This window comes from Mobula hypostoma, chromosome 2 (genome assembly GCF_963921235.1).
Source record: "Mobula hypostoma chromosome 2, sMobHyp1.1, whole genome shotgun sequence".
NCBI lineage: Eukaryota > Metazoa > Chordata > Chondrichthyes > Myliobatiformes > Myliobatidae > Mobula > Mobula hypostoma.
Window position 1 is genome coordinate 100,377,351 of NC_086098.1, and position 72,089 is coordinate 100,449,439.

The window sequence follows — 72,089 nt, forward strand, 5'->3', positions numbered from 1 at the left end:
ATGTTAAAAGAAAGAAAAGAAAAAAATAGAAGGGCCCATTAGAATTAGACCAGTCTAAATGTTCACATAACTGTTGGAACTCGTCTCTTCCAAAGCTGGGTATCACTGTAACTCATGTCGCTAAACCCACGGTCTGTGTGAAAGCACTAGCCACGGTCCAAGTTTTGCTTTGAAGTCCATCTCAAACAAACTGGCTCTCTCGCTCAGGGGTATTGGCCCTCCGCCTTGGAGCCATTCTTGGGTTCTCCTTCCCACGGTATTCTTACAATGGGGCTCTCCTTCCCAAAGTATTCTTACAGTGGGGCTTTCCTTCCCACAGTATTCTATGGCACTTTCCCTTCTGACACCACCACACAGCTCCTGCCAAAAAGGTCACAAACCAGACCACTGCCTGTCATAACACTCTCTCCACCTCTCTCTCCAGCACTTTCTCCAGAGCCACCATCCCGACTGGCTGGCTCAACATTCCTAAGAAGAATAGCAGGGCTTCTTATTTTTGCCAAAACCAAAGCATTCTACCAGCAGGACACACTGCTTTTGTAGACACTGCTAAAATGAAATACCTACAGCATAACAGTAGAAATCTTAACCAGGGTGTTATTCTTCTCCATTCCTTCACCTCCTCAGAATAAAATCCTACAATGCTGAAGATCTTATTATTATTTAAAACTAACTTGCTTTCTCAGTTGATCGGTTCTTCAAGCTGAAATGCTACCTGTGTTTCTCTCTCCAATAGGACGTGTGATCTGCTGAGTGTTTCTAACATTTGTTTTAGTTTAGATTGCACTTTTGCTATTTTTGATCAGCTAATTAAACTGGCTCAGAATGTAAAGTATAACATGGGTTTCTTAAGATTGTGGTCAAAATTAGCTTTAAGAGTGTAGATATGTACCTTCCTCCACTGATGGTTGAAAAGGACAAATTATCACTGCTTAAAGTACTGAGCTAAAGCTACAGAACATTACATTTTCCCAATGTGCATTGCACCGCTTTGTACAAGCAAACAGAGAAGGTGGTTTAATGGTACAGTGATTTCAGTTTCCCCTCCTACTCCTGATGAAAGTAAGATAGCCTGACATTTTGTGATGAACATTTTATTATAAAACCGTTACTCTAGTTCAGGTGTTATTTCTTTCACAACCTCCTGTCTATTTATGCAGCTAACTGCTAATCTGCGGAGGATATAAATAAATTATTTATGCAGAACAGGTTCTGAAGCACAACCCTCCTTTTTCCTCTGACCCAAATGACTCCTATATATTATCCGTGACAGAACACCCCAAGAGCTCTCAAAATTCTTTTATCAGCTAAAAGCTGCCATTTGGTTGGCAAGTGGTTTTAACATATTAAAATTCCCTGCATGCAAAAAATAAATCCAAGAATCAGTTAGAAGTCCTTCTTTTTCAAGTGGACACCCTGAAAACATAAAAAAAAGTAAATTAATTCAATAGTATGCTGAAAAGAGTGTAGAACTTTCAGCATTAGCTTCAGACTCTGAACACAAGTTAATCACAACGTAATTCAAAGAATGGATGATATTCAATCTTATAACCTTGCCATCTTCATTACATGAATATGTCTTTGCAGAGCAGAAGGAGCAATACTACTGACTATGGAGTTTCCTACTTAAATCTTCTTGTCTGTTTAAATTGTCATCAGATCAACAGTGATGAACAACTGCACTAATATAAAGCCATGGTTTTTAAATTAAGTTATGGTCACCATCACTAGCGACACAGACAAGGTGCTGGAGTGCTGGCAGCATCTATAGAAATGAATAAACAGTCGATGTTTCAGACTGAGATCTTTCTTCAGGACTCAAAAAGAAGGCAGAAGATATTGGAAAATGTAAACGCATACATTGTATTTTCTATGTATTACAGTATTTACAATATTTACTCAACAGTATTTCAGTATTCACTCAAATGCACACATTATATTTTCTATATTTACTATGTAACCACTGCTAGCTGAATAGAGGGTATTCACTATGTAGCCATGACTTATGAGCTAATCACTATTAATTCAGGAAGAGAACTAGAATGAAACCAAGTAGGAAGATAACGGTGGCGAGTAAGGTAATGAAATATGTGGCAGTATGTCAAAACAAGACCAATTAAGAAATAATTGTGGTTAAGGATGAGGGGACACCTGGTCTAAAAAGTAAACTAGGACATAATTAAATTGGGGAGTAAAACAATAGTGGAAGGTCGAGAGCGGATGTATTGATGATATGTGATCACAGGCCGTCTGGATATGATAATGTAGCTAAGATAGGAGATTGCTATAAAAAATGCTGTGTACAAGCCTCGATGGGCAGTCAGCTACTAGCTTTCCGATTGTCTCAGCTTTGATTTGCAAATTAAAGTTTAAAACGTCTTGAAGGATTTTCTGCATCTCCTTGTTGTTTGTAAGAAACGAGAAACCACGACAAAATTGGCGTCACGAACAGGATCGGATAGAGATCCGCGAAGAAGGGAACGGCAGATTGGGACGCTTCCCGGTTCCTCGGGGACCCTCACGAGGCTAACAGAATTAAGGGTGCACCCAAAGAAAAAAGTGAGCGCTTTTTGCGATAATTCGGACTAAGAACTCTGTTGGTTTTGGGGGGTCTCGGGGACTCAGAAGTGTGAAGCAACTGCCGAAAGGTCTCTCCGATCCAAAGAATCTGGCAGAATTGGGGATAAAAGGAGGCTCAGAGGATTAATCAAGAGCACGGCAGTGGGGGTAAGTACAAGTTAAGTAAGAAAATTCCACGTGGTGTTGGTAAGTCCCTGTGGATACCGCTTCGCACGAAACTAAGGTCTGAACAGGCAGGGAAGGAGAATTAAAAATCTCTATCTCTCTCTGTATCTTGTTTTACAGCGGTTGGCATCCAGCTTAATGGTGCATTACCGCCACCCTCTGCTCCAGAATGTGCACTAGACATACATTCTAAATCCCATCACCCAATCACACACACACACACACACACACACACACACACAAACCTACACTTCACCCTCCCATCTTTGACCATCCTAGTATCCTATTCCTGTTTATTCGTCATATTCTATAAAAACCCCTGTACCCCTTAAAAACGCTAAAAATACCCGGACTTGTGCTCTCTCACCCATGCCCAGCAACCCTTTTAATGTGAATTCCTGCATCTCCAACTCCCTTAATTTATTTCTCATCATCTCTCTCTGTATCCCATACTTCCTTCAACACAAAACTACATGTTCTACTGACTCCTCTTCCTGACATTCCTCACACAATCCCGTCTGGTGTTTCTCTATCATTTTCAATGTTTTGTTTAATGCACAATGCCTCAGCCTTAACCTAGTCCACACAATTTCCTCTCTTCTGTTTCCATTACCTACCCTAGTAAATGCAACACTCTTTTGTATTTGATATAAATGCCTCCCTTTCCCGTCCTTGTCCCATCTTTCTTGCCACATTCGGTTGACTTTTTCCCAGATTACACACTTAACCTCTGCTTTACTGATACTAATGTGCATTTCCACATTTTCTTTCTTTAACGCCCTCTTTGCCAACTCATCCACCCTCTCATTCCCCTTCACCCCTACATGTGCTGGAACCCATAGAAATTTTACCTGACCTCCCTGATTTGCAATTCTTGTAACTAACTGAAGGACTTCATAAAGTACATCTTGCCGACTGTTTGTGTGAAAAGACCTTAAACTTGCTCGAACTGAGGATGAATCTGAACATATCAATGCTTTGGCTTGTCTGGCTTTCTGCACCCATTGCAATGCAACCAACACTGCCAGCATCTCTACTGTAAACACGCCTAACTTATTAGATGTTCTTCTGCTGATTCCAATTTCTTTTGCTGGTATTACCACCCCAAACCCTGTCACTCCTGTTTCAGGTTCCTTCGCAACATCCGTATAAATGTGAGTATAATCACTATACTTTTCCATCACATGACAGTTAAATGCATTTACCAAATCTGTTTTATATCTTTCTTTCCTTTTTACCTCTAACAAATGCCAGTCTATGTCAGGCCATACAAGCTTCCATGGATCTACAACCAGATAAACTACTGAAGGACTTATCCTCAGATCAAATACTCCACATTCTTTCGCGATATCATTCCCTACCCGACTAAGGGTATCCCTCTGAAACCTCCCATTTTCCCAGCACTCCTGCAACACTCCTTTAGTAGGGTGAGAATCATTGTGCCCCTGCAAGTTAGCCCAGTGGTTTGCCATCAGTTGCATCCTTCTTAGTTCCAAAGGCATTATTCCCATTTCTACTGACTCTGGGGATGTTTTAAAAGCCCCACTGCACACTCTCAAGGCCTGAGCCTGAATCACATCCAGTTTCTTTATAAGAGACCTAGCTGCTGATCCATATACTATATTTCCATAATCCAATACAGATCTTACTAAAGCCACATACATTCTCTTCAAAGCTGAACAACTTGCTCCCCATTCCCTACCAGTCAAACATCTCATCACATTTATTACTTTTTTACATTTCTCCTCAACTTTCCTGATATGGTCTGCCCATGTTAATCGTGAATCAAATATAACTCCCAGAAATTTAAATGATGCAACCCTTTCTAATTCAACCCCATACCTCCTTAACTTCTTCCCTACCTCAACCCTTTTCCTGGTAAAAAATACAGTTTGAGTTTTGTCTACTGAAAATCTACATCCCCAATCATAACCCCACTCCACCACTTCATCAATTGCTTCTTGTAGTTCCCTGATTATATGGTCCATGTTCCTGCCTCTTTTCCACAAGGCCCCATCATCCGCAAACAGCGACCTACCTATATCCACTGGTACCTTTGTGAAGACATCATTGATCGTAATGATGAGAAGTAACGGGCTAATCACACTACCTTGAGGTGTGCCATTTTCCACTATGTACTGTTTTGATAATTCTGATCCAATCCGAACTTGAATTTTTCTACCAAACAAAAAATCTTTAATCCAATTAAAAACTCTCCCACCAACTCCCATCTTGTGCAGTTTAATTAATAATCCTTCCTTCCACATCATATCATAGGCTTTTTCAATGTCAAAGAACACTGCCACTACTGACTCTCTATTTGCCTGGGCCTTCCTTATTTCAGTCTCTAACATAATCACTGAGTCCATGGAATTCCTTCCCTTTCTAAAACCACTCTGATAACTTGCCAGCATTCCCCTTTTCTCAAGCTCATATGATAACCTTTCTGTTATCATCCTTTCCATTATCTTACATATACTTGATGTTAATGCAATTGGTCTGTAGCTAGTGGGTTTTGACAGATCCTTGCCAGGCTTCCTTATTGGAATTACTATTGCTTCTTTCCATGCACTTGGTAATCTTCCCTCCTCCCACACTCTGTTATAAAAATGCAGCAACTTCAAGAGCGCTCCTTCTCCTAGATTTTTTAGCATCACAGAGCATATCAGATCTTTCCCTGGGGAAGTTGGTCTCGATCTCTTTATTGCTCTCACCATTTCTGCTAATGTAAATGGATCATCAATTATATCATCTGTTCCTTCCCTCCTGCTTAACACACCTGGGTGTTGGCTCATTATTTTTTCCCTTCTTCTTCTCCCTTCTTCAGACAAATTTTCTGAACTGTGTATCAGTACAAATGACTTGGCCATGACCTCAGCCTTATCCCTACTGGAGACTGCAGTTTCCTCCTCAGATATCATTACTGGATATTCCCATTCCCTTCTATCTCCTCCCATCCTCTTAATCATTCCCCATATCTCTCCCACAGGTGTTGTTCTTCCTATGTTGTCGCAAAAACTCCTCCAACTTGCCCTTTTAGCTTGACGTATGGTTCTTCTCACCACTGCCTGTGCTTTCTTATATTGAACCAAATGCTGCATATTATGGGTTCTTTTAACTAGCCTGAATGCTCTATTTCTGTTTTTTACAGCCTGACAACATTCCTCTGTCCACCATGGTACCAGTTTTCTATTCATCCTATTTTTACTCCTAGGTATAGATCCTTCTGCTGCCATGATAATTGCTGAAGTCACCTGACTGTTTAATTCATCTACATTTCCAGAAATATCAATCTTTGTCAACCCTTCTTCACTCAACTTCTGGAACTTACCCCAATCAGCTTTTTCAAACACCCACTTTGGGGTTCCGCCACCTGATCTTACTTCAACTCTTTCACCCACTGAACACAAAACTGGGTAGTGATCACTGCCTACTGTTGAAGCAGTCCAAACTCCCCAGTTACTAATGCCAGCCAAAGTATTAGACACTAACGTAATATCTAACACTGACTCAGTTCCTGTTGTTATATCTATCCTTGTGCCGCTACCATCATTCATACACAGCAAATCCCTTTCTTCCATCAAATCTTCAATTACCTTTCCATTTGGATCTGTAATCTGATCCCCCCATATTGTGCTATGAGTATTGAAATCTGCACACCACACTACTTTATGTCTGTTTTGTCCTTGTATCTTTAATAGGCTGTCCAAATCCAACCTTTTACATGGATTGTAGTAGTTAATTATAACCACTCCTTCCCCTCTCTCCCACACTTCCACCACTATGTATTCCTGATCATCTCCTTTTTCCAGTACCCTATATGGTATACCCTGCTTGATTAACATAGCACAACCCCCTCCTCCCCCTAGATTTCTATCTTTCCTTATCATTGTATACCCATATACCACAAAGTCTAAAGTTGGTTTTAACCAAGGTTCCTGAATACACACTACATCCGGTTTTACAACCATTTCTTTAATAAAGTGCTTGAATTCCTGGCTATTGGCCAGTAAGCTCCTTGCATTCCATTGTAAAAGAATCACCATAATTAGTATTAACCAACACATGACACTTCCTGGCTTGACTGATTACTGAGGTTCTCTCTCACTTCTTCCCATGTCAGTCCTACTAACCCTAAATGGTTTACTGCTGCTTTGACCACCAGCTGAATTTTGTCACTTTTTGACTTTACCTCAGCCGTACTATTAATCACTCCTGCAATGAATGTTACTAGAGCCTTTTTGTCTCCATAAATCCTGTCATTTGTTCTTTGTTGCATCTCTCGTATCCCTATTGCTCCCTGTTCATTAGGAGCATTATTCTGTTCTCTTGACATTCTTACAGCTTCTGCATAAGTGATCTTTCTTTTCACTCTTATTTCTTGAATTTTAGTCTCCCGTCTGACAACCTCACACCCACTATATGCAACATTATGAGCTCCTCCACAATTGCAGCATTTTGGTTGAACTCCTGTTCCGCACTTTCCATATTTATGATCACCCCCACATCTAGCACATCTCCTCTGCCTTTTACAGTTTTTAGCCACGTGTCCAAACCTTTGACAATTATAGCACCTCAGTGGCTTTGGCACATACACCCTTACTGGGTAACTCATGAAACCCAGGAACACCTTCCTTGGCACTCTTTCTTCTTCAAATTCAATCAATACTGATTCACTTTCCTTTTTCACTCCCTCCTTTGTTGTTTTCAGTCTTTGAACATTCATTACTTTCCCTCCTTTGATATTCCTCTTTATTTCCTCCATATTTATACTCATTGGTATCCCCGTGATCACTCCTTTACAACCACTGTTTTGTGCTCCCACCTTCCCAGTGTATTCCACCTTGCATTTTCCTATCTCTTTTAGCTTGAGTGCTTTCTCAAGTTGTTCTTCATTTGCACATCTTACCAATAAGTTGCCATCATTAAGGACTTTTGCAAATACTATTTCCCCTACCTTATTTGTCAGAGTTGTTGTTAGCACAAACGGGTTAATTTTGTTCATATGTCCCTGAGCCTTCTCATTAAACCTAATTATGACAACACCTCCTCTCTGAGCTTGTTCATCTTCCTCACTTTCAGAGCTTTCTCCACTATCATTTCTTATTCTTTTATTCCCTTTGTCTTGGTTTTTATTCATCCGACCCCTCACTACCTCCTCATTCCCTTTATTTCTCCCTTCACAATAATCCACCTCTCCCCAGCTGCCTACCTCTGGTCCCAAGTCTCTATCCCTCTCCTTCTCCACTTTCTTTCCCTCAACCCCTCCTCTTATCTTGTCCGCCATTACCGGACCCACACAACCCCCTCCCAGCAATTTTCGTTCCTTCCCCACTCTCTCTCCCTCAACAGGTTCCAAACCACATTCACGCATCAAGCAAAACACAGCCAGCTTCCAGTCGAGCCAACTCACCACTCAGTAGCTCGAATTAAAAATCCTCGTGAATACCGCCTTAAGAAGTGTAAGGGTCTGCATAGGCGAGGTGCAAATTAATAATCCTCGTGAATACCGCCTTAAGAAGTGTAAGGGTCTGCATAGGCGAGGTGTAAAAGGTTCTGTGGATACCGCCCTAAGTAGGGGTCTGCACGGGCAGAACGTAGTAAGAGACAAAGATAGTTTGATAGGTAATTCAGACGCGGGTGAAATAAACCATAAGGCTAGGCATAGAAATAGAGTTAGAAAAATAGTACTATTAAATAGGCAAGTAGTGAGATTCTAAAAATACCATAATAGAAAAAGGAATGGGAGAATGATGCCGTTGTTAGTAAAAGGATTGGGACAAGTACAGTATATTCCTTGGGGATCCCAGGACCTGGCAGGGCTGAAAAACACCCTGCCCAGCCTACATGAGGGTGCAGGGAAGTGGATTAGGGCCTTTGAGGACGAAACCACGGGACGAATGTTGGCTATGGGAGATTTAAAGGCGCTGCTGATAAGGCTGATGGGAACCTCCAAACTACAAGAGTTGATGGAAGCGGCTGGCATACAGAATGCGGACGGCATACAGAATGCGGACAGCACACTGATTGACGGGGCCAGATTTGACACAGTGAGGCAGAGGGTATGGGGGGCCCTCAGGGAGCTCTATCCACCCAAAATGGACCCCAAAGCCATGAAAGGGGATCCACTGGGAGACACTGAAAATCCAGCAGCCTATATAGAAAATCAGTTGAAAAGGTGGAGACTGGAAACTGAACAAGAGGTGGAGGGCAACCCACTTAAGACTTGGATGTTTCGAAATGCTGTTTTGGATGTGATGCCTTCCCAAGTTAAGCCTAAACTTGAGGAAATGGTTGGATGATGTCAATGACCCCACAGGAATTCAGGGACCACGTAGTCCATGCGGTCGAAAAATATTGAAAAGACAAACGAAAGTTGACTGAGCAGCAAGAAGAAGTGCAAAGAAAGCTGATACAAATGCAGCTTGAAGAACTTAAAAAGAAGGAAAAAGAAAAAGGCAAGAAGATGCTGCCAGCAATGACCGATCTAAGCACAGCTGTTGAAATGAATGAAATGCCATTATATGGAGGGACCGGTCGTGCCGTAAGACAGAGCCCAGAAAACCCCATGCCAATAATAAACGTCTTTGGGGGTGCTTTTCCACAAATGCCCTATCAGGGACAGGATAAATTTAAACAGCAGCCCAGACAGGACTGGAAATCCCAAGGAGGAGGGCAGAGAGGTTATGGGCAGGAAGGACCAGTAAGGAAACGGGGGGAAGAGAGATACAGAGACGGTGCTGGGGATGTAACCAGCCAGGACACATAAGAAGGGACTGCCCACTTAGGCCATGGGCCGTCACATACCAGCGGGAACCAATGAGAGGGGAACCACAGTCTAGCCAAGGACCAGACCCTGCAGGGCCGAATGGACCCGTGAACCCTTATGCAAGACATTAGGGGTGCCCAGAGAACCCAGGTGGGAAGGGACACTACCCAGTGATAACAAGGGAGGCAGAGGAGGAACCCATTGTTCAGGTTGTGTTAGAAGGGCAGCTGACACCAATGATGATAGATACTGGAGCCACGTATACTTGCGTACAGCCGCAGTATGCCCTTCACCTTCCCACGTCAGGAAAATTTATTAAGACTGTAGGGTTCTCAGGAAAAACACAGTTGACACAATGTACAGCTCCAGTGAGATTAAGGATGGGCAGCAAAGGAATAGTTTTGCCGATATTAGTGTCCAAAGGAACTCCGGTGAATTTGCTAGGCAGAGATGCCCTATTAAGACTAGAATTAAAATTAGAATGTACCAGAAGTGGGTTGAGTGTGGAAAGAGTAAATGCTCAATTACTAGTGCAGGAAGTCAAGAAAGCTAACGTCTTCTGGATAGGAGACGTAGAAGATCAGATCTGGGAAACTTGGGAAAAATGGAAAAAGGGCGTGCAGGCTATATTGCCCCAGGCTGTAGCGCCCAAATCCGAGTTACATTGCACAGTGATTTTTGACGAAACTCAGAACAGAGAGTTAGAGGAGAGATGGTACAGGGAGGCAGGTAACCGGCAGCACCTAAGAGGAGAAGCTATAATAATTGGGAGACAAGGGGCAGCCCTGCAAGTCAGGTGGAATACTTTCTTGGAGAAATGGTACAGGATACCGGAAGCTGAGCCCCACATAACGCTGCTGGTAAATGAGGGACATCAGTCTAAAGACCTAGGACCCTTAGTAAAGCACGCTGGAATCGTGGCAGTGTAGAGGAAAATTATGCCACAGGTGTGGGTATCGGGAGACAACGACTACTTTAAAATAGAGGTAGATATAGATATGGTAGGAACAGCAAAGGAGGTCGAAGTAACTCCCCAACCACACCTGACGTTATTGGGTAAGGAGGAAGGCCAGCAGAGAGATAACAAGTTGGATAGGTTACCATCTATCCTGTGGTCACAACATGACACGATGTAGGGAAAATAAGAACAGCTAGTCCGGTAGAAATAAAGCTGAAAAATGGAGCAGTTCCACCCAGGAGACCACAATATCCCTTGAAACCAGAGGCAGAAGAGGGAATAGCGCCAACGATACAGGGGCTACTGGAGGCAGGAGTACTTAAGGACAGACAGCCCATGTAATACCCCACTGTTACCTGTCCTTAAAGTGGATAAGTCTAAATGGAGACTGGTGCATGACTTGCGAGCGGTGAATGAGGTAATGGAGGACTGGCCAGCGGTAGTTCCCAACCCACACACGCTCTTGACTAATGTTCCACCAGAGGCAGACTATTTTTCGGTGATTGATTTGTGTTCGGCTTTTTTCAGCGTTCCCCTGGCAGATCAGTGTCAGTACCTATTTGCATTTACATACAGAACAACCAGTATACCTACACTAGAATGCCTTAAGGATTTAAACATTCACCACATGTATTTAATCAAGTGTTAAAGGCGGACCTAGAGGGCATATCGTTGGAAAGTACATTGATACAGTATGTGGATGATTTGTTGATTTGCTCCGAAAGTGAGGGACAGTGTGAATAGGATACCATAACCCTTTTAGAGAGACTGGCGCATGGAGGGCATAAGGTATCTAGAAAGAAGCTGCAATTTTGCAAGCCACAGGTAGAATACCTAGGTAGAGTGATATCCAAGGGAGTGAAGGTGATAGCGCCGGATCAAATTGAGGCTATGACTAAAGCTCCCAAGCCCCAGACAGTGAGACAGATGATGATGTTTCTGGGACTGACAGGATATAGTTCAGATTGGATTGGGGAATATGCTGAAATTGTAACGCCACTAAGGAAAATAATGAAGGAAGCAGGACATACAAGCTTGGGGAGTAATCTACAGTGTGGAAACAGAGAGGTTTTAAAAAGAGCAATGGAGATCCCATACAGCACTGTCAGCAGATTTTAGATCTAATAAAAGCACTGATGAAACCTAAAGCACTGGCTATAGTAAAATGCCAGGCACATAAAAAAGGAAACGATGCAATAACAAAGGGAAATCAAGCTGCAGATGAAGCAGCCAGGAAAGCGTCTGGGTGTACATCCGCTGTTATTGCACCCCAGGTAAGTCTAGAGCCAGAACCTATGGTAGAGGACCTAATTGAAATACAGGGAAAGGCAACTTTGGCAGAACAAACTCTGTGGAGACGAAGGGGGGCCAAGCAGAACCCAGAAGGCCTATGGACCACGGAAGATGGCCTACTGGTAGCTCCCACCCCTTTACTGACTATCCTGATCTCAGAAGCACATGGGATGGATCATTGTGCAAGGGGGGAAGTAATAAGAAAAATAAAAAAGGATGGATTTTGGTCACCTTATTTACAGGCTTCAGTAGACCACGTGTTGTCACAGTGCGAGGTATGTGTGCAGAATAATAATCGGAAAGGAATTACAACCCCAATAGGTCATATACCCGTACCTGAAGGGCCATTTAAACACCTAGTGATTGACTATGTAGACATGATAAAAACAGTAAGAGGGAAAAGATACATGTTGATGGTAATCGACAGATTCAGCAGATGGGTAAAGGCAGTACCCTCGAAAGATCAAGGGTCAGGAACAGTGGTGAAATTCCTGACAAACGAAGTGATCCCAAGGTTTGGGATACCGACAGAAATTAGCTCAGACAATGGTTCAGCTTTCATTCAAAAAGTGGTCAAGTTAGTTCTGCGAGCACTGAGAATAAAGCAGAGATTTGGATGTGTGTATCACCCTCAGTCGCAGGGTATGGTGGAAAGAATTAACGGGACCTTAAAAACCGAACTAAACAAAATCTGTGCAAATACTAAACTTAATTGGGTCGATGCACTACCATTAGCATTAATGAGTTACCGCATGTAGACTAATCGGATGACGTGTCTAACACCGCATGAAATGCTAACCGGAAGGCCCATGCCAGTGCCCCGGTGGAGAGGACCATATAAAGGGCCTAGTTTAGAACAACTGGAATTGGAATTAAAACAATGCATGCGACAATTAACTATGATACATAACTCTATTTATGTACAGGAAAAACAGAAAGAGCCAGAGATTGATCAAGGGGAAGGACCAATCAAGCCAGGCGATCAGGTCTACGTGCGAGCGTTTCGAAGAAAGTGGAACGAACCCAGAAGGGAAGGGCCCTTTATAGTAACCAAAGCATCACCCACCGCAGTTCAAGTGGAAGGATGCTCCACCTGGTATCATCTCAATCACTGCACTAGAGCAGTCCCGCAGGTACAGTCAGGTGTGCCAACCGAGGTAAGTGGTGAAGAGGAACAAACAGTAGGGGGCAGGCAAGAGCAACAAGAAGCTGATACTGAACCGCAGCAACTTGACCAAGTAATAAGGGAAATTTTTGGTCCTGAGGACAGGCCCGAAGACCCTAAGAATGGGGTTATGGATGGTAGTACTCTTTCAGATAATGGGGACGACTTGGCGGCGACCAGTCCCGCCCCCCGGGATGATACACTCAGATACTCTTGTGCAGATTTGGAGACCATTAATTTGGCAGATGTGGCATGGGACTGTTAGGATCCCACAAAACCTGAGAGAAAAGAGTAAGAGGAGCACAATGGTTACCTCCGTACCATGGTACCAGAACATGTGGTACCAATGGGCAAATTATACAGCAGGGATGATGAAGAGACAGAATTGTTATCTATGCTCAAGGGCAAGTCCAGTGCAGTATGTAGTCCCCATGCCATACAACTCTTCCACCTGCACGCAATGGCGAAAGGAGCGAAGGGGGCAGTGTGCGCAGCAGTGTCCAAGTATAGTCAAGACCTGCAGTATGGGAATTTGTAGCGGGATAGATCCTTGTTATCGGAAATGTATTGATAACACACCAATGTGCCCTTATTGGTGTATGTTATACCAGGCTTCCTCGCAGTATGATCAAAACAAGCTTGCCTCTAACTGTAATTACAGCAGACCGTGGGCTATGAATAAAAGAAGCCAGACACCCACTTTGGGAAAGCTCAAAGTGCAGGAGCATTTGAGTTATGAATGTTTCACACGGACGGGTGATCTCTTGGTTGGACATTTCAGTGGTAACTGTGCTGAGACTTGGGATGTAACCCCAGGCCAGAGATACAAGACAGGTACCCCTCCGCCCGATGGTGCACTGGATGCCCAGACCATCCCGTTAGCAGATACCTGGTGGCTCTGTGGGAAGGAGGGAGGTCTGAGATCCACGCTCCCCCTCGGTTGGACAGGTACATGTACACAAGTTATGCTGATTCAGGAAGTTGTAGTATCCCCTGAGGTACAATTTGAAGCCCCGAAGCAGCAGATACTGCGGCGGAAGAGGCGAAAATATGAACTTGATCCAACAGTCCAAATTGACAGTATAGGACAGCCGCGAGGTATACCTAACGAGTTTAAGGCAAGAAATGAGATTGCTGCGGGCTGGGAAGCACTTATACCTGTGATAGGGGTTAGTAAAAATGTTGAATGGATTAATTATATATTTTATAATCAACAGAGATTCATTAACTACACTGATGATGCACTAGAGGCCTTGGGGCAGCAGCTAGATGCAACCAGTAGAGTGACGTGGCAGAATAGACAGGTACTAGACTGGCTATTGGCAGAGAAAGGAGGAGTTTGTATAATGTTTGGGGAACAGTGCTGTACTTTTATACCGAATAATACTAGTCTGGAGGGATCGTTTACCAGAGCAATGAATAAACTGAAAAATTTAAGAAAGGAAGTTAAACAAAATTCAGGGTTTGGACACCAGTTCTTTGACTGGTTAAACAATAGACTAGGAGGATGGGGAGCATGGCTGACCAAGATTGCAGTAACCATTGGTATTGTATTGCTAAGCTGTGCGGTCGTTCTGTGCTGTTTTCTTCCATGCCTCAAGTCGCTTGTAGTGCGTGCTGCAATGAAACGGTTTCCGATGCTCCTGGAAATTGTTGGGTTGAGCTCTATGAGGAAGGAGGCACCGATGATGTATTCATACAGTTTACGAGACACACAAGACGAACAGGAGAGAGATGAAATATGTGGGAATTAGGCTGTGAAGGCTCCTGAGTCTTTTTCCCTGTCTCAGATACGAAGGGACGGGTTTTTGGCTCAGTGGCCTAGGGAGGTAGGGAGAGAACACTCTGAGTCTTAAGCGCAGGAAACTATAGTTTAACCCAAATTTGGGAGTAAATGCGTGGCTTTATTTGAGCTTTTGTGCAGAGACTCTCAGTCCTCTCTCTCTCTGTATGAGACCCTGTAGATCTCAGAGGGAGGATTATACTGGAAAATGTAAATGCATACATTGTATTTTCTATGTATTACAGTATTTACAATATTTACTCAACAGTATTTCAGTATTCACTCAAATGCACACATTATATTTTCTATATTTACTATGTAACCACTGCTAGCTGAATAGAAGGTATTCACTATGTACCCATGACTTTTGACCTAATCACTATTAATTCAGGAAGAGAACTAGAATGAAACCAAGTAGGAAGATAACGGTGGCGAGTAAGGTAATGAAATATGTGGCAGTATGTCAAAACAAGACCAATTAAGAAATAACTGTGGTTAGGGATGAGGGGACACCTGGTCTAAAAAGTAAACTAGGACATAATTAAATTGGGGAGTAAAACAATAGTGGAAGGTCGAGAGCGGATGTATTGATGATATGTGATCACAGGCCGTCTGGATATGATAATGTAGCTAAGATAGGAGATTGCTATAAAAAATGCTGTGTACATGCCTCGATGGGCAGTCAGCTACTAGCCTTCTGATTGTCTCAGCTTTGATTTGCAAATTAAAGTTTAAAACGTCTTGAAGGATTTTCTGCGTCTCCTTGTTGTTTGTAAGAAACGAGAAACCACGACAAAGATACCAGAATAAAAGGTAGGTGATCATCATCACTGTTGGTTTTAAAATGGCTTCATCCTCTAGTTTCTTCCATCCTTTCACATTATTAATATCGCTTCAGAGCTTTGGCCTGTCGAATAAGAAGCATTGCACATCCAAAATGAATCAATGTGAACTTAAGGAAGGTTTGGATTAAATTTACTTAAACAGATCTAATGTAATTTCAGGCTCCCTCTTAAGGGGAGACCGTAATGATCTTTATTTGTGTTTGTCGTTATTCACCTGGACCAAATAATAAAAAGAAACTTGCAAAAAACTTCTGAAAAATAGACTGGAAAGTTTGGAAATCAAGATTTCGGATGCTGTTGTCAGGAATGGTAGCTGAAGATTAATTGCTGAGGCCTAGCCAGTTAACAGCTCGGCAAATAAAAATAGGCAGGGTGAGTGAGCTCCAACGACATACATCATCGTTTCTGCTTCCCTAACATCCAGCTCCCTCCACCAGTACATTCTTCTCACAACATACACCATTGGCAAACAAACTTTTCAACAGCATGCACTGAAACTGTAATTGCAACCATCTAGAAGGTGCAGAGCAGTAGAAACATGGAAACTACCAACTTCTATTTTCCTTTCACATTTCATAGCATCCTGGAAGTGAATAACTGTTCCATCACCATCAATGGATCAATGTCCTGGAATTCTCTACTTGGAAACATTTTGAAGTGCCTTATACACACAGACTGTAACACCATAAGACCATAACAGCATAAAACATAGGAGAAGAATTAGGCCATTTTTGGCCCATCGAATCTGCTCCTCCATTTGATCATGGCTGATCCTTTTCCCCCTCCTCAGCCCCATTACTCAGCCTTCTCCCCATAACCCTTGATGCTGTGTCCAGTCAAGAACCTATCAAGCTCTACCTTAAATACACCCAATGACATGGCCTCCTCAGCTGCCTGTGGTAATAAATTCCACAAATTCACCACCCTCTGGCTAAAGAAATTTCTCTGCATCTCTGTTTTAAATGGACGCCCCTCTAACCTGAAGTTGTGCCCTCTTGTCCTAGACCATGGGAAACATCCTTTCCACATCTGCTGTCTTTAGGCTTCACAACATTCAAAAGCTTTCAGTGAGATTCCCCCTCATCCTTCTAAGTTGCAGTGAGTACAGGGCCGAGTCATCAAATGTTCTTCAAATGATTACCCTTTCATTCCTGGAATCATACTTGTGAACCGCCTCTGGACCCTCCCCTATGACAGCACATCTTTTCTTAGATAAGGAGCTCAAAACTGTTCACAATACTCAAGATGAAGCCTCTCCAGTGCCTTATAAAGCCTCAGCATCACATCCCTGCTCTTGTACTCTAGACCTCTTGAAATGAATGCTAACATTGCATTTGCCTTCCTTACCATTGACTCAACCTGCAAGTTAAACTTTAGGGTGTTCTGTACAATGACTCCAAAGTGTCTTTGCATCTCAGATGTTCAGATTTTCTCTATTTAGAAAGTAGTCTGCACATTTACTTCTTCTACCAAAGTGCATGACCATGCATTTTCCAACATTGTATTTCATTTGCCACTTTCTTGCCTATTCTCCTAATCTGCCTAAATCCTTCTGCAGCCTTCTTGTTTCCTTATCTGCCCCTCCACCAATCTTTGTGTCATCGGCAAACTTGGCAACAAAGCTATCTATTCCATCATCTAAATCATTGATATACAGCATAACAAGAAGCGGTCCCAACAGCAACTCCTGCAAAACAGCACTAGTCGCTGACAGCCAACCAGAAAAGGCTCCTTTTATTCCCACTTGCTGCCTCCTACTAAGCAGCCAATGCTCTAACCATGCCAGTAATTTTCCTATAACTTGGTAAGCAGCCGCATGTTGGCACCTTGTCAAAGACCTTCTGAAAATCAAAATATACAAATTCCACTGTATCCCCTTTATCTGTCCTACATGCAATCTCCTCAAAGAATTCTAACAGGTTTGTCAGGCAAAATTTTCCCTTAAGGAAACTATGCTGACTCCATCCTATCTTATCCTGTTTTATCAAGTATTCCACAACCTCATCGTAAACAATTGATTCCAACATCTTCCCAACCACTGAGGTCAGGCTGACTAGTCTATAATAGCCTTTCTGCGGCTTCCCTCCTTTCTTAAAGAGTGGAGTGACATTTGCAATTTTCCAGTGTTCTGGAACCATGCCAGAGTCCAATGATTCTTGAAAGTTCATTACTAATGCTTCCACAATCTCTACCACTATCGCTTTCAGAGTGCGAGGGTGCAGTTTATCTGGTCCGGTGACTTATGTACCCTTAGGTCTTTCAGCCTTTTTCCCCTTTGTAATAGTAACTGCACACACTTCTCTTCCCTCACACCCTTCAACACCTGGCAAACTGCTATTTTCTTCCAGTGTGAAGAAGGATGAAAAATACTCATTTAGTTCATCTGCAACTCCTATCTGCCATTATTATTTCTCCGGCCTCGTATTCTAGCAGTCCTATATCCACTCTCATCTCTCCTTTATTTTTTATATACTTGAAAAAGCTTTTTTTTTCTATCTACCTTGATATTGTTTGCTAGCTTGCTTTCATATTTCATCTTTTCTCTCCTAATGATTTTGTTATAGTTGCATTCTGTAGGTTTTGAAAAGCTTCCCAATCCTCTAACTTCCTGCTAATTTTTGCTTTGTTGTATGTCCTCTCTTTTGCTTTTATATTAGCTTCGACTTCCCTTATCTTGTCATTTAAGTATTTCTTTGTTTTTGGAATACATCTATCCTGCAGCTTCCTCATTTTTTTTCCCCAGAAACTCAAACCACCTCCTTCAGAAACCCCGCCAGCATCTCCTTCCAGTTTACTTCGGCCAACTCCCCTTTAATTCCGCTGTAATTCCATTTACTCCACTGAAATACTGCTATCTCAGACTTCGCTTTCTTCCTATCAAATTTCAAGTTGTACTCAGTGATATTGTGATCACTGTATCCCTAGGGCTCCTTTACCCTAAGCTCCCTAATCACCTCCTGTTGATTAGATAACACCCAATCCAGTATAGCTGATCCCTTGGTAGACTCAGCAACAACTCTAAAAAGCCATCTCATAGGCATTCAACAAATTCACTTTCTTCAGATCCATTACCAACCTGTTGGAAGCATATTCCTCAAGGATGTTTTGGGGTAGGCATTAAATATAAGCCCTATTAGACTTGCCCATGTTTCAAAACAAATAAATTAAAAATAAAATGATCAATTCCAAAGCAACATCTTATGAAGGAAAAAAAGCAGAATGAAGTACCTTGATCTTTATTTGGCATTAATAATAAACATACCATCCTAGAGAGTAAACCAAATTGCATCTTAAATTCAAGAGATTCTACAGATGCTGGAAATCTTGAACAACACACACAAAATGATGGAGGAGCTCAGCAAGTCAGCTTGTATCTATGGAGGGAAATAAACAATTATGATTCAGTATGAAACCCTTCATCAGGAGTGGAAAGGAAAAGGTCAGAAGCCAGAATAAGAAGGTAAGGTAGGGAGGGGAGTGCAAACTAGCAGGTGATAGGTGAGACCAGGTGAGGGAGAAGGTGGTTGTGTGGGGAAGTGGAGAAGAAATAAGAAACTGGGAAGTGACACAGTAGGCAGAAGAGGGAAAACGTCAAAGAAGGAAGAATCTAATAGGAGAGGATAGAGACCATGGAAGAAAGGGAGGAGGAGAGGGGCCAGAGGCAGGTGATGAAAAGTGAAGGGGTGAGAGTGGAATCAGAATGATGAATGGAAAATGAAATGCATCTTCTTTAATGTGCAAATTACACATAAATGTCTCTTTATACAGTATGTTGGAGGTGATAAAAAGCATTTGCTGATGATGTCCTACGACTCATGAAATTAATTCAGGCACTATCATCCAATTATAGTTGATGGTACCATCTATGCATATAATGATAACATCACCATGCACAGTGTTTACTTTATTTTGAACCATAATGTGCAACCACATTTGTACCTTCCTGTAAAACAAGAGGCAAACCTGGCAGTAAGATGACTACAGAATGAAAACCAGAGAGCTCAGTTAGCTGCCCAGCTATATCCCCTACTTAATGCCCTGCAGATTCCATGCACCTCTGCCGGACATCATATTTCTTACTGCAGTAATGCAGCGCAGAGTTACATGCAATGAACTCAGCAAAGTAATAAGCTTGTGCCTACTTGTGGGTTCTGAATATCATCTGAGCCTACAGTTGCGGGAGGTGGGTAGATACAATCACACACATAAAACACGTGCTCCCCAGCTCACCTTCCCAATGTCCTTTCTCACCTTCAGTCACTTCTTATCCAGCTGTGCTGTTGTTTTATCTTTAGGTCTGAAGTCAGCTTTTTTTTCTTTAAATCCCAGCGGCAAGGACATAGCAGCTGCAATCTCTAAACGAATGTGCAATCAGAAACCATGCAGTTTGCATTTCAATGCAGCAGTCAGTGTGGAATCCACACACATGATTCTTTAAAGGTAAATTCTCTCACCCGAGAATTCAAAGCAGAACATATTCAACACACCAGCTAGGAGTGGACTCCAATTTCAAAACACAATTTATTGTCAGGCTATGGAAAATCTGGGCTGTAGTATTTCCTGGATTTTAGCCATTCATATGGGGAATGTTTAAAGTGCCATCTGAATCTATTCCTGTATTTCCCCCCACTGTGTATTTATTTATTTTCTGTACATGAAAGAAGCAGTGGAAATACTGTATATGTGCAGAGATTACTAAGCAATATTTAAGTGAGTCTAGAAATCTCTTGTTTATTCATCACATACTGGCAAAAGACTTCTTTATTATTTATTAACTAAGTCAGACTGTTTGTTCCACAAGTAGATTCCCATTTGTTGGCTTTCCCTCTCTTCTATTTATCATATATTAGCAGCAGAGCTAAATAAATGGGAGAGCCAAGTGGGGTCAAGAAAGGGGACAGCCAAGTGGGGATTTGGTTTGGGATACATATCACAGTCCTGATGAAGGGACTTGGTCCAAAACGTCAACTGTTTATTCCCCTCTGTGGATGGTGCCTGACCTGCAGAGTTCCTCCACCATTTTGTGTGCATCACTCTAAAACTGTAAGTGTTGGAATACAAAATAAAAAAACAGAAAATGGTGGAAAAGCTCACAGGTCAAAAAGCATTGATGGAAAGAGAAGGCCTTTAAATGGAAAAAGTGAGCCTGGGTTAAAATAAAGGAAGGAGTAGAGAAATCAGCTTTTGAAAAGAACACTGAAAACAAATCAAAACACGTGGTACTTAAAATGCAAAGTAGTAACTCACAAACTGATAACATGGCATTCTAGTTTGCTGAGGAAAAAAAGGACAAAATTTATATTAACCCAGTCTTCATAAAGTAATACATAAGGAAAGATCTACAAATGCAAATGGTACATGGGTGAAAGTATCTTGGAGCTCACTTTTGCTCCATTTAGTCGATTAATCACTATAAGATTACAGATAAAAACTAGGCATGTCTTTTTATCATGACAGCAAAGATGTTCTGAAGACTGGAGGATTAAAAATGCTCTGTTTGAAGATGGGGCAGGAGACAACCTCAGCAAAAGCAAGCCAAGGAAGGTGGTAAAGAACTTTTTAGAGACAAAAGTTCAGCAGAAATGTCACTAATGTATGCAAAGTGAGGGTTAATAAATAAAAATCCGAAAGAATTTTTAATGAAGATTATATTCATCTAATTTGATCAAATTATTTGAAGTGGATTACTGAATCCACGGCACCTTAGTTAAATGAAACCTGATTTTAATCAGAATCAGGTTCAATATGACTGGCATATGCCATGAAATTTATTGTTTTGAAGCAGCAGTATGTTGCAATATAAAATATTAAAAAATATAAATTACAATAAGAAGTATGTATAAATAAAGAGAATTCAATTAACTAAGCAGTGCAAAATGAGAGGAAAATACTGAGGTATTGTTCATGTGTTCAACGTCCATTAAGAAACCTAATGGCAGAGAGGAAGAAGCAGTTTCTAAAATGTTGAGTGTGTGTCTTCAGGCTCTTGTACCTCCTACAAGATATAACACTGAGTAAAGTTGATGTCCTAGGTGGTGGGACTCCTTAATGACTGATGCCGCCTTTTTGAGGCATTGTATCTTGAAGGTGTTCTCGATGCTGGGGAGGCTGGTGCCCATGACGGAGTTGGCAGAGTTTACAACTTCCTGCAGATTTTATGATCCTGTGCAGTGGCCTCTCTATATACCAGACAGTGATGCAACTAATTAGAAAGCTCTCCATGGTACATCTCTAGAAATTTCCAAGTGTCCTTGGTGTCCTCAAACCAAGTATCCTCAAACTCCTAATGAATTGCAGATGCTGTTGTGTCTTCTATGAAATTGTCTCAATATGTTGGGCCTAGGATAGATCCTCAGAGATGTTCACACCGAAGAACTTGAAATTGCTCACACTTTCTACTTCTATTCCCTCGATGAGGATTGGTATGTGTGCCTTCAACTTCCCTTTCCTGAAGTCCACAATCAGTTGCTTGGTCTTACTGATATTTGCTGCGACACCGCTCAAGCAGCAGGTGGTTGCTGTGACTCCACTCAACCAGCAGATCTCCCTCGCTCATGAACACCTCCACATCACCATCTGAAATTCTGCCAACAATCCCGTCATCAACAAATTTATAAATGATGTTTGAGATATGCCTAGCCACACAGTCATGGCTGTAGAGAGAGAGGAGCAGTAGACTAAGCATGAATCCTTGAAGTGTGCCAGTATTAATTGTCAATGAGGAGGAGATGTTACTTCCAATCCACACAGACTGTGGTCCCCCGGTCAAGGATCCAGTTGCAGAAGGAGGTACAGAGGCGTAGGGTTTTGGGGCTTGTTGATTAGAACTGAGGGTATGATTGTGTTGAACACAGAGCTGTAATGAATAAATAGCAGCCTGACTTAGGCATCGCCATTACCCAGGTGATCCAAGGCTGAGAGGAGAGCCATGAAATAGCATCCATTGTAGATCTGCCCAACGACAATTGGCAAAAGAGGCAGCTAACATCCTGTGTCATCCCTCAGGTTTCCTTCAGCAAAGTACAAAGTACAAGTAAAGAACATAGTGCATTTATAGAAACATAGAAAACCGACAGCACAATACAGGCCCTTTGGCCCATAAAGTTGTGCCGAACATGTCCCTACCTTAGAAGGGTAGGCTTACCTATAGCCCTCTACTTTTCTAAGCTCCATGTACCTATCCAAAAGTCTCTTAAAAGACCCTATCGTATCTGCCTCCACCACCGTTGCCGGCAGCCCATTCCACACACTCACCACTCTCTGAGCAAAAAACTTACCCCTGACATCTCCTCTGTACCTACTCCCCAGCACCTTAAACCCGTGTCCTCTTGTGCATCCATTTCAGCCCTGGGAGAAAGCCTCTGAATATCCACATGAACAATGCCTGTCATCATCTTATACACCTCTATCAGGTCACCGTCTGATTCTCCATCGCTACAACGAGAAAAGGCCAAATTCACTCAACCTACTCTCATAAGGCATGCTCCCCAATCCAGGCAACATCCTTGTAAATCTCCTCTACACCCTTTCTATGGCTTCCACATCCTTCCTGTAGTGAGGTGACCAGAACTGAGCACAGTACTCCAAGTGCCGTCTGACGAGGGTCTTATATAGCTGCAACATTACCTCTGGGCTCCTAAATGCAATTCCACGATTGTTGAAGGCCAATACACTGTACACCTTCTTAACCACAGAGTCAACCTGCGCAGCTGCTTTGAGCATCCTATGGACTCGGACACCAAGATCCCTCTGATCCTCCACACTGCCAAGAGTCTTACTATTATTACTATATTCTGCCATCACATTTGACCTACCAAAATGAACCACTTCACACTTATCTGGGTTGAACTCCATTTGCCACTTCTCAGTCCAGTTGTGCATCCTATCAATGTCCCACTGTAACCTCTGACAGCCCTCCACACTATCCACAACACCTCTAACCTTTGTGTCATCAGCAAACTTACTAACCCATCCCACCACTTCCTCATCCAGGTCATTTATAAAAATCACGAAGAGTAAGAGTTCCAGAACAGATCCCTGAGGCACACCACTGGTGATCGACTTCCATGCAGAATATGACCTGTCTACAACCACTCTTTGCCTTCGGTGGGCAAGCCAGTTCTGGATCCACAAAGCAAGGTCCCCTTGGATCCCATACCTCCTTACGGTCTCAATAAGCCTTGCATGGGGTAGCTTATCAAATGCCTTGCTGAAATCCATATACTGTACATCTACTACTCTTCCTTCATCAATGTGTTTAGTCACATCCTCAAAAAATTCAGTCAGGCTCGTAAGGCACGACCTACCCTTGACAAAGCCATGCTGGCTATTCCTAATCATATTATACCTCTCCAAATGTCGAAATGTTCATAAATCCTGCCTCTCAGGATCTTCTCCATCAACTTACCAACCGCTGAGGTAAGACTCCCTGGTCTATAATTTCCTGGGCTATCTCTAATCCCTTTCTTGAATAAAGGAACAACATCCGCAACCCTTCAATCCTCCAGAACCTCTCCCATCCCCATTGTTGATGCAAAGATCATCGCCAGAGGCTCAGCAATCTCCTCCCTCGCCACCCACAGTAGCCTGGGGTACATCTCATCCGGTCCTGGCAACTTATCCAATTTGATGCTTTCCAAAAGCTCCAGCACATATTCTTTCTTACTATCTATTTCCTCAAGCTTTTCAGTCTGCTGCAAGTCATCACTACAATCACCAAGATCCTTTTCCATAGTGAATACTGAAGTAAAATAAAGATATCCGTTAGTCTTGCGAGACCATGGATCTGCACCTGGAAAGTCTTCACTCTCCAGGGCGCAGGCCTGGGCAAGGTTGTATGGAAGACCAGCAGTTGCCCATGCTGCAAGTCTCCCCTCTCCACGACACCAATGCGGTCCAAGGGAAGGGCATTAGGACCCATACAGCTTGGCACCAGTGTTGTCGCAGAGCAATGTGTGATTAAGTGCCTTGCTAAATGACACAACATGTTCCCTCGGCTGGGGCTCAAACTCACAACCTTCAGGTAGCTAGTCCAATGCCTTAACCACTTGGCCATGTGCTCACACAATACTGAAGTAAAGTATTCATTAAATACCTCTACTATTTCCTCCATTTCCATACATACTTTCCCACTGTCACACCTGATAGGGCCTATTCTTTCACATCTTATCCTCTTGCTCTTCACATACTTGTAGAATGCTTTGGGGTTTTCCTTAATCCTGTCCGCCAAGGCCTTCTCATGGCCCCTTCTGGCTCTCCTAATTTCTTTCTTAAGCTCTTTCCAATAGCCTTATAATCCTCTAGATCTCTAACATTACCTAGCTCTCTGAACCTTTTGCAAATGTTTCTTTTCTTCTTGACTAGATTTATTACAGCCTTTGTACACCATGGTTCCTATACTCTACCATAAATTCCCTGTCTCATTGGAACATACCTGTGCAGAACTCCACACAAATATCCACTGAACATTCGCCACATTTCTTTTGTACCTTTCCCTGAGAACATCTGTTCCCAATTTAAGCTTCCAATTTCCTGCCTGATAGGGAGATGCCAATCAATATTTGGGAAATTAAAATCTCCCATCATAACAACTCTGTTATTATTACACCTTTGCAGGATTTGTTTCCTTATCTGCTCCTCAATATCTCTGTTACTATTGGGCGGCCAATAAAAAACACCCAGTAAAGTTATTGACCCCTTCCTGTTCCTAACCTCCACCCACAGAGACTCCGTAGACAATCCCTCCATGACGTCCACCTTTTCTGCAGCCGTGACACTATCTCTGATCAACAGTGCCACGCCCCACCTCTTTTGCCTCCCTCCCTGTGCTTTCTAAAACATCTAAAACCCAGCACTTGAAGTTACCATTCCTGTCCCTGAGCCATCCAAGTCCCTGGAATGGCCACCACATCATATCCCCAAGTACTGATCCACGCTCTAAGCTCATCCGCTTTGTTCACAACACTCGTTGCAGTAAAATAGATGATTCTCATACCTTCAGTCTGAGTGCATTCCTTCTCTATCACCTGCCTATCCTCCCTCTCTCACTGTCTACAAGCTTTCTCTATTTGTGAGCCAACCTCCTCTTCCCCAGTCTCTTCAGTTCGGTTCCAACCCCCAACAATTCTAGTTTAAACTCTCCCCAGTAGTCTTAGCAAATCTCCCCACCAGGATATTGGTCCCCCTGGGATTCACATGCAACCCATTCTTTTTGTACAGGTCACACCTGCCCCAGAAGAGGTCCCAGTGATCCAGAAATCTGAATCCCTGCCCCCTGCTCCAATCCTCAGCCATGCATTTATCCTGCACCTCATTCTATTCCTATACTCACTGTCGCATGGCACAGGCAGTAATCCTGAGATTACTACCTTTGCAGTCCTACTTCTCAACTTCGTTCCTAACTCCCTGTACTCTTTTTTCAGGACCTCTTCCCTTTTCCTACCTATGTCATTGGTACCAATATGTACCACGACCTCCGGCTGTTCTTCCTCCCACTGCAGGATATCTTGGATGCGATCAGAAACATCCGGACCCTGGCACCTGGGAGGCAAACTACCATCTGAGTTTCTTTCCTGTGCCCACAGAATCACCTGTCTGACCCCCTAACTTTAGAGTCCCCTATCACTACTGCCTTCCTCTTATTTTCTCTACCCTTCTGAGCCACAGGGCCAGACTCTGTGCCGGAGGCACGGCCGCTGTTGCTTCCCCCAGGTAGGCTGTCCCCCGCAACAGTACTGAAACAGAAGTAGCTATTGTCAAGGGGTACAGCCACAGGGGTACTCTCTCGTACCTGACTCTTCCCATATCTTGACATATCAAAGTATATTTACCATACATAACCTTGAGATTCATCTTCGTGCAGACAGCCACAAAACAGAGAATCCACGAGAAACCAAGCACCACAAAGACTGTCAAATATTCAAGGTGTGAATAAAGAACAAATTGTGCAAACAATAAAAACATGCAACAAATAATGCACTGAGCACGAACCACAGAGACCCTGAGAATGAGTTCTTAGCCATGGAGCCAGCTCAGCAGCCACAGCCGGTCCAGGAGCCCGCTAGCGTGCAAGCCACAGTCGCAGCCGGTCCAGGAGCCCGCTGGCCTGCAAGCCGCAGCCGCAGCCGGTCCAGGAGCCCGCTAGCCTGCAAGCTGCAGTTGCAGCCGGTCCAGGAGCCCGCTGGCCTGCAAGCCGCAGCCGCAGCCGGTCCAGGATCCCGCTAGCCTGCAAGCGGCAGCCGCGGCCGCGGCCGGTCCAGGAGCCCTGCTAGCCTGCAAGCCGCAGCTGGAGAGACAGTTCAAAGTTGAGGCAAGTAAAGCCTTTCTTATGCGTTTGTTTAGCGATGCAGCACGGAGTAGGTTCCTTCTGGCCCTTCGAGCCACACTGCCCCAGCAACTCCCGACAAACCTGATTAACCCTAAGCTAATCACGGGACAATTTACAATGACCAGTTAACCTTCCTGGTAAGTCTTTGGACTGTGTGAAGAAACTGGGGACCTAGAGTCCTCCCCAAGCATTCCACAGGGAGGCAGGACATAGAGATTCCTTACGGGACGGCGTCAGAGCTGAACTCTGAACTCCGAAATGCCCCGAGGTAGATGCTACAGTACCACGGCACCCTCAGTAACAGCTCCTCTGTGGCTGTGTTCGAGATAACTGCAGCAGAGTCACTTCAGAACTGGGGAAAATAAAGCCTTTCTTACATGTTCTGGGCAAACACCAATCAAAGAATTAGACCTCATAAATATATGTGTTAATGTCCTAATGCCACTTGTCGGACCTCATTTATAATTCTCCTGCCAACAAGCAGGACTATCAGATCGATCCCACTCAGAATTCAGCAGCAGCCTGCGTAGATACTGATGAGACGTGGGTGAATGTATCTTTGAGTTCAGTTTTGCTCGATCCAGCTGATTAATCAACATAATGTTACAGGGGCAAAAAATAGCCATATATATTTTTACCAAGAGAGTAAATGTGTTCTTGAAGGATTGTTCCATTAAGCATAGAATAAAATAATATTGCTAATTTGCTTAGTAAATGCAAACCTTGAAGTTGTAACAAGTAAGTAAAATGGGGGCAGAGGAGTACCAATTGCATTTAGTTAGTTTTCTGCGTAGGGAAATAGTTACAATGATCAGAATTTCCCAGCCCTTCCACGTCACTCTCTCCCATGACTCTCCAGTTGCTCTCCCCACATTTTTCTCCAGCTCCTTTATCCCCTTCACATTCACTTATTTACATTTAGATGGCCTTTCCGAATCAGCAGTACCATATCACAAGCATCAGTTCAATACAAAACCAATATTGTTCCACACATTTTTAACGTATGCTCCCTATATTTGAATTCATGCAGTACAAGAAATAAAATGGACGATTTTGAAATTCAGCTACAGATTGGCAAGTATGACATTGCGGCCATCTCTGAAACTTGGCTAAAGGATGGCTGCCATGGAGAGTTGAATGTCCAAGGATATATGATGTATTGGAGGATAGGTTAGTATGCAGAGGGGGTGGTGTAGCCCTGTGTATAAGAAGTAATATTAATCATTAGAAAGGGATGACATGGGATTGGAAGATGTAGAGTATCTATGGGTTAAGTTAAGAAATGGCAAAGGTAGAAGGACTATAACGGCAGTTGTATACAGGTCTCCAAACAGCAGCCGGGATGTGGATTACAAATTGCAGCAGGAGATAGAACAGGTGTGGCAGAAGGGCAATGTCATGATAATCATTGGGGATTTTAACATGAAAGTGGATTGGGAAAACCAGGCAGGTACTGGACCTCAAGACAGAGAATTTGTAGAATGTCTAAGGGATGGTTTTTTAGAACAGCATTGTTGTTGAGCCCACTAGAGGATTGGTTGTGCTGGATTTGATGTTGTGCAATGATTTGGAGGGAATAAGAGAGCTTAAGGTTAAGGAACCCTTAGGGAACGGTGATCACAATATGATTGAGTTCACTTTGAAATCTGAGAAGGAGAAATTAAATTCCAATATGTCGGTATTTCAGTGAAATAAAGGAAATTACAATGGCATGAGAGGGGAACTGGCCAAAGGTGACTGGAAAGGGACACTAGCAGGAAGGACAGCAGAGCAACGATGGCTAGAGTTTCTGCGAAAAATGAGGGAAGTGCAAGACAGATATATTCCAAATAAGAAGAAATTTTTGAATGGAAGAAGGACACTAACGTGGCTTACAAATAAAGTCAGAGCCAAAGTAAAAGCAAAAGAGAGGGCATACAAGGAAGCCAAAGCTAGTGGCAAGATAGAGGATTGGGAAGCTTTTAAAAACTTGTGGAAGGAAACTAAGAAGGTCATTAAGAAAGAAAAGATGAATTATGAAAGGAAGCTGGCGACTAATATCAAAGAAGATACTAAAAGCTTTTTTGAGTATATAAAGGGTAAAAGAGAGTTGAGAGTAGATATAGGACCAATAGAAAATGACACTGGAGATATTGTAATGGGAGACGCAGAGATGGCAAAGGAACTGAATGCGTATTTTGCATCATTCTTCAAGTGGAAGACATCTACAGTATACCAGACATTCCAGGGTGTCAAGGAAGTGAAGAATATGCAGTGAAAATCACAACTAAGAAGGTACTCAGGAAGCTTAATAGTCTGAGGATGGATAAAATTCCTGGACCTGATGAAATGCACCCTCAGATTCTGACGGAAGTTGCTGGAGAGATTGCAGAGGCATTAACAATGATCTTTCAAGAATTGATAGATTCTGGCATTGTACCAGATGACTGGAATTTGCAAATGTTACTCTGCTATTTAAGAAGGGTAGGAGGCAGAAGAAAGGAAACTACAGACCTGTTAGCCTGACATCAATGGATGGGAAATTGTTGGAATCGATCTTTAGGGATGAGATTACGGAATACCTAGAGGCACATGACAAGGTAGGCCAAAGCCAGCATGGTTTCCTGAAAGGAAAACCCTGCCTGACTAACCTACTGCAATTTTTTGAGGAAATTGCAAGCAGGGTAGACAAAGGAGATTCAATAGATGTGGTGTACTTCGATTTTCAGAAGGCCTTTGACAAGGTGCCGCACATGAGACTGTTTAGCAAGATAAGAGCCCATGGAATTACAGGGGAGTTGCTAGCATGGGTGGATCATTGGCTAATCAGCAAAAAATACAGAGTGGGAATAAAGGGATCCTATTCTGGCTGGCTGCCGGTTACCAGTGGAGATCCACAGGGGTCGGTGTTGGGACCGCTGCTTTTAACGATGTCTGTCAATGATTGGGACTATGGGATGAATGGATTTGTGGCTAAATATGCCGATGACACAAAGATAGGTGGAGGAGTCTGTATTTTTTAGGAAACAGAAAACCTGCCAAGAGAGTTAGATAGTTTAGGGAATAGGTAAAGAAGTGGCAAATGAAATACAATGTTGGAAAGTATATTGTCATGCACTTTGGTGGAAAAAATAACTGAGCAGACTATTATTTTGATGGGGAGAGAATTCAAAATGCAAAGATGCAAAAGGACTTGGAAGTCCTTGTGCAAGGTACCCTAAAGGTTAACCTCCAGATTGAGTTGGTTGTGAAGAAGGCGAATGCAATGTTGGCACTCATTTCTGGAAGTATAGAATATAAGAGCAGGGATGTGATATTGAGGCTCCGTAAGGCACTCATGAGACCACACTTGGAGTATTGTGTGCAGTTTTGGGCTCCTTATTTTAGAAAGGATATATTGACATTGGAGAGGGTTCAGCGAAGATTCACGAAAATAATTCCAGAAATGAAAGGGTTATCATATGAGGAACATCTAGAAGCTCTTGGGCTGTATTCTCTGGAGATCAGGAGAATGAGAAGGGATCTCACAGAAACATTCTGAATGTTAAAAAGCCTGAACAGATTAGTTATGGCAAAGTTATTTCCCATGGTAGGGAAGTCCAGGACAAGACGGCATGACTTCAGGATTGAAGGACATCTATTTAGAACAGAGATGCAAAGAAATTACTTTAGTCTGTGGGCAGTAAATCCATGGAATTTGTTGCCATGAATGGCTGTGGAGGCCAAGTCATTGGGTGCATTGATGGCAGAGATAGATAGGTTCTTGATTAGCCAGGGTATCAAAGGGTATGGGGAGAAGGCAGGGAAGTGGGAATGACTGGAAGGATTGTATCAGCCCATGATTGAATTGCAGAGCAGACTCGATGGGCTGAATGTCCTACTTCTGCTCCTATATCTTATGGTCTTATGAAATCAGCCAGAACACGCTGTGGTGATGATGTCATCAGATTGCTCCCATTCCAGTCACCTGGAATATGCTATCTGCCTGTACTTTATCCCAAAGATTTTGCCAGCTCCATTCAAGGCATTTGATGAAAACCCTTTTGCTTCCAAGCTACATTTTCTCCTTTTCATTCTATATATAGTATTAACTATTCTTCAGGAAAGGCTCCATTTTCTGTAAAATGAATTAAAACGAATAGGCCTACAAAGTAGGTGAAAGGAAATTGGGATTTTAGTGATTCTGCTCAATTGACAAGAACTGATTCTGTCTCATAGTATTAGCAGCTTTATGTTTGAACAGATGATTAGAAATAAAAGTCAGATACATCGGCTGCTTATCACAGCCATAGAACGAGAGATACTCACAAAGTAATTTGACAACTTGAGTGCAATAACTTTAAGCAACATTGATCAAAACTGAAGAAGAAAGGAGAAGTATTTATATCACGCACATATTCAGGGTGGTATCTAGACATAGTTATTTAAATTCTCCACTGTTTGCTTTCTCATCTTGCACCCTCATATCCTTGAGCATTTTTAAAACTCTTCTGCCAATATCCTAGAATACTGTATTACTCCTGTGCTCACTATTCTACATTTCCTCTTTGTCAAGAAACAACTTAATTAATAATTCTTAACTGTGTTTATCAACCCACCATAGTAACACCTACCTATAAGACCTTAAGATCACAAAATATAGGAGCAGATGGGCCATTCAACCCATCGAATTGGCTCCACTATTTGAATTTGTCTGATTATGTTTGATATGTCCCTAATAACCCCATTCTCCAACCTCCTCTCTATAACATTTGATACCTAATAAAGTACCTATCATCCTCCATTTGACTTCCATAGTTTCCTATGAAAATGAACTTTATAGATTCACTATGCTCTGGCTAAAGACGGCTTAGGAGACAATAGTGCTTAAGAGTGACTCCTCCTACTTGCATCTTTGGAAACAGCTCTATTTCTATCTTTAATATCTTTATTTTTTCCCGATCATGGTTCTTTTGAAGACCCTGACATGGATTTACACGCAGGAATAGGACCCGCTCTCGGGGTCTCATGACTGGCCGCTATTCAACATACCAAGGATACAGCCTAGAAGACTGGCACACCTTCAGAGTTCCGGGATTTCGTGGCTCTGGAGGCAGGCAGACTCAAGGTTGGTGCCTCCGCAGGAAATCAGTGTGTTGTGGGAGACCTGTGTTCTTTGTTCTTTTTCCCTGAATAGGTATGTCAAATTACCGGGTGAACAAGAAGTCTTTGGGGTACTGCACTTCTGTGTCTTTATTGATGCATTGCTGCACACTTGAGTGCTCGATGGAGGGTTCTGATGCTTTTTTTTTGCTGTGGGGGAGGGGGGATCACTGCTTTGCTGCTGCTTGCATGTGGAAATGGAGTGCTCTGGGGGGGGGCTTTGGGGTTCTAACATTTAACTGTCATTCATTCTTTAGGGCACTCCTCTGTTTTTGTGGATACTCCTCCACGAGTCTTCCTCTCCTCTGCAAACTTGGCAACAAAGCCATCTATTTCATCATTTAGGTCATTTATGTACAGCATAACAAGAGGTGGTCCCAACACCGACCTCTGTGGAATACCACTAGTCACTGGCAACCAACCAGACAAGGATCTATTTATTCCCATTCACTGCCTTCTTCCAATCAGTCAATGCTCTAACTATGTTAGTAAGTTTCCTGTAATACCATGGGCTCTTAACTTGGTAAGCAGCCTCGTGTGGCACCTTATCAAAGGCCTTCTGTAAGTCCAAATACACAACATCCACTGCATTCCCTTTATCTATCCTACATGTAACCTCCTCAAAGAATTCCAACAGGTTTGTCAGGCAGGAATTCCTCTTAAGAAAACCATGCTGACTTTGTCCTGTCTTGTCCTATCACCTCATCCATAACAATCAACTCTAACATCTTCCCAATCACTGAGGTCAGGCTAACTGGTCTATAAATTCTTTTCTGCTGCCTTCTTTCTTTCTTAAGGAGTGGAATGACATTTGCAATTTTCCAGTCCTCTGGCACCATGCCAGAGTCCAATGATTTTTGAAAGATCATTTCTAATATCACCACTATCTCTAACACTACCTCTTTCTGAACCCTAGGGCACAGTTCATCTGGTCTGCGTGACTTATGTACCTATAGGTCTTTTAGCTTTTTGAGCACCTTCTCCCTTGTAATAGTACCTGCATCCACTTCTCTTTCTTCACACACTACAGCATCGGCGCACTACTAGTGTCTTCCACAGTGAAGACTGATACAAAGTACTCATTTAGTTCATCTGCCATCTCCTTGTCCTCTCATTATTATTTCTCCTGCCTCATTTTCTAAACGTCCTATATCTACTCTCATCTCTTATTTTTCACATACTTGAAAAAAGCTTTTACTAACCATTTTGATATTATTTGCTAGCTTGTTTTCATTTTTCATCTTTTCCTTTTTAATGATTCTTTTAGTTGCTCTCTGTAGGTTTTTAAAAACTTCCCAATCCTCTATCTTCCCACTAATTTTTGTTTTGTTGTATGGCCTCTCTTTTGTTTTTACATTATCCTTGACTTCCCTTGTCAGCCATGGTTGTACTATTTTGCCATTTGAGTATTTCTTCACTTTTGGAATACACATGTCCTACACCTTCCTCATTTTCCCCAGAAACACACGCCATTGCTGCTCTGCTGACATCCATGCCAGCAGTTCCTTCGAATTTACTTTGGCCAACTCCTCTCTCATACCACTGTATTTTCCTTTACTCCACTGAAATACTGTTACATCAGACTTTACTTTCTCCCTATCAAGTTTCAAGTTGAACTCAATCATATTGTGATCACTGGTTCCTAAGGATTCTTTTACCTTAAATTCCTTAATTACGTCCGGTTCAATACATAACACTCAATCTAGTATAGCTGATCTCCTAGTAGGCTCATCAACAAACTGCTCTAAAAAGCCATCTCTTAGGCATTCAACAATCTCGCTCTCTTGAGATCCATTACCAACCTGATTTTCCCAATCAACCTGAATGTTAAAATCTCCCATGTCTATCATAACATTGCCCTTTTGACTCGCCTTTTCTATTTCCTGTTGTAATCTGTGGTCCACCTCCCAGCCACTGTTGGGAGGCCTGTATATAACTGCCATCAGGGTCCTTTGACCCTTGCAGTTTCTTAACTCAACCCACAAGGATTCAACATCTTCCAATCCTATGTAACATCTTTCCATTTGATTTGATGCCATTCCTTACTGGTAGAGCCACACCTCCCCCTCTGCCTACCTTCCTATCCCTCCCAACTACAACCATCCTTCAGCCACAGTTCAGTGATGGCCACAACATCATACCTGGCAATCTGTAACAATGCAACAAGATCATCTATCTTATTTCTTATACTCCACACATTGAGATACAATACCTTGAGAACTGTATTTGCTACCCTTTTTTGATTTAGTATCCATGGTGTACTGATACCCACCCTGTAGGCTGCAATTCTGTCCTGTCACCTGCCTGCTCTTCCTGACAGTCTGACTGCACGCTGTCTTTACTTTTTTGTCATCTGTCCTATCCTGAGTCCCTTCAGTCCAGTCCCACCTCCGGCCAAATTAGTTAAAGTTAAAGTTTGTCCCGAGCCTTTGTGGCCCATCAGGCCGGTGCTTATGCCAGTTTCTGTGGCGTGAAGTGACTGAGAGTACGAGACTACCCTCCACCCCCCCCCCCCACCAGACAGGATGCCAGGTTAGCCCCCAGCATTTAGTTTAAACTCCCAAATTAATTTAAACTCCCTCCAAAAGCTCCAACAAATTTGCCTATGAGAATATTGGTCCCTCTTGGATTCAGGTGCAACCAGTCACTTTTGAGCAGGTCATACTTTCCCCAGAAGAGGTCCCAATGATCCAAAAATCTGAAGCCCAGCCTCTGCACCAGCTTCTCAGACACACATTTATCTGTCAAATCATTCTGTTTCTACCTCACTGGTGCATGGCACAGGCAGCAATCCAGAAATTACTACCCTGGAGGTCCTGCTTCTCAGCTTTCTACCTAGCTCCCTAAAATCTCTTTTCAGCACACCTTTGGTTTTCCTTCCTATGTCATTGGCACCAATATGTACCAAGACATCAGGCTGCTTTCCCTCTCTCTCCAAAATGGCGTGGACGTGACCTGAGTCGTACCTGACAGTGGCACCTAAGAGGCAACGTACCATCCAGGTGTCCCATACACATCCACAGAATCTTCTGTCTGTCCCCCTCACAATTGAGTCTCCTGATCACCACCACTTCCTTCTTCTCTCTCTTTCCCTTCTACACCACGGACCAATGCTCAGTGTCAGTAACCTGGTCTCCATGGCATTCCCCTGGGAGCTCATCCCCCACAAAAGTAGTCAATGCAGTATATTTATTTTTGAGGAGAATGGCCTCAGGTGGCTCTGCTCTAACTGCCTATTTATATTTTCATTCCTCCTGACAGTCACCCATCTACTCGCCTCTTGCAACTTCAGAGTGGCTACTTCCCTATAACTCTGATCAATTATCTCTTCACTCTTCCGTACAAGCCAAAGGTCATCCAGCTGCTGCTTCAGATCCCTAACATGATCTTCATACTTTTTGTAATTTATAGCTTTTATTATTATGCATTCCAATGCTGCTGAAAAGCAATAAATTTCATGACATATGTCAGCGACGTTAAACCTGACTCCAATCCAGATTCTATTAATTGGTAAAAAGCAAGATCTCAGCACTGACAATCATACGATATGTTGTTTTTTCAGTAATGCAAATGAAGGATAAATACTAGCTAAGTGTTCGGGGAAAATCCATCTGCCTTACTTCCTGTGATATCACAGTATCGTTACCTGCACCTGAGAAAGCAAAGAACTTAATTTCTCATTCAAAAACCAGCAACATCACTAATGTAATTGCCCAGTAGTACTCCTCTCAGGTGTCCTCAGGCAAAGCTAGATGCATGGATACTTGTTAATTTATTACTAGAATTTGTTAAACTAAGGCTGGGAATGAGAGCTGAAACAATGGTTATTGCTAGATGAGTTAAATGACAGTTGTGTGTTATATACTGTATCACAATTTGCTCCCTTATGCTGTGTAGAGTCAGAGTTTACACCTGGAAAACAAGGAAGTGCCAAGCTAAAGATGTGTAGATCCATGGAGAGAGTTTGCAAAAAGGTTCTACAGCGATCTCCCGAAACAGCCAATGGAAGTCGCTTTGATCGACTTCCAGATATTATATAGATATATCAAGGTTTGTTACTCATTGCAAGTAAAGGTTACATTCTTATAAATGAACTTCAATGTGCATCATAGGGGAACAGTTCTTTATTGCTGCTGTCCATTTGTTTATTTGGTGGGCTTTACTTTAACAATAAGGAATGTGTCCAGACAAAGACATTATATAATATTTGCATTCCAGGGAAATAATGCACTTTATATTTTCTTTCTGAGCATTGGTTTTTCTCTTGGCTGTGTAACAAAGTATAAATATTTGGAATGGAATAGTCTCGCACTGGACAGCTGGACAAAAGCTTCTTGAGATCTAGGTTAATGTCATTGATATAATATATATATATACACTAAGTGGCAACTTTATAAGTTACACCTGTACCCTGTTCATTAATGCAAATCATCCATTTGCCAATCATGCGGCAGCAACTCAATGCATAAAACCCTATTACATGGTGAAAAGTACACACAAAATGCTGGAGGAACTCAGCAAGTCAGGCAGCATCTATGGAGAAAAGTACAGTCAACCTTTTTGGCCGAGACCCTTCAGCAGGACATTTTGTGTGTGTTTCTTGGATTTCCAGCTTCTCCAGATTTTCTCTGTTATGACATGATGAAGAGGTTCAGTTGTTATACAGACCAAAATCGGAATGAGGAAGAAATGTACCTCAGTAACTTAGACCATGGAATGATTTTTGTTGCTAAATGGAGTGGTTTGAGTATCTCAAAAACTGATGATTTCCTGGTATTTTCACACAGAACAGTCTTTATAGAGTTTACAGAGAACCGTGCAAAAATAAAATAAGTTTCAGTGAGTGGCAGTTCTTTAGGTTAAAAACAACTTGCTAATGAGCGAGGTCAGAGTCGTTCAAGCTGACAGGAAGGCAACAGTAACTAAAATAATTACACTTTAAACAGTGAAGAGCAGAAGAGCATCTCTGAATGCAAAATATGTCGAACCTTTAAGTTGATGGGCTACAGAAGACCAAAAATGTACACTTAGTGGCCACTTTATTAGGAACCTTATAAAGTGGCCCCGAGTGTAGGTTAAATCCTTGAGAGATCAATGTTTACAGGGAACAGAGCAGATTTAAAATTTTACCTCCAAGTCTTGTGAGCAAGGCAGAGGACCTTCAGAGAATTGTGATAATAAGAAGGCAGCATCTCCTCTCCAGTGGTGCCAAGTCCTGCTGGCTCAACTCCCAGATCACAGGAGATATAAGAAGCTAGTAGATATCTCTTTAAAAAAATAATAAAAGCCAGGGACAGAGAACATCGATCTGATCTTGACACTATTTTAAATTGGTAGTGAATGTTCAGCTGCTGGCTTCATGAGGGCATGCAACTGAGTTGTATGCCCAGAAGAGGACCAAAAATGTCAACAGTTCTTTTAATTGCTTACTAGGAGGGAAAGGAATGCTCTACTGGGCCACAAAACAAAGCATAACGCGTCAATTTCCTGCCTTTCAAATCAAGACTAGAACCTGTCATTCCCTACCAATTACAATGCAATGGAGAACAATGGGTTCAAAAAGAATGTCCAGTTGTACGCTTTTGCACTGATATATATCAGGCAAGAGGGGTCTAGTTTTATTTTAAGTAGGTGGGAGAGTTTAATATGTCTTGACACTCAACTCCACAACCAACCCTTGACCTCCAGTCTATTTAGTATCATGATTATAGTATCTAGTAAATAGAAAACTGAGTAAGTTTGTCATCTGAGTGCTGTGCACTTCTGATGGATAGCGATCCTCACTCAGTGTGTAGTTTCATGGAGGTGTTTTCATTGAACTTTTTCCCCTTTAAGTTGCATCAGTAGTAAAAGGAAGGATTTAACATTTTTGTGTTATTATCTAGTTTCTCAAATCCACTAATGACAAAAGTTCTTCTGTTCTTTCATACAAAGCCAGACCCTGATAACTGGAATCCTAAACAATAGATATCAGGCTTTGTGTTCCTGGGATAAGTTAGTCCAGTGACAGTCTCCGGCAGTCTAGTGCGCACAGGAAGTATGGTTAGGATTTGGTGTTCTCATTGCTGTGGCTAGGATTTGCTGTATTGTAGGATATAGAGATTCTTCATGCTGATTGAAAGGAAAATGTAATAGAAAATGATTAAAATCCAGCTGTAACTACGGAGATATAGTGACAGCACTCTAGAGCACAAGGCACATCTGTAGAGCCACGTCCAAGAAACCACACACATAAGCAGAGGTAGAGTTGGTTTACAATGATATGGTGAAAGTATATTTGATGAAGATGTTAGTTCACGAGGAAGGATGGATTAGAATTGATCGATAAACTGTAAAATAAAGAGTGAGAAGAATGTATGACATTGGGAAGGCTTGACAAGATATTTGCTGAGAGATTTTGTTTCTCTCGGATGGGTAATTCCAGAACTGAAGCATCATCTCAAGATAAGGAACATCTATTTATGATTAAAATAAGAAAGATATTCCTCTCCCATAGGTCTGTGACTCTAACATCTTTATATATAATGTTATTAAGTACATCCAAAGCTGAAATTGTTAATTTTTTGAACTTTACTGAAATCACTGAATATGAGAATTAGACGGGAAAGCTGAAACCAACAATTAAATCAGCTATGATCTTATCGGATGGAGAAGTGTGCTTGATCAACTATATTGTCTATTCCTGCTTCTTTACTTATGTACTTATTGTTGGGCTACAAGTTGGGAAAGCAAAGAGGAAACCACAGATCTGCCCCCACTGCAACTCTTTTATCCAAAATAACTAAGGAAAGTAATTGTCTTGGGAGTGTAGATCTTTTCATATTGTGAGCAGTTATATTGTAACAACTCACCAAATCACTGGAAAGCAGCAAACGCAAGAGTAGACATAATATAGCAACTTACCTCATATTCTGTGCTCTTCACTAACTGCCAATGGACAGCAATCCTTAGTGGAAATGTCGGCTAACTGCTCCAAAAATCTGTACCAGATCTGTACCTATTGCCACTCAGTTAACATCAGCTAGGAAATCAACCCAGGGTCTACTACCTCTCAGGACCATATCTAATGCTTTCTTGGAATTGCAGAACACATTGGTATAAAGGGTGGAGATCGTCGCTTTACAGTACAGGTGATCCGGCTTCAATATTTGCCTCAGCCTGTAAGGAGTTTTCATATTCTCCCCATGACTGTATGGGTTTCCTCTGAGTGTTTGGTTTCCTCCCATAGTCCAAAGACGTATCAGTTGGAAGGTTAAGTGGTGATTGTAAATTGTCCCGCGATTAGGTGCAGGTTAAATTGGGGGATTGCTGGCAGCGCCACTTGAAGGTCCAGAAGAGCCTATTCTGTGCTGTAAATAAAGAGGTAGGATGACATTGTAGTTAATTTGCTGGATAATAATCTAGAGGTTTGATATCTTAAAATACCACCATGTCATCTAGAGTATTGATGAATATGGAATAAAAAGCAGATGCTAATGACAACCACAAAGCTACCAGAATGCTGTTAGTAATGTTCATAAAAGCTGTCAAACTTGCTGCAATCAGCCAGTCTCTGAGATGGTGCAACATCCAGAGATGCATATTAAATGCTGGCCTCAGAGCGAAGCTGTCATCCTGAACAAACAGATCTAGTTAAAAGATATCAGTCTCTGTTGTTCACATGTCCACTACTTACTTTTGTTGTTAATTTCAGATTTTATTCAGTTTCCCATCAAACCTCCTTCAGATCTATAGGTGATTTTAGTCAGTCAGTTCCATCCAATCACAGTTCCTTCTTTTGTTTTCATTCTCCCCTTATGTCTCTACCTTAAAACGTGTACAGATTTTCCCAGTTCTGATGAAGCCCATGTAACCCAGTCACTCTCTTCATGAATGTCCCTTGACCTGCAGAGTGTTACCAGGTTGCCAGCTTTCACTATTTAGTTTCAAATAAAAGGAAAACACGAGACTCCCTCTAAAAATGCTGTGTAATAATCTTCATCCCACTGGGTATCTCTCATTGCCCTAAATATGTAAGTCTTTATTTTAAATCCTTTGATAAATTTTGTTTCCCTTATATCCCTCGGTTTATTTTAAACCATCAGGATATTGGAAGATCATTGTATTAGAAATTCACAGCACTATTTATATCCACACAATATCCAAGAGAGGCAATTGATGAGAGCTTGCAACCAAAAAGCCCATCTGTTATTCCGGCAACCAAGCGTAGCACTTCATTAAGTATTGCAGTCAGAGTAATGAATGTGTATTTGTTTGCTCCTATGTTATAAAAACTAAGGGTGTTCTCTGTATATTATTAATTTTATTTTGGAACATGCAGGAGAAAGATATTTTTCGGAGGTTCAGTTGGATCTAATTCTGAGGTCACCTTCTCAATAGCTGACACTGAACAGGCTGAGTTATGAATAAAGGATTACCAATCCCACCAAGTGTGAAGTCACTCTCTAGGCTCTGGTCTATGATTTCTCCTGTTCTATTGACAAATCACCTATTTTTTCAACCGTAAATGAACCCTGGAGAGAAAATCATTTGCTTTTAACAGACTTCATCACTGAGCAATCACTTCCACTCCTTCTCCAGTGGCCCCTCAGCTCCCCCACTCCTCACTCCTTCCCCACACTCCCCACCTTGCCCTTACCAATCAATGTATAGATTAATGGTCGTTCAGAGATTACAGCTTGAAGAATTTCAGCAAAGACACCAAATACTCTGACCCATAAGGGTTTAATCATCTCACAACTCAGCAACACATGTCAAAACATTCCAAGCATGATTGGTCTCACTTCAAATTGCTATCATGCATCATTCGGTTCATGATTGATTCTGTGCGGTTTGCAAAAGAGAAAATATACACTCTGTATGGAATATTTTATTGAACGGGGCTCAGACTACTATTTATCTGTAGCTCTGTATATATTCAGTTGAAAGTAATAGGAGCAGTTCAGCTTGAGGAAATAATTGCCCATTCGTTCTTCATAGGCCTATGGAGCACATCTCTAAACAGCCATTTCATACCAGTAGGTTCTCTAGGAGGTAGAATTCACTGCAGTTGTGATATTGCTGATGAATGACAAGTGTTGGACCGTTGTGACTGAGAGACAACTATCAGCTTACTAATACAATGATGAGCGTGTATTTCAACTTAGAATTGTGAATTGGGAAGTGTGCAACTAATATTCATTGCAATGATGTAATGTTCCTAAATCCGATAAATAAAGTCTGAGATGATAGAAAGAGCCAATTCAGTTAAAATGAATTGTCTTAGATCAAAGAGAGCTTTTTTTTGTTTTTCAGTTCATTATTTATGACGAAGATAATACCTGTTGCTCTTTTAAACCTACCTTTCCCCTTAGTTGGAAAGCAGAAATTTTAGTCTTCAACAGCTCCAGTTGTCAATAATCCCATTATTATTTCAGTTTTCTTATAGAAATACATGAACATACAACCCATCTAGCTTGTTCAGCCATCATGGCTACATTCTCTTCTACTCCCAGAAAATTTCCATCCCATTATTTTTCAGGAATTTCTGTATTTTTGCATTAAAAATATTCAAAGAATCTTCTTCCAATTGTCCTGGAGGAAGAAAGCTCCAACTATCACAAGCAACTGCGGGAAGACTCTTTATCTCATCTGTCTTAAATGAAAAACCCCTTGATTTTGAATAGAGATCCCTAATACTACATCCTCCCAGAGAAGAAAGCATATTCTCCTCATCCTTTCTAGAAAGATGTCCCAAGTCCCCCTCAGTCTTCCTTTATCTCAAATACTAGAGGACAAGGTTCCAGGAGTAAAGTTACACACATGGAGCATTTTTTTAAGAGCATGATAAATGCTGAAACTGTGATGGATATTCTCTATCCAGACTTACGAGGCCAAACACTAAACACAGCTCTTTAGCACAGCAGAAGAATCTGTCTAAGGTTTAAGAGCCTATTGTTTAAAAAATTGAATCTATCATTAGAACTATTTACCCATCCTCTTGATCTGCTCTTGATCTAACAATTCAAGGATTTCTTCCCAGATCCTTCTTTCTGTGATGGACAATTTGTTTGCCTATAACTTCTTGGTACACTTTTTCTAGTTTGTAAGAATGGTACTTGTATTTGAAAAACCTTTGTGAAAATATTATCTATTTTAGAATTAGACCATAAGATATAGGAGCAGAAGTAGGCTATTCGGCCCATCGAGTCTGCTCTGCAATTCAATCATGGGCCAATCCAACTCTTCCAGTTATCTTAACTCCCCTGCCTTCTCCCCGTACCCTTTGATACCCTGGCTAATCAAGAACCTATCTATCTCTGATTTAAATACACAAAATGACTTGGCCTCCACAGCCGCTCGTGGCATCAAATTCCACAGATTTACCACCCTCTGACTGAAGTAATTTCTCTGTAACTCTGTTCTAAATGGACGTTCTTCAATCCTGAGTTGTGCTCTCTTGGCCTAGACTCCCCTACCATGGGAAATAACTTTGCCATTTTTAATCTGTTCAGGCCTTTTAACATTCAGAATGTTTCTATTAAATCCCCCCTCATTCGCCTGAACTCCAGGGAATACAGCCCAAGAGCTGCCAGACATTCCTCATACAGTAACCCTTTCATTCCTGGAATCATTCTCGTGAATCTTCTCTGAACCCTCTCCAGTGTCAGTATATCCTTTCTAAAATACGGAGCCCAAAACTGAACACAATACTCCAAGTGTGGTTTCACGAGTGCCTTATAGGGCCTCAACATCACATCCCTACTCTTATATTCGATACCTCTAGGAATGAATGCCAACATTGCATTTGCCTTCTTCATCACCGACTCTACTTGGAGGTTAACCTTGAGGGTATCTTGCACAAAGACTCTCAAGTCCCTTTGCGTCTCTGCATTTTGAATTCTATCCCCAGCTAAATAATAGTCTGCCCATTTATTTCTTCCACCAAAGTGCATGACCATACACTTTCCAACATTGTATTTCATTTGCCATTTCTTTGCCCATGCCCTGAAACTATCGAAGTCTCGCTACAGGCTCTCTGTTTCCTCAACACTACCCACTCCTCCGCCTATCTTTTGTATCATCGCCAAATTTAGCCACAAATCCATTAATCCCATAGTCCAAATTATTGACATACATTGTAAAAAGCAGCACTCCCAACACTGACCCCTGTGGAAATCCACTGGTAAATGTAGCCAGCCAAAGTAGGATCCCTTTATCCCCACTCTCTGCTTTCTGCCGATCAACCAATGCTCCACCCATGCTAGTAACTTCCCTGTTATTTCACAGGCTCTTATCATGCTAAGCGGTCTCATGTGCAGCACCTTGTCAAAGGCCTTCTGAAAATCCAAGCACACCACATCTACTGCATCTCATTTGTCTACCCTGCTTGTAATTTCCTCTAAAAATTGCAGTAGGTTAGTCAGGCAGGATCTTCCTTTTAGGAAACCATGCTGGCTTTGGCCTATCGTGTCATGTGCTTCCAGGTTCTCTGTAATCTCATCTCTAACAATCATTTCCAACAACTTCCCTATCACTGATGTCAGGCTAACAGGTCTATAGTTTCCTTTCTGCTGCCTCCCACCCTACTTAAATAGTAGAGTAATATTTGCAATTTTCCAGTCATCTGGTACAATGCCAGAATCTATCGATTCTTGAAAGATTATCGTTAATGCCTCCATAACATCTCCAGCTACTTCCGTCAGAACCCGAGGGTGCATGCCATCAGGTCCAGGAGACTTATCCACCCTCAGACCATTAAGATTCCTGAGCACCTTCTCAGTCGTAATTTTCACTGCACATACTTCACCTCCTTGACACTCTTGAATGTCTGAAATACTGCAGATGTCTCCAGCGTCATTTTCTATAGGTGCTATATTTACCCTCAACTCTCTTTTACCCTTTATATACTTAAAAGCTTTTAGTATCGTATCTTCTTTAATGTTAGTCACCGCCTTCCTTTCATAATTCATCTTTTCCTTCCTAATGACCTTCTTAGTTTCCTCCTGCAAGTTTTTAAAAGTTTCCCAATCCTCTATCTTGCCACTAGTTTTGGCTTCCTTATATGCCCTCTCTTTTTCTTTTCCTTTGGCTCTGAATTCACTTGTCAGCCACGGTAGTGTCCTTCTTCCATTTGATAATTTCTTCTTATTTGGAATATATCTGTCTTCACTTCCCTCATTTTTTTGCAGTAAGTCCAGCCATTGTTGCTCTGTTGTCCTTTCTGCTGGTGTCCCTTTATAAACAATTTTGGCCAGATCCCTTCTCAGGCCACTGTAATTTCCTTTATTCGACTGAAATACCGACACATTGGAATTTAATTTCTCCTTCTCAAATTTCAAAGTGAATTCGAGTATATTGTGATCACTGTTCGCTAAGGGTTCCTTAACCTTAAGCTCTCTTATCCTCTCCAGATCATTGCACAACACCCAATCCAGCATAGCCGATCCCCTAGTGGGCTCAACAACAAGCTGTTCTAAGAAGCCATCCCTTAGACATTCTATAAAATCTCTCTCTTGAGGTCCAGTACTGGCCTGGTTTTCCCAATCCATTTTCATGTAAAAATCCCCAATGATTATCATGATATTGCCGTTCTGACATGTCTTTTCTATCTCCTGCTGTTATTTGTAATCCACATCCCAGCTGCTGTTTGGAGGCCTGTATACAACTGCCATTTGGGTTCTTTTACCCTTGCCATTTCTTAACTCAACCCTTTGAGACTCCACACCTTCCGATCCTATGCCATCCCTTTCTAATGATTTAATATTATTTTTAAACATAGGGCCACACCACCCCCTTTGCCTACTAACCTATCTTTCTGATACACTGTATATCTTTGGACATTCAACTCCCAATGGCAGCCATCCTTTAGCCAAATTTCAGAGATGGTCACAACATCATACTTGCCAATCAGTAGTCCAGTATTTGTTGCTTTCTGTTTTAACTGCAGCACATCTCTGTTGCCCTGTAAATCATCCCACTGGCTGTGATTATGTCTCATCTCCTGCCTGTCCTTTCTATCATCTCTGTTGCACGCTCTGTTTGATTTATTTCTGTTTTCCCCTTTCTCACCCTTCAAAATAAATATGCTCCATTTGAAATCAAATCTTGGTGTTTAGTCTGTTTCATTAGTTGGAAATATCACCTCCTTGGTTGGGAGTGAGGATCTATTGCTCAAAATAGTGATTATTGGCAGCTAATCTGCTTCAGAAAAGAGACTAAGTAGTTAAATGAAATAGTCATTGAGTTGAGGATACTTATAGAAACTTATAATATGACTTAATATCTTTCCTTAAGTTTAGAACTTTACATGCATTACAACTTTACACTGAATGGGCTGCCAGAGGTAGCACTGGCAAGAGATACAATGGTAGCATTTAAGAGACTTTTAGTTAGGCATACCAATATGCAAGGGATGGAGGGATGTGGATCATTGCAGGCAGAAGAGGTTTAGTTTAATTTGGTATTGTATTTGGCACAGACATTGTGGGCCAAAGGATCTGTTCTTGTGTTGTACCATTCTGGTGGTGGCATCGTTTTATTATTGTGATTTTGAAATGGGATTTGGAATTGATTTATTTTTGTCACAAGTACTAAGATACAGTGAAAAATTCTGTTATAGAAGCCATTCATACAGATCATTTCAGAACATAAGTGCTTTGAGGGAGTACAAGTGAAAAGCAATAACAGAATACAAAATATAGCATTACAATTACAGTTACAAAGTGCACTCCAGGTAGATGATAAGGTGCAAGTGCCGTTATAAGATTGATCAGAAGAACAAAAGTTCACTTTAACATACAGGAATCAAATAACAGCAGGATAGAAGCTGTCCTTGAGCTTAATGGTGTTTTTAAGCCATTGTATCTTCAGCACAACAGAAAGCAGGAGAAGAGAGAATGTCTGGGATGTGAGGGGTCTTTGATTATGTTGGCTGCTTTACAGGGCAGCAACAAGTGTGGAGAGAGTAAGTGGAGGGAAGTTTGTTTTCTGTGATGTACTGAGCTGCATCTACCACAGGGTGCATCTTTAGTGCATCTGTAAAAAATTGCGAAGGATAAGATTGACATACCTTGGCCTTCTGAGAAATTAGATGTGCTGGTGAGCTTTCTTGGCCATAGAAACTATGTGGTTGGACAAAGACAAGCTATTGATGATGTTTATACCTTGGAACATGAAGCTCTGAACCATCAGCACCTTTGAACCGTTGATATATAGTGCTCCATCTGATTTCCTAAAGCCAATAATGTTTTGCTGACATTGAGGGAAATGTTGTCCTGACACATGCCACTAGGCATCATTCTCTCCCTCATCATTGTTTAAGATGCAGCCCACGATGGTGATATCATCTATGAGTTAGAGTAGACTCTGCCACACAGATGTGGCTATGTAATGTGCCAATCTGACAGATCATGCTTTACATAATTTCATCAAGGTAGTCAAAGAAAAAAGAATGCTGAATATAGTGGGGCACTTCAAAGTTCAAATTTATTATCAAAGTATGCATACCCTATGCAACTTTGAGATTCATCTTCTTGCAGGCTTTCACAGAACAGAGAAACACAATACAATTCACTAAAAGCACACACAAGACTACCACATATGCAATATGCAAAGGAGGACAAATTGCACAAACAGTTTTTTCAAAAAAGAAACAAAAACACATGGCGCATGAACTGAGAGTCAGTCCACAAAACTGAGTCCACAGCTGCAGAGCACATTCAGCGCCGAGGAACGTGAAGCTCATCCAGGAGCCCAATAGCTGCAGGGCAACAATTGCTTCAAAACCTGGTGGCGCGGGGCCCAAGACTCTGTAACTAAAGTCCAATAATGTCAGTGAGAAGAGAGGGAGACTGGTGAAATACAGGCAGATGGTATAGAACACTGTTCACTTTCTGCTCTCATCCTTGAGGATTTTAATCTCGCTTGATGCTTTAGTTGGAGCAGAATAATACTGCCGACCATGGATTTGTCTTCTGCTATCAAGCCTCCGTGCAGCATCCACTCCCAGTGATGGTCACCCCAGGTGTATCTGTACTCTTGAAAGTCTAGTTTGCAGAATCCTCCAGGAGATTACAAGAGCACCAGATCATATTGTTGGTTCCAAAGTAACTCTTTAAAAGGGAAGTTACAGGCTGCAGACTGAAGCAATTGCGGTTCAGAAGAAGATGTATACCTACTAGTTTTGTAAGCTGCCTGCAAAATGTCACTGTTGGTCACTGGTACCATCTTGCTCACTGTGGTTACAGAGGAAGTACAGTGTAGTTAGACAAATAGAGTTCAAGGTAGATTGGGAGATCAAGAATTCATCTGTAAGTTCATGAGAGGCCTATTGAAGAGTGTGATTGTAAAAAGTAGGATTGAAGCTGTCCTTGAGTCCAGCTGTTCATGCTCTTAGTCTTTTATGTCTTCTGCATGATGGAAGAAGGGAGAAGAAACAATGACCAGTCTTTGATTATGTCATTTGCTTTCCCATGGCAGTGAGAAGTGCAGACAGGGTCAATGTTGCACACTCATGTGATTAAAACCACTTGTACAGTTCAGCTGGGCAGTAATGGTATTTCCTGTAAGCTCTTTAAAATAAACGCTTGTTTAAAACAAAATCCAAGCTTAACAATGTTTTTTTAAATATTTTTATTTTTATTTATTACAAACAAAAAAACACAAAAAAAAACAGCACATCCACAAAAACCACAACCATTGCAAAATCAAGTTAAATATTGAGCAGCAAAGGGGAGAAAAATATAAAGGCAAAAGTAAACAATCACAGCAGAGGTGCACCACACCAAAAAACCTCAATCTTCACCCTGTGAGAAAGTCCAATACAGGGCCCCATATCCTTTCAAAGATGTCTCCTCTGTCCTCATTATTATAGTCTCAGTCTCTCCAAATGTAAAGTATTTGCCAGTTCTCTCAGCCACAGATCGTACATAGGCACAGAGTCCATTTTCCACATTTGCAGGATTAACTTCTTAGCAATCATCATTCCAAATAATACAGCCTTTTTTTCATACATATTGGCTGAAGATAGAGAGCTTGTTGCTCCAAGGATGGCTATGAGCGGGTCTGGTTCCCACTGCTTTCCAAAAGCCTCAGAGAAACAGTGAAAAATACTTTTCCAATATGCTTACAACATGACCAGAATGAATGTGACTTTCTTTGGAATAATGGAGTCTATGTGTTGCTTTAAACTGTATAAATCTGTATCTGACATTGACTGAACAGTCATGTATACTCTTTAAACAGTCATCCCAGACCTCCTCTGTCAGTTCTATACCCAATTCATCCACCCATGCCTCTTTAAAACCTGCAGTATTCACCCAAGCTCCATTATGTAGGATCTGATAAAAATAGGATACCGTACTATGAGTAACAGGATCAAATTTATTTATTGCCTCATGTTTGTCTAAATCTTCGAATTTAGGTACATATTTCCTAACATAATCTTTAATTTGTAAATATCTAAAAAAACTAGATGCAGGGATATTGTAAACTGCTTGTAACTGTGCAAATGAGGCAAAGTTTCCATTAATATATAGGTCACCTACACTACAGATGCCTCTCTGTTTCCAGGTAAAAAAAGCAGTATCATTCAGCCCAGGCAAAAAGGAATGATTGTCACAAATCAGAGTGTCAATGTAAGTTTTTGGGGCCTTAATGTGTAGTTAAATCTGCTTCCAAATTCTTATAGTGCTGATAACTACGAAGCTGTTGGACATAAACATCACCTTTCGTTATACGTTGACAATGTCCTTTTATGTATCTCCAGCCCACAAACATCAATACCTGCCCTTCTGACTCTACCTAATAATTTTGATAGTTTCTTAGGTTTCTCTATTAATTGGGATAAGAGTGAACTATTGCCAGTCACTGCAGTGGTTAATACAGCATATTTACCTTTAAAATAACTTCTGATAACTTTTCCCATCTTGGTGTGACTATTACAAAAAAAACCCAGAAAACCTTTGCAAGTGAATTGGCGAAACAAAGTTGAGCAGGTTAAACACAATATTGACTTTTGGAAAAGCCTTCCAATTTCTTTAGTGGGGAGGGTTAACGCAATCAAGATGATTGTACTTCCATGATTTCTTCATCGTTTCCAGTCAATTCCATGTTTTATTCCTCTGTCATATTTTAAGCAATTGGATTCAATTATCATACCCTTCATTTGGAATTATAAAGCCGTTAGAATTACTAAAAAACACTTGTCAAAGCCCAAGAAAGCAGGTGGTTTTGCCCTACGAAACGTTGAAATGTATTACTGGGCTGTCCACCTATCCATTCTTGCATGTTGGAAAAAAGGCCCACCCTTTACCTCAGACTCTTGCCCAGCATGGTTACTCATAGAGCAAATGCTTTGTAAGAAGACTTCCTTACCAGCTCTCCTTTATAGCCCCACTGCAGTTACTAAGTTACATTTTAGTAACTGCTTAACAATGTTAACATAAAAATGACTAGGTTACCATAAAAACACATCTAGCTCACTGATCTTCTTTAATAGTGCGTCCTTGGACTCACTTCATACCGCACGCTGTCGGAGCAGTGCTGCCAGGATAATCAAGGACACGGCCCACCCAGCCAACACACTATTCATCCCTCTTCCCTCCGGGAGAAGGCTCAGGAGCTTGAAGACTCGTACGGCCAGATTTGGGAACAGCTTCTTTCCAACGGTGATGAGACTGCTGAACGGATCCTGACCCGGATCAGGGCCGTACCCTCCAAATATCCGGACCTGCCTCTCGGTTTTTTTGTACTACCTTACTTTCCCTTTTCTATTTTCTATTTATGATTTATAATTTAAATTGTTAATGTTTACTATCGATTTGTACTCCAGGGAGCACGAAACGCTGAATCGAATATCGCTGTGATGATTTACGTTCTACTGTCAATTGTTTGGCGACAATAGAGTGTAAAGGAAATCTGCCTCTAGAATATGGGTGATTCTAATTCGAGAGCAATGTCCTTCACTCTGAAATGACCATGTAACTCACTCCATTCAGAAGTAATTAGGGAGAAATGATTACCTTGACCCTGACATTTAGGGAGACAGGGGAAAACTTTAATAGGGATATCTGGGCCGATTTTTCACAGAGAGGATGGTGTATATACTGAAAGAGCTTTTGGAGGAAGAAGTACAAGTGGGAACAACAACAAATTTTTAAAGATATTTGTCAATCCTGTTGAAGAGTCTTGGCCTGATACATCAACTTTATTCATTCCTATAAATGCTGACTGACATGCTGATTTCCTCCAGCATTTTGTGTGTGTTGCTCTGGATAGATCAATAGATAGGGAAGAATTGGAGGGATATGGATCAAGTGTAGATATATGGGACTAGCTCAGGATGAATGGTTGGTCAGCATGGACAATTCTCTCCTGGTCTCCATCCTAACTGTGTGTGACTCTGTGATGCTCACACCCCCTGAAAAATAATGAATTAGATGAAAGACTAATAAAAACGTTGTAAAAACTCAGCAATTTGAAAAGTAACTATGGAGGAGGAAATAGTTTCTGTTTCAGGTTGATGATTCCTCATTGGATCTGGGAAGAGCATAAGATTAAAAAATATCAAAGAGATAAAGAAAAGAGGTGAAGAAAACAAAAGGGTAAAAGAGGGAAGAGTAAGAGAGATTAAAAAATGCAATGTAAACAGCGCCATTGGGCTATACAGCACAGAAATAGGCCAAACTGCTCAACTCATCAAATGACCAAGGCCCTTTTCTCAAGTAATTCATTTTGCGTCTTTTTAGCCCATATCCTTCAAACCCTTCCCTATCTATGAACCCCTTCAAGTGTCTATCAAGTGTATAAATTGTTTTTGCTTCTACCACTTTCAATGGTAGATCGTCCCATTAACCCATCACCCTTTGTGTGAAAAAAAAACATAAGGTCCTTTTAAATCATTCCCTTCTCACCTTACACCTATCCATTCATTTTAGACTCCCCTACCTTTGGAAAAGTTGGTGATGCTTGTTGAAGGAGGGTGGCAAAGACACTTCGATAACCAAATGTGTGTCTAGGAGAGGTCTGCAGAATGTGGCAGTTATCTGAAAATGGTAAATTCAATATTGAATCTGGAAGACCAATGCAGGCTTGTACCTCAAATTTCCAGTGTTAGTTTCTTACTATTATGGATTTTATTTACCTCTTCCTACATACACCTTTCATTCCTGACTGGCTTTCAATTAGCTCTGTCAGCACTTGGACCATTCAATCTCCGTGAGCCTTCATCCAATCATAGATATTCCCTTTGTTCTCTTTGCATTTCCTCCAATTCTCAAGCATTCAACAAAGATGCCATGAGGTCTATAATTGCATGATAATATGGAGGGAGATTTTGGTTATTGTTACAATATGATGTTCAAACAATTCAGACAGTGCAGCATTTTCCATTACTGCAATATATTCTCTGCTTAAACATTGCACAAATGAGCCTTGAATTCATTAAGATTGGATTTACTGATAAGAACTCAAGCTGTTTCTTCCATGTAGTCACTGTAAATAGATTGGGACCTTACCTTTGTATTTGCACCTTGAAATCTGTTACTTTCAGGTGTAAGAAGGCGCTTCACTTTTGAGGCTGGAATAGCGATCTGAATTTTCACCATGAAAATTTACACTCATAGCTGGCAAATATTAAATTCTTGATAGTAGTACATGCAGTATTTTTGACTAAACCATGTTGCTCCCTTTAAAGACATTTAAAGCTTATTGGATACTAGAGTCAGTACTAGGATCACTATAATTTACTGATTTGTATATTAATGTGTTGGATTTGGCGTAATGGAGAGAATTTAAAAATTTACAGGTGACATGAAATTTAAATGTACTGTGAATAATAAAGGAGATAATGATAGACTTCAAGAGGATATGAATGAAATGGGCAAAATCATGTCATATAAAATTTATTGTGGAAAAGTGCCAATGTTTAGTAGGGAAGGTGGAGAAAGGCATATAATATGATATTTGTGTTTCTGTGATTTTTTAAATAGAGTGCAGAATCACAGAAATTGAAAATTATCACTGCATAAAACTTCAACGGTAGCAGAGTACAAAGAAAAGTGGCATGAATGTTAAGGTGAGTGGGTAGGTAAGTTTGCAGATAACAAAAATTGATGGACTTGTGGAGAGAGTGCTGTCAAAGGATACATCAGAATGTTGTTCAGTTATGGGCAGAGAAATAGCAGAAGCAGCTTAATCTGAAGAACTGTGAGGTGTTATAGAAACATAGAAACATAGAAAATAGGTGCAGGAGTAGGCCATTCGGCCCTTCGAGCCTGCACCGCCATTTAATATGATCATGGCTGATCATCCAACTCAGAACCCAGCCTTCCCTCCATACCCCCTGACCCCTGTAGCCACAAGGGCCATATCTAACTTCCTTTTAAACGTAGCTAATGAACTGGCCTCAACAGTTTGCTGTGGCAGAGAATTCCACAGATTCACCACTCTCTGTGTGAAGAAGTTTTTCCTAATCTCGGTCCTAAAAGGCTTCCCCTCTATCCTCAAACTGTGACCCCTCGTTCTGGAATGTTTTGGGAATTCCCAATGTAAGGGGAATATATGCAGTTAACTAAATGCATTTACAATGAGAAGGGATAAGTTTAAGGGATATGTGTAGAACACGTTTTATTTTAAACAGAGTGGTATATGCCTGGAACAGGCTGCCGAGTGGAGAGGTAGAAGCAGATATTGCTCGTGGCTGTTCGATCAACGTATGAATATGCATGAGTGGAAGTAAATGGATCATGAACAGGCAGAAGAGAATTAGTTTAATTTGGCATTGCAGTCGGTACTGATACTGTGAAATGAAGGGCCTGTTCTTGCACTTCACTGTTTTATGTTTGTTGTTCTAATATTAAGGAAGTTAAGATGACCAGCTATTGCAACCCTATTATTCGTGCAGTCATCTACATATTTGCTCTTCCAATTCCCACTTACTGTGCAGCCCTTCATCAAACTGAGCACTTCCTTCATATTTCTAAGTTTTACCCATATACCCTCACTGGATAATCGCCCTGGAATTTCCCACAGGAAAGTACTTCCAAGGTGCTCCTCCTAATAGGTACCGTGGCTCTACTTTCCATACACTCACAACTGCGTGGTCAGATTCGGCCCTAATTTCATCTGTGCAAACGATAGCGCTGTAGCAGGCTGTTTCTAAAATAACAGTGAGTTGGAATACAGGAAGCAGACAGAGAGCCTAGTGATATGGTGTCAAAACCATAACTTTTCCCTCATTGTCAGCAAGACAAAGAAGCTGGTCATTGTCTTCGGCAAGGGAGTGGCGCACATTTTCCTGTCAACGTCAATGCTGCTGAGGTCAAGACAGTTGAGACCTTCAAGACCCTAGACTACATTTCTCGCCGACTAAAGCATTGAGAGGATTTAAACATCGAAGCAAATGCGGAGGAGAGCAAGTGGTTCGGAGGGGCTGCTGGTTCAAGTCGCTGCCCTTGGAGTGGACACTGGTTTGAGTCGCTGCTGTTCAAGAGGCTATTAGTTCGAGACGCTGCCTTTGGAGGGGCCGCTGCCCTCAGAGGGGCCACTGGTTCGGGTCGCTGCCCTCGGAGTGGACGCTGGTTCATGTTGCTGCCCTCGGAGGGGACGCTGGTTGGGGATGCTGCCCTCAGAGGGGACGCTGGTTCGGGTCGCTGCCCTCAGAGGGGACGCTGGTTCATGTTGCTGCCCTCGGAGTGGATGCTGGTTCATGTTGCTGCCCTCGGAGTGGACGCTGGTTCATGTTGCTGCCCTCGGAGCGGACGCTGGTTTGGGTCGCTGCCCTCGGAGTGGACGCTGGTTCATGTTGCTGCCCTCGGAGCGGACGCTGGTTCGGGTCGCTGCCCTTGGAGCGGACGCTGGTTCAGGTCGCTGCCCTCAGAGCGGACGCTTGTTGGGGATGCTGCCCTCAGAGGGGCCGCTGGTTCAGGTCGCTGCCCTTGGAGCGGACGCTGGTTCGGGTCGCTGCCCTCGGAGCGGACGCTGGTTCGGCTCGCTGCCCTCATAGGGGACGCTGGTTCGGGTCGCTGCCCTCGGAGGGGCGGCTGGTTCGGGTCGCTGCCCTCAGAGGGGACACTGGTTCGGGTCGCTGCCCTCAGAGGGGCTGCTGGTTCGGGTCGCTGCCCTCAGAGGGGCCGCTGGTTCGGGTCGCTGCCCTCAGAGGGGCCGCTGGTTCGGGTCGCTGCCCTCAGAGGGGACGCTGGTTCGGGTCGCTGCCGTCGGGGGGGGGCCGCTGGTTCGGGTCGCTGCCCTCAGAGGGGACACTGGTTTGGGTCGCTGCCCTCAGAGGGGCCGCTGGTTCGGGTCGCTGCCCTCGGAGGGGCCGCTGGTTCGGGTCGCTGCCCTCAGAGGGGACGCTGGTTCGGGTCGCTGCCCTCGGAGGGGCCGCTGGTTCGGGTCGCTGCCCTCAGAGGGGCCACTGGTTCGGGTCGCTGCCCTCGGAGGGGACGCTTGTTCAGGTTGCTGCCCTCAGAGCGGACGCTGGTTTGGGTCGCTGCCCTCGGAGCGGACGCTGGTCCAAGTTGCTGCCATCAGAGGGGACGCTGGTTCAGATCACTGCCCTCAGAGGGGCCGCTGGTTTGGGTCGCTGCCCTCAGAGGGGCCGCTGGTTCGGGTCGCTGCCCTGAGAGGGTCCGCTGGTTCGGGTCGCTGCCCTCAGAGGGGCCGCTGGTTCGGGTCGCTGCCCTCAGAGGGGCCGCTGGTTCAGGTCGCTGCCCTCGGAGCGGATGCTGGTTTGGGACGCTGCCCTCGGAGCGGACGCTGGTCCAAGTTGCTGCCGTCAGAGGGGTTACTGGGTCCCGATGCTCTCTGAGGTGTTAACGAAATTTTGAGATTTATGGATTGGACTGAAGTTCTTATCGGAATCTTTTAGTTTTATGATTTTTTTTGTGTTCTCACCAACTTTTTCTTGATGTGGATTGGCGGGCTGAAGGTTTGGTGATCTGTTAGCTTTTGTGTGAGGAAGTGGTGGGGGTGTTTGGGGTTTGCGAGTTTTTGTTTCTTTGTCTTTTCATGCGGGGAATTTGATGTCTTTCTTTAATCTACTTATATAGTTTTCTGTATTCTGTGGCTATTGGAGAGGATAAATTTCAGAGATATATTCTGCATACATAACAAAATGGATCTTTGAACCTTTTGAGCCTTTAGAAGTGAACATCCACATAAGCCTGTCCTAGTACAATCACATTGATGTCACACTCTCCAACACCTTGACTTCCTCAGGAGGCTAAAGAAATTTCGCATGACCCCATTAACCCTCACCAATTTTTATCAATGCTTCATAGAAAACACCTGATCCAGTGCAGCTTGGCACGACAACTGCAGAGTGTTGCTCAGTGTAACAGGGAAACCAGCTTTTCCTCCTTTGATTCTGCCTACACTTCTTGTTGTCTCGGTAAAACAGCCAGTGTAATCCCATTGGACAGAAGAAAGTGAAGCCTGAAAGTGTATGCCATCAGGCTCAAAAACAGCTCTATCCTGCTGTTCAAAGATTCAAAGCTTCAAGGAATGTTTAAATCTGTGTGCAGTATATAACCCTGAGATTCGTCTTCCCCACAGACAGTCACGAAACAAAGAAAACCATGAAACCTGTTCAAAGAAAAACACCCCTCTCCTCACATGCAAAAAATTATGCAATCGCAACAATAAAAAAAGAGTGAAGAGCACCGAATATAAACACAAAATCTAAAGAGTCCAGGCACGTGCAATTCATCTCAGTGTTTGTCATCTTCCTCTGGTACAGCGAGCGAGAGGCTAGTAGACAGCACTGAACACCCACTCACCACAATGATTTCAATCTTCCTTGGCACTTTAATCAATGAGATTGGTGAGAAATTGAGTCAATCATGGACTTGTGACTTGCCTCCAGGCTTTTTGGCCTCGGGGGCACTCAAAGCCTCACGGAATCCTCTGGGGCAGCAAAGCACCAGATCACTCAATCACCCGAAAACACACCACCAACCTCTGTATCACTGGCTCCAACAGTAGCAGAACCATATTTGAAAGGAAAAGATGATGGAAAAGAAGTGAAAGTAGCAGTTTTGTGAACCATCTGAGGATGTCACCCTCGATTGTGTTGTTCACTGCTGCCAAGTTCTTCTGATACTACTGGACTGATAAGACATTTACATGGTCCTTAGCATGATAAGATTGTTTCTTGATCTCACAATCTACCTGGTACCTTGTACCTTATTTCCTACCTGCACAGTACTTTATCTGCGCTGTAACATTTTCTACTGCACTCTGTTGTTGCTTTGCTTTCCACTACCTTCTCAATGTACTCTGTTTTAATAAATTGATAGGTATGAACAGAAGCAAGACAGGGTTTTCCCTATACCTCAGTAGTTATGATAATAATAAATCAATTTACCAAAATTAGGAAGTGGTTGAGGCTGGTAACTCAAAAACGTTCAAAAAGTACTTGGATAGCTATATGGCTAGGAATAGCTTAGAGAGATATTGGCAGGCCACAGGCGGGCCAGTTGAACTAGCTTAACTGGGAATCTTGTTTAGCAAGGAATAGTTGGGCTGAATCACCTCCTGATTCCATGTTCTATGACTTTATGACACTATAACTCTAAATATGAAAACATCAGGAACCACTGATGGTCTTGGAGACAAAATTCACTGGAAACAGATGTCCAGGACTGGAGAGCAATAGGATTGGGAAGCACTGAAAATTAAACCACAGCAGATGGAATTTAGAAGTATGTGAGCGTATGGAACAGGTCCAAAAGGGATTTTGAGCTACAGATACAAACAGCAAAACAGGGCAATAATATTGTGTCAAGAACAGAATGCTGACCTAGATAAGGACAGGAATGGGAATTAATCATTCTTAGTCGTAATGTAATCAGTAAAAATCAGGAACAAAAATGTAAACCTGTATAGCAGCAGTACCAATCAAATACACAGTTTCTGCCCTTTGAGAATTCCACTTTAATTAAAATTATGGAAAAGAATAGCAACCATGATGCTTCTGTCTGAATGCCATAGTCAGTTGACCAGAAAATGGGAGGGTTGGGGTTGAAATTTGTATGCAGATTTCATAAGGATGTAAATTATTGCAGATCTAGGACTCAATTATCCAAATAAAGTTCAGAAAATTACTATAGTGTAAGGAGAAAAACAAAAGAGAGGGATCATTGGAATATGATTGGAAAGCCTCTCTTAACCTACTGCCTTGAGAATGAATTGTACCCATTTGAGTGAATTAGAGAGCCAATGGGACAACTAAGTCAGCATTTCACAAGAAAAGATCTTTGTACCCTCCATCACCAAAGAGCGCACAACCAGTTCTGGACAAAAGAATGAGAAGGGGAGAGTATTGTGAACAGGAATGGAATGTCTAAGTCCGTGAGGGTGGTGTGACATAATGGTGTGGGAATGATTGTCACATCGAAGGTCATGCACATGACCCAGGTAAAAGTTGCAAGCTAGGGAAGAGAAATTGTTTCCAGGGTGATTACAGCCTGTGCATTGTTTAATGATCACCTGCCTGAGGTGGGGTTTTATCATTAAACTTCCAAGGACTTGTTCTGTTGGGTCCATTTTAACTAATGCTGAGTTAACATTGTGACTCCCATGCCTTCACTGGATGAAATTTGTAAGAGCATCCACTGGTATGATTTGTATCCAAAGCTATAGCTCCTGAGATAATCAAAGTAAAATTCGACAGGAATCAAGGATCAATCTTATTCACTATAAATCATTGGATTGTGCATAATTAAGCACTTGGCAAGATCCAATAAGAAGTTGTTAGGTTTAAGTTAGGCCACTGTGAGAGCTTACATTGTTGGAATAGGCCAGTATTAGCGTGGAAAGTTCAGACTTTGGCTCATCGAGGCTTTGGCGAGGAGACACGTAGACCGCAGGTAGATTTTTTTGCTATTTCCTTTCTTTTTTTTTGCATATTTAGAGTAGTAATGATGCCAGATAGGATTGTGGAATGTTCCTGTTGCGGGTTATGGGAAGGCAGGGAGATTTCCCGTGTCCCTGATGACTACGCCTCCAAGGAGTGCATCCAGCTGCATCTTCTAGTAGACCATGATAAGAAGTTGGAGCTGGAGCTGGATGATTCAGGAGACTGATAGGTTGATAGACAGGATATACATGAAGGTAGTTACGCCTAAGGTTCTGGACACAGATAACTGTGTGACCATCAGGAGGGGGAAATGATATAGGCAGCTAATGCAGAGCACTCCTGTAGCCATTCCCCTCAACAATAGGCATGCCATTTTGGATACTGTTGAGGCGGGGTGGGGTGTGAGGGGTTACCCAGCGGAGGAAAACCACAGCAGTAAGGTCTCTGACTATGAGTTTGGCTCTGTGGCTCAGAAAAGAATAAGGGAAAGGAGGCGAGCTGCAGTGATAAAGGATTCATTGGTTGGGGAAGCAGAAAGGAGATACTGTGAACAACCTCTCTGGGTCATCCTCTGGGTCCCCCCCCCCGCCCCCGACTCCTTGTCTTTCTTCCCGGACCTCCTGTCCCATGATCCTCTCGTATCCCCTTTGCCAATCACCTGTCCAGTTCTTGGCTCCATCCCTCCGCCTCCTGTCTTCTCCTATCATTTTGGATCTCCCCCTCCCCCTCCCACTTTCAGATCTCTTACTAGCTCTTCCTTCAGTTAGTCCTGACGAAGGGTCTTGGCCTGAAACGTCGACTGCACCTCTTCCGAGAGATGCTGCCTGGCCTGCTGCGTTCACCAGCAACTTTTATGTGTGTTGCAAGGCGATACTGTGAACAACAATCAGATTTCCAGATTATATGTTGCCCCCTGGGTGCCAGGGTCAGAGATATGTCAGATCAGGTCACAGCATTCTGAAGTAGAAGGCTGAGCAGCCAGAGGTCGTAGTCCACGTCAGTAAAAATGACATGGGAAGGATGGTGACAAGGTTCTGCAAAGTGAGTTCAGGGAGTGAGGTGCTAAGACAGAGCACAGGACCTCCAGGGTTGTCATCTCAAGATTACTACCTGTGACATGTGGTAGTGAGGTCAGAATTAGGAAGATCATATAGTTCAATTTAACTTCATTGGAAGTTGTCCTGTGATTACTTTAGGGTTAATTGTGGTTGTGGGGTTGCTGGGACACCTTAGCTCAAAGGCCCTAATTAGCACTGTATTGCTGAATAAATAACACGTGGCTAAGGAGATGGCGGAGGAGGAAAGGCTTCAGATTTTTGGATCATTGGGCTCCCTGGAAGGGAATGGGGTACCTTTACAGAAGGGACAGGCTGCACCTGATCTGCAGGGTGACTAATATTGTAGCGGGAAGGTTTGCTAGTACTGCACAGAGTGAGGGGTAGAGTGGGGAGGTTTAAGCTCGAGTTACAAGGAGATAGAAACATAGAAACATAGAAAATAGGTGCAGGAGTAGGCCATTCAGCTCTTCGAGCCTGCACCGCCATTTATTATGATCATGGCTGATCATCCAACTCAGAACCCTGCATCAGCCTTCCCTCCATACCCACTGATCCCCCTAGCCACAAGGGCCATATCTAATTCTCTCTTAATTATAGCCAATGAACTGGCCTCAACTGTTTCCTGTGGCAGAGAATTCCACAGATTCACTACTCTCTGTGTGAAGAAGTTTTTCCTAATCTCAGTCCTAAAAGGCTTCGCCTTTATCCTCAAACCGTGACCCCTCGTTCTGGACTTCCCCAACATCAGGAACAATCTTTCTGCATCTAGCCTGTCCAATCCCTTTAGGATTTTATACGTTGCAATCAGATCCCCCCTCAATCTTCTAAATTCCAACGAGTACAAGCCTAGTTCATCCAGTCTTTCTTCATATGAAAGTCCTGCCATCCCAGGAATCCATCTGGTGAACCTTCTTTGTACTCCCTCTATGGCAAGGATGTCTTTCCTCAGATGAGGGGACCAAAACTGCACACAATACTCCAGGTGTGGTCTCACCAAGGCCTTGTACAACTGCAGTAGTACCTCCCTGCTCCTATACTCGAATCCTCTTGCTATAAATACCAGCATACCATTCGCCTTTTTCACCGCCTGCTGTACCTGCATGCCCACTTTCAATGACTGGTGTATAATGACACTCTCGTTGCACCTCCCCTTTTCCTAATCGGCCACCATTCAGATAATAATCTGTTTTCCTATTTTTGCCACCAAAGTGGATCACTTCACATTTATCCACATTAAGTTGCATCTGCCATGAATTTGCCCACTCACCCAACCTATCCAAGTCACCCTGCATCCTCTTAGCATCCTCCTCACAGCTAACACTGCTGCCCAGCTTCGTGTCATCCGCAAACTTGGAGATGCTGCATTTAATTCCCTCATCCAAGTCATTAATATATATTGTAAACAACTGGGGTCCCAGCACTGAGCCTTGCGGTACCCCACTAGTCACTGCCTGCCATTCTGAAAAGGTCCTGTTTATTCCCACTCTTTGCTTCCTGTCTGCTAACCAATTCTCTATCCACATCAATACCTTACCCCCAATACCGTGTGCTTTAAGTTTGCACACTAATCTCCTGTGTGGGACCTTGTCAAAAGCCTTTTGAAAATCCAAATATACCACATCCACTGGTTCTCCCCATCCACTCTACTAGTTACATCCTCAAAAAATTCTATGAGATTCGTCAGACATGATTTTCCTTTCACAAATCCATGCTGACTTTGTCCGATGATTTCACCGCTTTCTAAATGTGCTGTTATCACATCTTTGATAACTGACTCCAGCAGTTTCCCCACCACCAACGTTAGGCTAACCGGTCTATAATTCCCCGCTTTCTCTCTCCCTCCTTTTTTAAAAAATGGGCTTACAGTCAGTTTTTATGTTCCCTGCCAGTTTTCTCTCATAATCTTTTTTCCCCTTCCTAATTAAGCCCTTTGTCCTCCTCTGCTGAACTCTGAATTTCTCCCAGTCCTCAGGTGAGCCACTTTTTCTGGCTAATTTGTATGCTTCTTCTTTGGAATTGATACTATCCCTAATTTCTCTTGTCAGCCACGGGTGCACTACCTTCCTTGATTTATTCTTTTGCCAAACTGGGATGAACAATTGTTGTAGTTCATCCATGCAATCTTTAAATGCTTGCCATTGCATATCCACCGTCAATCCTTTAAGTGTCATTTGCCAGTCTATCTTAGCTAATTCAAGTCTCATACCTTCAAAGTTACCCCTCTTTAAGTTCAGAACCTTTGTTTCTGAATTAACTATGTCACTCTCCATCTTAATAAAGAATTCCACCATATCATGGTCACTCTTACCCAAGGGGCCTCTCACGACAAGATTGCTAATTAACCCTTCCTCATTGCTCAAAACCCAGTCGAGAATAGCCTGCTCTCTAGTTGGTTCCTCGACAGATGGGGACCATAGCATCAGAGCAGAGAGTAGAGTGGTTGTGGAGTGGTTATGTTAAACCTCCATACAAAGTCAATCAAAATGCTGAGCACCCTGGGTCTCCTGTTCTGACCTGTGTATATTTCAATGCAAAGAGTATTGCAGGAAAGGCTGATGAGCTTAAGGCATGGATCAGCACGTGGAATTATGACATTGTGGCCATTAGTGAGACTTGCTTGCAGAAGGGCCAGGACTGGCAGCTCAGTTTTCTGGGGTTCCGTTGCTTTAGAAGTCCTAGAGCGGGAAGGATTAAAGAGAAGGTGGCATTACTACTCACAGAAAATGTCATGGCACTACTCAGACAGAACAGACTGGAAAGCTCGACTGGTGAGGCTTTATGGGTAAAACAGAGGAATAAGTCCAGAAGATATAGGAGCAGAATTAGGTCATTTGGTACATCAAGTCTGTACTGCCATTTCATCATGGTTGAATCATTCTCCCCTGGCTTCAGTCTTCTGCCTTCCCCCTATCCATCATGCTCTGTCCAATCAAGAATCTATCAACCTCTTCCTTAAATATACATAAAGACCTGGCCTCCACAGCTGCCTGTGGCAATGAATTCCACAGATTTACCATTCTCTGGCTAAAGAAATTCCTCCTCATCTCCATTCTAAAAGGAAACCCCTCTACCTTGAGGCTATGTCCTCTGGTCTTAGATATTCACACCATAGGAAACATCTTCCCCACATCCATACTGCCAGTGTCTTCCACAGCGAAGACTGATGCAAAGTACTTATTCAGTTCACCCACCATTTTCTCGTCCCCCACTTCTACCACTGCAGCATGAGGTCTAATATCCACTCTTGCTTTTCCTTTACACGATGTATCTGAAGAATCTCTTGACATCCTCTTTAATATTATTGACCAGCTTACTGGGACCAGTGGGCACGGCCTTAGAATAAAGAGGTGTCAACTTAGAACAGAGATGAGGTGGAATTTCTTTTGCTACAGCGTGGTGAATCTGTGAAATTCATTGCCACAGATGGCTGTTGAGGCCAAATCATCGAGTACACTTAAATCAGAACTTGATAGGTTCATAGAAACATAAAAAACATCCTGCATAATACAGGCCTCTTGGCCCACAAAGCTGTGCTGACTATGTCCCTACCTTAGAACTACCTAGCCTTTATCCATAGCCCACTATTCTTCTAAGCTCCATGTAGCCATCCAGGAGTCTCTTAAAAGCCCCGATTGTTTCCGCCTCCACCACTGCTGCCGGCAGCCCATTCCACACACACACCACTCTCTGCATAAAAAAAAACAATTTACCCCTGACATCTCCTCTGTACCTGCTTCCAAGCACCTTAAAACTATGCCCTCTCATTGTAGCCAATTCAACCCTGGGGAAAAACCTTTGATTATCCACGCGATCAATGACTCTCATCATCTGATACACCTCTATCTAGTCACCTCTCATCCTCCGTCGCTCCAAGGAGAAAAGGCCGAGTTCACTCAGCCTATTTTCATAAGGCATGCTCCCCAATCCAGACAACATCCTTGTAAATCTCCTCTGCACCCTTTCTGTGGCTTCCACATCTTTCCTGTAGTGAGGCGACCAGAACTGAGCACAGTACTCCAAGTGGGGTGTGACCAGTGTCCTATATAGCTGCAACATTACCTCTAGGCTCATAAACTCAATCCCAAGATTGATGAAGGCCAATGCACCATATGCCTTCTTAACCACAAAGATAACCTGCGTAGCAGCTTTGAGTGTCCTATGGACTTGGACCCCAAGATCCCTCTGATCCTCCACACTGCCAAGAATCTTACCATTAATACTATATTCTGCCATCATATTTGACCCACCAAAATGAACCACCTCACACTTATCTGGGTTGAACTCCATCTGCCACTTCTCAGTCCAGTTTTGCATCCTATCAATGTCCCGTACAGCCCTCCACACTATCCACAACATACCCAACCTTTGTGTCTTCAGCAAATTTACTAACTCATCCCTCCACTTCCTCATCCAGTTCATTTATAAAAATCACAAAGAGTAGGGGTCCCAGAACAGATCTCTGAGGCACACCACTGGCTACCGGCCTCCATGCAGAATATGATCCGTCTACAACCACTCCTTGCCTTCTGTGGGCAAGCCAGTTCTGGATCCCATGCCTCCTTATTTTCTCAATAAACTTGCATGGGGTACCTTATCAAATGCCTTGGCAAAATCCATTAGTCAAGGCATCAGAGGTTATGGGGAGAACACAGGAGGATGAGGTTAAGAGAGGTAGTGAAGCAGCCATGATGGAATGGCAGAACAGCCTCAATGGACCAAATGGCCTCATTCTTCTCCTATGTCTTCTGGTCTTATGATCAGCGCTGGATGCCTTTCACAATAAGGTAGCACTGATTGGATTAACCACACAATTTCTTTGAAATTGACAATGTTTCTACATAATCTAAATAGAAAAAAAAGCTGTAGTGTAAAATTCACTGTCTTATTGGATCTATGAAGGCAACGTGATGGTTAATGTTGTGGGATGATATCCTTCAGTGGATTATTGGATCATCAGGAGTAGGATCCAAGAGTTAGTTTCACACCATCATGAACAGAGAATCTCCGCAAGAGCTGAATCAGTTAATGCGCTTCTTGTGCCTTTTCAAGTACTTGTTGTTGCCAGAATTCAACATCAGTGTCCAAGCACCCACCAGAATTGCCAGTAGAAAAGTACTAAGAGTATTAACAGATGTTGCAGAAAGCCTCCCAGCTATATTTCTCTCTCCCAGTGTCCTAGAAACCAGAGAAGGTAGATAGTAATCATGTACAAGTAATGACAGCAGATGATTCAGATGTTTAACCATACAACTTTAATCCCATGCCTAAATTACTAACAGTGGATTTATTCTCAGTCTTGGATTTTTATTGTACAGAATGTTCATCAGCTCCTGTTGCCTGTGTTCCCATAGGGTGAAATAGTGTAGAAGCAAGATAGGTGACTCATTGTATCCAATTTGAGACAATACCAAGAAATCTCTTCAAAGCATGCAAGATATTTGAGGAAGATTACAAAATACAAATTGAGACCTGGTTGATTTTATTGAATGTAGGGGTAGGAGTGAGGGATTGAATAACTCTCTCCTGCCTTTGTTTCTTATATACCCCAAGATGCTTGCATGAAAATTAAATTAAAATAAAGAACTTGTGATAATGATCCAGTATAGCTCAACAGGAACACAAGTTATGACAAGAAGCCTGATGCAGGACAAGGCAGAGACAACAGAACATAATTTTATTAGGAAGGTTACTAAAACCCTGACTATAAAATATTCATTATGCGGTAAATTCTAGGTCTTATTCACAGCTTCTGCTCTGTGGAAAAGTGACAGTATACAATTAAAATGTTATGTTCTCTGAAACCCTTATAAAATCTCATTGAGTAGAAATGAGCACAGTATGAAATTTATTGTCTTCCACAGTTTGTATTGAACACAAAGGAGGACATTTCATAGAAATCAGCAGTGTAATGAGATTCATTATTGTGGTCCACTCACTGATTAGACAATTGGTGAAAGGATGAAGTCAATATCTGTATATTCTCAGGCAGAAACTGATGACAACTTCTCTTTGTTTTTTTAAGCATTGTTGTTGAGATACTCAAGAAATTCTTTTGCGCCAAAGTCAAATCATTAAAAAACATCGCACATGACACTATTTTAAGAAGTTTCAAGAGGAATATGATCTCAGGTTGTCATCCTCAAGAACAATGGACATTTGACTCAAACTTTTCTGCTAAAAAATTGGTTTCACTGAGATCAGAGACTGTTCAATCCCTGCAATGGCACCTTTCAGCCGGTAGACGCCATTAGTAGGTGAGTAATTAAGAAGTGGTTAAGAAGAAGGCAACAATTTGAGCAGTTGGCTAGGATGGGGATGGAGAAGGTGACTGGGAGAATCATACTGAAGATCAAAGCCGGATCGGAAGTCCGGAAGTCAAAGCTCAATTGCCAAGTTCTGGAGACTTACTTCTGGAGATCTACCCTGGTGTTCGAGAACTATCCATGTGTGTGGGTACTGTGAGGGAGGAAAGGGGTTTGTTTGGCTGTTGTTGCTTGTTGTATTCTGTTTTGTGTTGTTCTGCCAAACATAGTGCGTAAGCTGTGCTGGCACTGAAATGTGTGGCAACACTTGTGGCCTGCCCCAGCACATCCTTGGAAGTGTTGGTTGTTAAGATTGAAATGTATGTTTCCATGTGCATGTGACAAATCTGAATCTAACTGGGGCCAACAAGGAAGGGTGAGTGAAACTAGTGTGATGAGACAATGTAGTTAGGATAGAGAAAAGTGTTCAGGGACTGACATGACAGAGAATCCAATAACCATATCCTTGACTATCAATATTAAAGAAACTAACATTCCTCATGTCAATTTTACCTTTTTGAGTGAAGTGCTTGGCAGGACCTTTAAGGGTTTCTAGTTCAGTTCAATGTGTGTCTGAGCACACCACCTAGAAGCCTAGTGGAGTTCAAAAAAACAGCAGTTACCCCGCCCCCCCCCCATCACCCTTCCTCCCATACAATGAGGTTTATAACCTCAGTTTCAGTCATAGAGCTGGAAAGTCCTCTTACCGGGATTGTATGCTAACTCTGCTAACAGCCACATAACTCAGAGATGAGACAGCCACCTTTCATAGACAACATGTCTAGGGTCGGTATTATCTGGTGTTCAACCAAGCAGGAACATTGGGAATTCTGATTAAAGGAGTCTCAATTTGAGTGAATGCTGTGTTAATACTGCTCGATTATCGGCTGGAAAGAAATAACAGATTGTGCGCCATATCAAATTATAAAGAAAGTATATTTATTAATTTCAGCTTTATCAAACAGTCAATAGGAAAAAACACAACGAAACCAGTCTAAATTGCATAAAAACATTGGAGCTCATGTCATGTCTGTAATGGTCAGGTGTACTGCCTAACTTATGGCGCTGAATTCTCATCACCAATCACAAGTAGAACTTCCCAACATGGACTCCTTCATCTCGTAAAACATTCCTTGTATTAGGGTCTGCTCTTCAGATCGGATCCTCTCCTCTTCGCATCTCCCACCAAAATACCACAAACCCAAGCACTATCTCTGCACAGCTCTCTCTAGAACCTTCTCCTGATCCCACCATCCTGATTCACTGACACAACATTCCTATATTGAACAACATGGCTCCTCATTGTTAGCCAAAACCAAAACTTTCTACCAGCAGGAGACATTGCTTTTACAGAAAACTGCTAAAACAAAATAACTACAGCAGAGCAGTAGAAATCTTAACCAGGGGATTCCACATGTTTTATTTTATTTAGAGATTCTGTGAGGAACAGGTCTTTCTGGCTAAATGAGCTGCACTACTTAACAACCCACCAATTTAACCCTAACCTAATCACAGGACAATTTACAGTGACCAATTAGCCTACTAAGTGGTACATCTTTGGAATGTAGAAGGAAACTGGAGCACCTAGAGGAAACCAACACTTATCACAGGAAGGATGTACAAACTCCTTTCAGATGGCAACAGAAATGAACTCCGAACTCTGGCATTCTGAGCTGTAATAACATCACGCTAACTGCTACACTACCACGGCATTTCCTGCGTTTTATTTCTGTTTTATTTCTATTTTATACGTGAGACAAGAGCCACACCCACCAGACACTGAATCGATTTTCCAGTATTTTGGGTAATTGGTCACCCTTTTACCTGCGGTGAATGCTAAGTTTGTGTTATATGACTTTAGTTGCTACTATTTCTGTAATCTTTGATTTAATTCAGAAATAAAACCTCATTAAATTGTAACCAGGTGACTGTCGAATCTTATTCATTATTGTTAAAAGAGCACTTAGGCATCCATCCAAGTAATGCTACAATAGTTGTCTGTGCCTTTAAGTGCCTTTAAGATGATGTCATTACGCACGCGTGGGACAGAGGGGAGACCATTTTTGTTTTCCACAGAAGAAGCTGGTGGGGCTTTGGGATTAAGTTCCTCCCAGAGATACAGGGCATGGTGAGGAAAGGTGAGTGTTAATTGACGATATCCATGTGAATTCATTTATGCTTATTGGAATCGAAAATATTGGTAATTTGACATGTTTTATATGTGGATGCTTTAGATTTTCACGAGTGAAGACATAGGCGCTGGACAACGTGGCTTGTGCAAAGTTCCTTACCAGCCAAGTAGGTCAGTCTTCCTGTAATTTAACTACCAGGCAATATCTTGTAACAGTTGTACCAAAGTGTACCTTTTGTCTAACTTTATTGTATCATGACTGATCGCAAATGTAACAGCGTAACGTGAAAGTTTAGTCACTGTTTGGAAGTTCAGCACGTGTGTACTGAAAATTAGTAGATGTTTTAGATGAGATGTAGTCACTTACATTTTCGCTGCTACGTATAAGGTACAGGGTTGGTGGGATTCTAATGTTGTTTATATTATGTTCCTCCAGAATTGCCACTACCGTATTAGTTCTGTGTTAGTTTTGTGCATTTTTGTGCGTTATGTATTTTTATACTGCATACGCAATTTGTCGATACACAAGGTGTGGATCAAAAGTTAAACTGAGATTGTAATTGCAGGAACTGGTTGTAAATTCATTTGTTTTGTTTTGAGACTGTCTTCTGGCACTAAAACATCTAAAACAGATAAAGGAATTAAAACCTGAAAAAGTATTTGTTGTCCTGAGTGTGTACTTTTACCCAGGCTACAAAATAATAATGTCACATATCACATGGGCTTGAACTCACAAGAGTTAATACAAGCAAGGAAACAGCATCAGAGAAAATATAATGAGACAGTAAAGTCTGGCAAAGCCGAGGACAGAAATATTTATGCTGAAGACTTAACAGTAAATCAATGAAGAAATAATGTACAAATTATATAAATCAGCTATTGTTTTCTAAAGTTCACTAATTCAGCAATTGTCCCTTTCGATGAAATAAAATGCCAGTGCATCTCAGATAAGTAATTGATTTACTTTTCTTTGTGATCGACTGATTGATTAATCTGTTTTGTTTGTTTATGTATTTATTTATTCCTTTCTACATTATCATGTACTGCATTGTACTGCTGCTGCTAAGTTAACAAATTTCATGACACATGCCAGTGATAATAAACATAATTCTGATAGAGAAAGCAGAAACCTTCTGACCCGTTAGACTTACATTTGATACGGAGATGTTTCAGAATTTGCTGTTAAATAGAAGGGCATAGACAGTAAATCAATTTTACACAGAGTAAGTGGTATTGGAGATGATTTCTGGTAGAAATTGTTCCTGCTGAAAATTAGACTGAGCACTTCACAATCCATTCACACTCTGTCATGCCTGACACTAAATTATGTTATTCACATAGCACTACATTCTGCCCACAATGACTTAAATTTGGAACAGAAGGCTCCACACTCTGTCCACCATGCAACATTTATGCTTAATGTTTAATGCTTTTCTTTGTTGTTTAAAAGAACACTCTGCTCACATTGGAAGGCCTGTTGAGTCTCCATCGTATTCCAAAGTCCACAACGTGAACCTAAACTAACATGGGGAGCTTTTAAACTACAATTATATTTATTTCATTAGTGTCTCAGTGGTGACACTGCTGACAGCATTTGAGTTCTAGAGCAGTCTTTGTGGTCATAGCTGGTCATTCGGGGTGGATAAGATCCCTCAGGGTAAGAGACAAAAGATCCCTTCTGGTAATTTTCAGCTACAATAAATACAGGTCCACAATCCCTAATCCGAAATCCTTGGGGCCAGTTGCATTTCAGAATTCAGAATTTTTCGGATTTCAGACCCCCCCCCCCCCAATACCAAAAAACATGTATGCTCAAGTCCCTTATTTAACCTGTCTCAATGTGGTGGACTTTAGGACCTGGTGGGGCACCAAACCTATGCACATCCTCTCGTATACTTTAAATCATCTCTAGATTACTTATAATACCTAATACAATGTAAATGCTATGTAACTAGTTGTTATACTGTATTGTTTAGGGAATAATGACAAGAAGAAATTTTATTTCCAACAAAAACATTCGATAAAATATAAAAATATACAGCTTCAAAGGAACCTAATCAAACACATGGTAAATGACCTATTGGAATAAATGTAGAACATCACTGTCACTGTCACTATAAAACTTCAGTAACTTGCCTTTCTGTTTATTTAAATCATATACAGTGGTAGTTCCGACACTATTTGCTTCAGTAACATGCCGCACGATCAAGCTTCTGCAGTAACTCCACTTTCTGCGATATTGATACTGATGGATGCTTCCTTCTTGTTTTCTCATTGTTACCCATAGGGGTACCTGCAGCTCTTTTTGACATTTTCACAGTGAAATTAAACACAAAGTCAACAGTGAACACAAAATATCAGCGAACAGCAAATGCATGTGTAACCAGTACGAGCGCTGAGCCACAACTGACGTCTGGCGGCCTCTGCTAGTGCTGCCACGTCACACCTGAGTGACACCAGCTGTTGGCGAAAAAAAACTGCGGTTTTCGGAGCTTTTTAGATTTCAGAATTTCGGATAAAGGAATGTGCACCTGTACTACCTGGAATGTTCTGGCAAACAATGTGTTCATACGATTAAGTTTTCCAAGGCTGTCATTACTGAGACACTCTGCAGGAAGACTTTCAACCATGTTGACATACCTGGCCTACTCTCTCCAAGGTCATATTGATTCACAAATTTATTTCCAAGTATCCAGAGGAGATCTCTGCCATATCTCCCAAATTTTACTTGAACATTATATCAGGGAAGTCACTCAAGTGCTTCTGTTGCAAGGAAGTTATTTCTTCGACTTGGATTACATTAGGGAACAAGTAACGTCTTGAGCTGTGTGATGGGTTAACAATGCAGGCAGCCAAGAGCTGCACTCATGTGCCCAGTGCTCTCTTTAATAAATAGGACATTGTTAACGATGAAAGAGATTTAGTTCTTTTTGTGGATCACAAGACAATCTTGCTCATGGTGAATGAGGAAACTCACCTGGCATCCTACATCCAGACAATGCCCTCACTACAGATTATTTTCCAGTGCCAGCGCAGACTGATGGATCCTAGCATACAAGGCCCACTGTGTGCTTTGTTGGCTGCTCACACCAGTGTACTACCTAATCACAGAAGCTGAGAACAGAGATGATGTACCACATGATTATTGGATAACTACGGTCTGCTGAAATTGAAATTTTGTTGCTGGAGTCAATCTGATGGCATCGTGCTCAGTAGATGTCGAGACTTTACCTTGGTGTGCTTCAGGCTGTATGATTTTGTAAACTAAAAACTGAAAATAATGCCCGAGGAAAGAGACCAAAATCATAAGGGCTACAAGGCAGAACCTGAAAAGCAGCAGGAGGAAGGAGAATCCCAATTGGAATATACCTGAATATAAAATCCACAACCTTATCTGCTAACATACTTTAATTCACAATTACTTAATGAACTGAATCTTTATTTCCCCGTTGTTACAAAAGAATCTGAATTTCCATTTTCAGTCCTTTACTCTTAATTACTGCATTACAATTTCTTCTATTCCCAATTAGATTGAAGAATTTTTAATAAAATGTTTAAACAGCAAATTTAAGAAGGAATCACTAAAAATAAACACAGGGTATAGAAGAACGGATTAAGAGTGACCAGAAAATCGTAAAACAAAAGCTTTAAAATAAAGACCAATATGCCATTTGCTCTGTTATTTACTTGCTATAACTGCCTTTCTGTGATTTATGCATAAGAACACTTAGATCCCTTTGTGCATTTCTCATTCACTGTCTTATCCCATTGAGATAATTATCATCCTTTAATTCCTCTTACCAACGTGCATGATCTCACATTTTCCCACATGAAACTCCGTTTGCCAATCTATTTATACACCATTGTAGTGTCACAAGGATCCTCATCCCAACTTGTTTTTCCACTTAATTTTGCATCTTTTGAAAACTTAGACAGTTCCTGTTCCATCTCCGCCTCCTGTTATTAGTATAAGCAGTAACTAACTGGGAACGAAATACTAATCCATTAGTTGCATCCTTCCACATCGAGAAAAAAGCCCCATTTATTCCAACTCTCTTTTTTCTATCTAATAACAAATTTCCTACCATGCTAACATGCTTCCTCCAATATGATAATTTCTTAGCATGTGCAATTTGCCAACTTTCCTTTAGAAGTCCAAATACATCGTACTTCCATGTTTTCCTCTATATTGTCTGCTTATTACGTCCTCCAAGAACTCAAGTAAATTCAGCAATTATGATTTGCTTTCCACCAAAACGTGTTTCCTTGATAGTATCTTAATCCATAACTCATAATCAGAATCTGGTTTAAAATTATTGATGTATGTTGTGAAATTGCAGCAGCAATACAGTGCAATACTATAAAGTTAAATAATATGTATAATAAATTATTAAATAATATTAAGTTATATGATACATTTAGTAAGTTGTGTAAAAAGAGAGCGAAAATAGTGAGGTAGTGTTCATAAGTCAGTTCATTGTCCATTCCGAAATCTGCTGAGGGAATAAGCAGTTCCTAAAATGTTAAGTGTACATCTTCCAGTTCCTATATCTCCTCACTGATGGTGGTAATAAGAAGAGAGCTTGTATTGGGCGATGGATTCCTTATGATGGATGCTACCTTTTTGAGGCAAAGCTTTTTGAAGATGTCCTCAATGCTGGCGAGACTGGCAGCCATGATGGAACTGGCTGAACTTGCAACCCTCTGCAGCTTTTTCCATTCTTATCCAATGGCCCCTCCATATCAACTAGAA

The 72,089-nt window shown here is 42.0% G+C and overlaps 1 long non-coding RNA gene across 1 annotated transcript; it reads left to right on the forward strand.

Moving 5' to 3' along the window:
• Positions 1-15,085: 15,085 nt before the first annotated feature.
• LOC134359060 (uncharacterized) lies at positions 15,086-36,121 on the forward strand. Its single transcript, XR_010021027.1, has 3 exons — positions 15,086-15,526; positions 31,822-31,970; positions 35,903-36,121. It is a non-coding gene; the product is annotated as an uncharacterized LOC134359060 (long non-coding RNA).
• Positions 36,122-72,089: the final 35,968 nt, after the last annotated feature.